Source organism: Helianthus annuus, chromosome 6, assembly GCF_002127325.2.
Source record: "Helianthus annuus cultivar XRQ/B chromosome 6, HanXRQr2.0-SUNRISE, whole genome shotgun sequence".
In the NCBI taxonomy this organism is placed as follows: domain Eukaryota; kingdom Viridiplantae; phylum Streptophyta; class Magnoliopsida; order Asterales; family Asteraceae; genus Helianthus; species Helianthus annuus.
In genome coordinates this window covers 45,291,334-45,363,422 of record NC_035438.2, presented here as the reverse complement: position 1 = coordinate 45,363,422, position 72,089 = coordinate 45,291,334, and the positions used below count along the sequence as shown (strand labels likewise).

The window sequence follows — 72,089 nt, the reverse complement described above, 5'->3', positions numbered from 1 at the left end:
ACACACATAAATCACCATCTATCAACTCAAACCTAAATCACTGGTTAAACCAATTATTAATATTAACTATTAATAAAAAAGATGGCGAATGAGGTGAAGTTGCACGGAGTTACAGGAAGTCCGTTCGTCTGCAGAGCGGTTATTGCTCTGAATCTGAAGGAAATCAAGTATGAATTTGTTGCGGAAGATTTGAGCAACAAGAGTGCTGATTTACTTAAATACAATCCTGTTTATAAGAAGGTGCCGGTGCTCGTACACAACGGGAATCCGATATCGGAGTCTCTTGTGATCGTGGAGTATATTGATGAAGTGTGGAAAGGAGTTCCGATTTTGCCTCAGGATGCTTACGAGAAGGCTCAGGCTCGATTTTGGGCCAAAGTTATTGATGATAAGGTAATGAATAATGATTTTGTTGTTGTTTTTAATTATGCTACTGGTTATTATGATTGTTCAAGTCTTGATTGGTGATGTACTTAAGCAGTTTTGTAACTTGATTGGTCCTGCTCCTGTTTAGTAGAATTGAGATCGTAATGTCGTAATCCGATTATTAAAGAGAAAATTATCAAAACTATTAACGTTGACCAAAATTTTTTATTCGAAATAGATATTGACTCTAAGGCGTCCTTAAGAGTGTGGGATAAGCCTCAATAGATGTCTAAAAGCTTTAGATTTAGCTCGCGCTTTTTACCAAAATTGCAGGCTTTTCATAAAAAATGCGTTTACTCTGAATTAGTCAGTATTAAGTGTGTTTGGTTTATCAGAACGACGTATCTGATTCAGGAAGCTAGCCTCTTAACCATCAAGTTTCAAAATGATGATGAACGAAAATTTTACTCATTTTTCCCTTCACCTATGATCATTACCTTCACTCGGCCACTCATGCACCACCTCCTCGACCCACTACCAGCTCCCCTACCACCACATCAACGTACTCTTACTGGCCCATCACTTATTTGTTCAGAGCCTCTTTCCCAGTCAGACCTCTTACACAATCAGACCCCTTACTGGTTCAACAATTACTGTTACAGAGGTAGCCAAACAGCCCCTTAGCTGGTGTTTTTATATTTCACCAAAACCGCGGGCTTAGTCGGTGTTTTTATTTTATCCAAGAAGTGTAGGCTAAATCTTAGTTGTCTGTTGGCGAAGCTGATGTGGCAGCTGATAGGAGGAAAGAAGAGGTGACTACTTTGGTGAAGGCTAATTTTCATCCATATTTTTGAATTTTTTTTTGGTAAACTTTGACAATTTTGGTAATTTTCCCATTTTTAAAGTTTGTCTGACCGGTCAAGCAGGCAACACAACCGGTTTGTTGTCCGGTCGGTTCTGAAAACATTGCTAATTTCATTTCATTTGATTTTTATGATTTAAATATAATTGATATTACGTTATGTGGTATGTTTCAGTGTCTTCCTGCAGTATTCAAGGCTATTGCGAGCCATGGAGAGGAGCAAGCTGTTGCAGAAGCTCATGAGGCACTGCAATTTCTGGAAAATGAACTGAAAGTGAAAGGCAGCAAGTTTTTTGGAGGTGATAACATCAACCTGGTTGATATTTCTGCAACTTTCCTAGCCCTTTGGGTTGGTGCAGCTGAAGAAGCATTAGGAATAGAGGTGTTAAGCAAACACAAGTTTCCGAAGTTAACCGAATGGAGTGATAACTATGTTAACTGTCAAGCTGTGAAGGATAGCTTACCTCCAAAAGAAAACTTAGTTGCTTTCTTTAAGAAGCGGTTTGGTAAGGCATAATATGTTGGTGAACTATGGTTAAGAAGTTGGTGTGTTTCTTCTGTTCAATGATGTGTCAATAAGCACAGCTTCTAGGAGCTGGTTTGTCAATTAAGATGTAGTATGTAAGTTTTTGGTTACTTTGTTGAAACTGATAATTCAAAGTTATCTGTTGTTGGTTTGTTATTTTGTTTAGTTGTTTACTTTTTTTCTTATGAATAAGATCGACTAGCTCTATCCGTGCCTGTGGCGGATCCGCGTGATGGGGGCAAATTGATGGGACGGATGGACTCCGGCTCACATTGTAGAAGAGTGTTGTGACTAGTGACGTGTATTAATGATATACAATATATTATATTTGAAATTTATATCACGTTAAATAGTGTAATTAGGTAGAATAATAAAAAGAAGTAATGAAAAACAGTATTGGTTTTAATTAATTACACTAACTAGTCTAAGTACCTGTGTGTTACACGGGTGGACCAACAATAATTAATATTATTCAACACCATCTAAGTAAACATCTTAATTAAATAAACGTTGAACTACAAATCGATTACGTTTAAGACTGTTTCTTGGAGATACCTCATTGTCTTTATCTGTTTCCAACGTGCGACTCATGCCGGCAGAAGAAATTGGCATTACATTATCACCGACACAAGAGATGGAAACCTGTGAGAGATAATAACGTTAACAATAAACAATTGTAATTTCGCGGGTGGACTAACACACAAATATATAACTTGAAAATGTTAAAATAATCCTTTAAATGAAATAATCGTTAAAGTAACGACATCCATCCCTCTACCCGCGGGTACGTAATGTATCAAACGCAGTTAACAATGATTGAAATATACAACAGAAATCGAGATTGTTCACTTGAGATCGAATTGAAATTCAACAAACAATGTGCTAAATCAACATTGAATCATCAACGAATTTAAAGTGTCGAACTTGATAAAGCGACAAATAAGCCGAGAGACCTGCAAAATTGTGACCTGTAAGCACTTTGTTTGTCCTCGCACCCAAGTTAAAAAGGTCAAAATTTTAGAAAATTTAGATCTATAGTCTAAGCATTGTGTGCACCCGTTTTATTCAATGTTGAGTCTTGATCAATTTGAAAAACATCATTACTTTTAGTGACTTGTTAACTCCTATTCAGCCTAAGTATACATATTGTGTCACACCCCCAAATTCCACCTGCGGAGTAACATCCGCTTAAAGGCGTGACTGACCAGGATCCAGCCACCAATTATACTAAGCATTGGTTAATAGAAAAATAATTGCTATCTAAGTAGTTAGCAACATCGTAGTTTAAGTTCGATAATTAGTTTAAACAAAAACAGCGGAAGCATAAACCAAAGAGATAGTTCAAAGTTCAAGATAATTAAACCCAACACACGGGTTTTGACGAACACTACACATCCCCAAGCAGCAGCTCCTCAGTCACTGGTTACCTGCAAAGCATGCAGTAAGGTGTCAACAATAATGCTGAGTGAGTTCACTAGTTGTCCAGTTTTAATTACCAAAAACTTGTTTCACCAGTTAATTTATCCGTTTATACATGCCATGGGGAGCTACCCCAAAAGTTAGCGACTAAACTGTTTTTCCAATACCGAACACTAGGTAACCGTTTGCGTTTCCGCAGGATGCCCCGATGTCAATGTTCTATCATCATTGACGGATGCCTGAGTACATTAGTTCACGACCGATCCCATACCATGGCACGGTGTGAGGTTGGTAAAACCTAAATAGCGGTATCAACTAATAACCCGTTCGCCTGGCCCCGGCGACTAATCGGTATTAAGTAGTAGGGACTTGAGTGATAGAGTTTCGTTTAGTGTCGTTAGTTGCAATCCGTATAAACAGTAATTAACTAAAGGTTCCCAATAACAAGGGAAGAAAAGTAAGTTGTATCCCTCATAAGGGATTAGTGTTGTTTGTAGTTCCGTTTCCCAAACCACCGGGAACGCATGCTTTAGGTTGTGAACTCACCTTGGGTTGCTCGGTAGATTAAATACCCGGTCAATCACGTTGGTCACCACGTCCTAGCATGGTTACCAGATATAGGTCAAGTTGGGGTACAAGTAATCACGTATAGCAAACACGTATAGACACACTTAATCATGCATGCATTCAAACAGTTGGGTTATGCATTCAAACAGTAACAGATATACATGCAGATAGTCCAACAAGCTTTTGGCCCAATAACACTTAGGCAGCCCAGTCGAGACAAGGGCGGTTTCGACTCGAGAATGCACGGTTTCGAGTCGCAACCAAGGGTTCCGACTCGCAACCTCGGTCTCGGTTCATCACGCTTTGGTTTCGAGTCGCAACCAGGGATTCCGACTCGCAACCTCGGTTTCGGTTCATCATGTGCTGCTCGCGAGTCGCAACCGGGAGATCTCGACGAATCACGTTTTGGTCTCGAGTCGCAACCAGGGATTCCGACTCGCAACCACTGTTACGTGCACCTGAATCCTTCTAGAACCTGTCCTATGTACTAGCCAATAGCATTTTGATTTCATGAAATTTTGTACTATCCAATGAGAAATCACAAACATGTTTTATTGTCTAAATCATAACAAAATCAGATCAAAACAAGCATTTTGAATATTCATATCACCTTCAAACTTGTTCTTCATATGTTCATCTTACTCATATACATCGGTTCATGCATTCCTAGATTCAAAAATACATCTATAACTTATATCATGAGATTTTATGAACAAGAATCATGAGACACTATCATTAAACCCAATATTGCCCTATTTTAACATCATAAATCATCATCATCAACATTCATCATTCAAATACAATATCACATTTTCATTAACACTTTTAACACATGAATCATCATTATTAGTAACATTTCTAGCTAAGAACATGGTAAGCACTTATCATCAACTCCTAGCCGTAACATATTATCAAACAATCACTTTCATCATCAAACATTCTAAGCACAAAGGTTCATCTTTCATTCATCATTTAACCAATCAAGCAAAACAACTAAAATATATATATACTAACCGGCTAGAAGTAGGAGTACAAGAAATTGATAAACCAAGCTCCAAGTGTTGATCTCGAGCTAGAAATCCGAGAGCCTTGATGTTTCGGTTGGATCCGAGAGAGGGGAGAGGGTGATGCTTGGTTGCTAGGGTTTTAGGGTTTTAGTGAGAGGTAGAGAGTGTGAGAGTTGTGAGGGTGAAATGAATGAGAGTGTAAAGGAGAGTGTGGTGAGGGTTTTGGGTTTTTATACCCGTTTCAAGGCCGGCACCTTTGGTTCCGAGTGGCATGGCCCAACCGGCCCAAATGTTCATTGTTCACTCGAGACCGGGTGGTCTCGAGTTGGGCTTCGTGGTCTCGGCTCACTTCTACTCTAATATATATTTATATCATACATACATACAACACATTATCGGCACATAGTACAAAAGAAATCACAACTTTCATTTTATAACACATATACACGCACAATGTAATTACAAGGTAGTTGTTCGGAAAACCTAGAGTGTCACATTATCCCCAAGTTTTAAGAACTTTCGTCCCGAAAGTTAAGGCAGTCACTGTCAAGCTAGTATAAGTGAGAACGTTTCAACGGGGTGTCACATCATCCCCTCGTTAGTTTGGAATTTCGTCCCGAAATTCGGTCGTAGCTTCAGTGCTGGGGTTTTCGTTTGGAAACAACTGGGGATACTTGTGCTTCATCTGGTCTTCCCGCTCCCAGGTAAACTCTGGGCCACGTCGCGAGTTCCAACGGACTCGTACAAGAGGTATCTGGCTACGTTTGAGGATTTTGATCTCTCAATCCGTGATCTCAATCGGTTCCTCAGTAAAGTGTAGCTGTTCATCAATAGTTAGTTCCTTGAAAGGAATTACGAGCGTTTCATCTGATAGACACTTCTTCAGGTTAGACACGTGAAAAACATTGTGTACCGCACTCAGTTCTTCAGACAGGTTCAATCTATAAGCAACCTTACCGACTTTCTCGGTAATTTCGAATGGTCCGATATATCGCGGATTAAGCTTGCCCCTTTTTCCAAAGCGAACCACACCCTTCCAGGGTGAGACTTTAAGTAGAACCCGGTCACCGACCTGGAATTCTAGTGGCTTCCTACGCTTATCAGCGTAACTCTTCTGACGGTCACGAGCTGCCGCCATGCGTTGTCTGATCTGGGCAATCTTTTCCGTTGTATCTACCACCATCTCTGGGCCCGTGATTTGACTATCACCGACTTCCGCCCAGCAGAGAGGTGACCGGCATTTACGACCGTACAATGCCTCGAAAGGTGCTGCCTGAATACTAGTGTGGTAGCTGTTGTTATAAGAGAACTCTACTAGCGGTAGATGCTTCTCCCAATTCTTGCCAAAATCGATCACACACGCTCTAAGCATGTCTTTTAGAGTCTGGATGGTGCGTTCGGACTGTCCATCCGTTTGCGGGTGATAAGCGGTGCTCATGTCCAAACGTGAGCCAAAGGATTTGTGCATAGCTTGCCACAATTCCGAAGTAAAACGGGCGTCTCGGTCGGAAATAATTGAGGTTGGCACCCCGTGCCTCGAAACTACTTCCTTTAAGTAAATCTCTGCCAAGGTAGAAAACTTGTCTGTTTCCTTAATGGCCAGAAAGTGTGCGGACTTGGTCAATCGATCTACTATTACCCAAATGGTGTCATTTCCGCGTTGAGACCTAGGTAGCCCTGTAACAAAATCCATGGAAATTTGCTCCCATTTCCATTTCGGGATTTCTGGTTGTTGGAGTAGGCCTGCTGGCTTCTGGTACTCTGTCTTGACTCTTGCGCAAGTCAAACATTTGCTGACATATATTGCTATGTGGGCCTTCATGCCAGGCCACCAATATGTAGTCCTCAAGTCGTGGTACATCTTGTCCGAACCAGGATGTACTGAGTAGCGGGACTTGTGGGCTTCGTCCATCACGAGTTCACGTAAGTCCCCATAGAGTGGGACCTAAATGCGCCCTGTTACGTAGTAAGCGCCATCTTCTTTCTGTTCCAGTCGTTGTCTAGATCCTCGCAGGGATTCAGCCCTGATGTTTTCCGGTTTCAATGCTTCAACTTTAGCATTTCGGATCTGGGTAGGGAGGTTAGACTGGATGGTAAGTTGCAATGCTCGCACGCGCTTTGGTATAGTGTCCTTCCGGCTGAGGGCGTCTGCCACGACATTGGCCTTGCCCAGATGGTACTTGATGGCGCATTCGTAGTCATTCAAGAGTTCGACCCATCGACGTTGTCGCATGTTCAACTCCTTTTGCCTAAAGATATGCTCGAGACTCCTGTGATCGGTGTAAATAGTGCACTTGGTACCGTACAGGTAATGTCTCCATATCTTAAGAGCAAAGATCACTGCTCCCAGTTCCAAATCATGCGTAGTGTAGTTTCTTTCATGCGTCTTGAGTTGTCGAGAGGCGTAGGCAATAACTTTCTCGCGTTGCATCAATACGCAACCGAGCCCATGAATGGACGCATCGCAGTAAACCACAAAGTCGTCAGTGCCTTCAGGCAACGAGAGAATAGGAGCGCTACAGAGGTTATCCTTTAGCCTTTGGAAGGCCGACTCCTGAGCTTCATTCCACTTGTAAACAATGCCTTTATGAGTAAGAGTCGTGAGGGGTTGAGCAATCTTTGAGAATCCTTTGATGAATCTGCGGTAGTATCCTGCCAATCCCAAGAATTGGCGAACTTCGGTTGGAGTCTTGGGTGTAGGCCAATTCTTTATCGAGTCGATCTTAGCGGGGTCGACGTGAATTCCGTCCTTATTGACCACATGCCCAAGGAAATGGACCTCTCGAAGCCAGAAGTCACATTTCGAGAACTTGGCGTACAATTGCTCATTGCGTAAGAGTTCGAGGATAAGGCGTAGGTGTCGTTCATGCTCTTCTTGACTTTTCGAGTAGATCAGGATGTCGTCGATAAACACAATCACGAATTTGTCGAGGTACGGCTTGCACACTCGGTTCATGAGATCCATGAAAACCGCAGGTGCGTTAGTCATTCCAAAAGGCATAACGAGGAACTCGTAATGACCATAACGAGTCCTGAACGCAGTCTTAGAGATGTCTTCATTACGAACTCTCAACTGATGATAGCCTGATCGCAGGTCAATCTTAGAATAGTAGCTCGATCCTTGCAACTGATCAAATAGGTCGTCGATGCGCGGGAGAGGGTAACGATTCTTGATGGTAACCTTGTTCAACTCACGATAGTCGATGCACATTCGGAACGTGCCATCTTTCTTCTTAACAAAGAGTACTGGTGCTCCCCAGGGTGATGAAATAGGACGGATAAATCCTTTATCCAATTGTTCCTGTAGTTGCGTAGAGAGTTCCTTCAGTTCTGCTGGGGCTAGACGATAAGGCGCACGAGCTATGGGTGCTGCTCCGGGAGCTAGCTCGATTTGGAATTCGACCTGACGGTGGGGAGGGAGTCCAGGTAGTTCCTCAGGAAATACCTCGGGATAGTCACGTACTACAGGGAAATCTTCAATCCTCTTTTCCTTTTCGTGGGTGTCGGTGACAAGTGCTAGGATAGCGGTGTGCCCTTTTTGTAAACACTTCTGGGCTTTCAGAAGCGAGATAGTGCCTGTGACTTCTCCACCTTTGTTGCCTTGAACGATGAGGGGTTGGCCAGAACGACGTGGAATACGAACCGCTTTCTCTTGACAGAGGATCTCAGCGCGATGTTTGGATAACCAATCCATACCGATGACGACGTCGAAGCTCCCAAGTTTGACAGGGAAAAGATCGATACTAAACGTGTGACCAGACAATTCTAGTGTGCAGTCGTAGAGCACGTGCGTGGCCTCGATGTTCTTACCATTAGCTATCTCGACGATGTGCTTAGAACTTAATAATGCAGGCGGGTGCTTAAGTTTCTTACTAATGCGAAGGGATACATAACTGGCATCGGCACCGGAATCAAATAACACAGAAACATAACGATCATCAAGTAGGAACTTACCCGCCACGACGTTGGGGTCGTTCCTTGCTTCTCCAGCTCCAATCACAAAAGCTCTTCCCCTTGCACCATTCCCAGCATTGTTGTTTTGCTCATTGTTCCCAGCTCCCTGGTTGTTGTTGCGATTCTGATTCACTTCAGGGCAATCCTTTCGTATGTGCCCTGTTGCCCCGCATTTAAAACATCCGCGGTTGTTTCCCTGCTGCTGTTGCTGTTGGGGTTGTTGCTGATTCTGCCTTGCTGGGAACTGACTTCTACAATCCTTGGCTTCGTGCCCCATTTTGTTGCATCGCTGACACTGACCTTTGTTACATGCCCCATGGTGGTGCCTGTTACACTTGTTGCACTTAGGGTAGCTTCCCCGGTAGCCACCCTGTTGCTGAGTGCCTTTGTTGTTCTCAGTTTTCCTTTGCTGGGCTGGGGCTTGAGTAGAGTTAGCATCCTTGCCCTGATTTCCATCCCACTTTCGTTTGCCATCACTAGAAGTTCCTTCCGCAGCACTGATCCTTTTGGGCAACCTGCCCTCTTCCACAGCCTGGTTGGTGAGTTTGTGGGCAAGACGAACCACGGGCTGTATTGTAGTGAGGTTGGCCGAGGTCACATGGCTCCTGATTTCTGGGGCTAAGCCCTTGATGTACAATTCAATCCTTCGATACATGGGTCGGGACATGTTTGGACAAAGTGCAGCATAGTCGTTGGACAGCTTGGTGTAGGTCTCAATCTCTGACCCAACCATCTTGAGGCCATAGTACTCGTCCTCGAGTTTGTGGATGTCATCCCTGTGACAATACTCTTCCTTGATCATATCCTTGAAATCTTCCCATGCAGTAGCATTAGCAGTCTCCAAACCAAGCATTTGAACCTGCGCCTTCCACCACGAAAGTGCGCTTCCCTCAAGAGTACCAGTAGCAAACTTCACCCAATTAGCAGGGGGACACTCACAGACAGCAAAGATAGCTTCGACCTTCTCGATCCAGTGCAGAAGACCTATGGCACCCTCAGTGCCATTGAATGGAAGAGGCTTGCAATCCATGAAGGTCTTGAAGGTACAGACACGTGGTTGCACAGGCGCATGCTGACCTGTTGTGGGAGCGATACGAATAGGTTTAGAGGTGAAAAGACGATGTGGCGGTAGGATCTAAACATCCTAAAACAACAAGCTTACCTCCTGGGTGAGCTGCGAAAGCTGCAGCCACCGTGTTGATCAGGTTAGTGAACTGAGCCTGAGTCATGTTGACGTTTCCTCGTCCGCGTCCACTCATTGTCTTCATAACCAGAAAACATGGTATGAGTGTGGTGTCGTAACATAGCGAGAATGAGATAGAAGAGGGGAGGCGTATCTATCTAATTGGGCAAACTAGTACGTATAGTAGAGCAGAAAGCATAAGACAAACAAGCAAGTAAACATGGGTCCGAGCTATGAGGTCAAATAAGTCGAGCTTTGCACTTGGAGTGTAGTGTCGTCACGAGTCACGGGTTATAGTCTGGTTTTTTTCTCAAAAAGATTTTCCCCTTTTTAAAACCAAGTTCACTATAACCAATGGCTCTGATACCAATCTGTCACACCCCCAAATTCCACCTGCGGAGTAACATCCGCTTGAAGGCGTGACTGACCAGGATCCAGCCACCAATTATACTAAGCATTGGTTAATAGAAAAATAATTGCTATCTAAGTAGTTAGCAACATCGTAGTTTAAGTTCGATAATTAGTTTAAACAAAAGCAGCGGAAGCATAAACCAAAGAGATAGTTCAAAGTTCAAGATAATTAAACCCAACACACGGGTTTTGACGAACACTACACATCCCCAAGCAGCAGCTCCTCAGTCACTGGTTACCTGCAAAGCATGCAGTAAGGTGTCAACAATAATGCTGAGTGAGTTCACTAGTTGTCCAGTTTTAACTACCAAAAACTTGTTTCACCAGTTAATTTATCCGTTTATACATGCCATGGGGAGCTACCCCAAAAGTTAGCGACTAAACTGTTTTTCCAATACCGAACACTAGGTAACCGTTTGCGTTTCCGCAGGATGCCCCGATGTCAATGTTCTATCATCATTGACGGATGCCTGAGTACATTAGTTCACGACCGATCCCATACCATGGCACGGTGTGAGGTTGGTAAAACCTAAATAGCGCTATCAACTAATAACCCGTTCGCCTGGCCCCGGCGACTAATCGGTATTAAGTAGTAGGGACTTAAGTGATAGAGTTTCGTTTAGTGCCGTTAGTTGCAATCCGTATAAACAGTAATTAACTAAAGGTTCCCAATAACAAGGGAAGAAAAGTAAGTTGTATCCCTCATAAGGGATTAGTGTTGTTTGTAGTTCCGTTTCCCAAACCACCGGGAACGCATGCTTTAGGTTGTGAACTCACCTTGGGTTGCTCGGTAGATTAAATACCCGGTCAATCACGTTGGTCACCACGTCCTAGCATGGTTACCAGATATAGGTCAAGTTGGGGTACAAGTAATCACATATAGCAAACACGTATAGACACACTTAATCATGCATGCATTCAAACAGTTGGGTTATGCATTCAAACAGTAACAGATATACATGCAGATAGTCCAACAAGCTTTTGGCCCAATAACACTTAGGCAGCCCAGTCGAGACAAGGGCGGTTTCGACTCGAGAATGCACGGTTTCGAGTCGCAACCAAGGGTTCCGACTCGCAACCTCGGTCTCGGTTCATCACGCTTTGGTTTCGAGTCGCAACCAGGGATTCCGACTCGCAACCTCGGTTTCGGTTCATTATGTGCTGCTCGCGAGTCGCAACCGGGAGATCTCGACGAATCACGTTTTGGTCTCGAGTCGCAACCAGGGATTCCGACTCGCAACCACTGTTACGTGCACCTGAATCCTTCTAGAACCTGTCCTATGTACTAGCCAATAGCATTTTGATTTCATGAAATTTTGTACTATCCAATGAGAAATCACAAACATGTTTTATTGTCTAAATCATAACAAAATCAGATCAAAACAAGCATTTTGAATATTCATATCACCTTCAAACTTGTTCTTCATATGTTCATCTTACTCATATACATCGGTTCATGCATTCCTAGATTCAAAAATACATCTATAACTTATATCATGAGATTTTATGAACAAGAATCATGAGACACTATCATTAAACCCAATATTGCCCTATTTTAACATCATAAATCATCATCATCAACATTCATCATTCAAATACAATATCACATTTTCATTAACACTTTTAACACATGAATCATCATTATTAGTAACATTTCTAGCTAAGAACATGGTAAGCACTTATCATCAACTCCTAGCCGTAACATATTATCAAACAATCACTTTCATCATCAAACATTCTAAGCACAAAGGTTCATCTTTCATTCATCATTTAACCAATCAAGCAAAACAACTAAAATATATATATACTAACCGGCTAGAAGTAGGAGTACAAGAAATTGATAAACCAAGCTCCAAGTGTTGATCTCGAGCTAGAAATCCGAGAGCCTTGATGTTTCGGTTGGATCCGAGAGAGGGGAGAGGGTGATGCTTGGTTGCTAGGGTTTTAGGGTTTTAGTGAGAGGTAGAGAGTGTGAGAGTTGTGAGGGTGAAATGAATGAGAGTGTAAAGGAGAGTGTGGTGAGGGTTTTGGGTTTTTATACCCGTTTCAAGGCCGACACCTTTGGTTCCGAGTGGCATGGCCCAACCGGCCCAAATGTTCATTGTTCACTCGAGACCGGGTGGTCTCGAGTTGGGCTTCGTGGTCTCGGCTCACTTCTACTCTAATATATATTTATATCATACATACATACAACACATTATCGGCACATAGTACAAAAGAAATCACAACTTTCATTTTATAACACATATACACGCACAATGTAATTACAAGGTAGTTGTTCGGAAAACCTAGAGTGTCACATTATCCCCAAGTTTTAAGAACTTTCGTCCCGAAAGTTAAGGCAGTCACTGTCAAGCTAGTATAAGTGAGAACGTTTCAACGGGGTGTCACATATTGGAACCATTTTAAAGGCTGTAACTTAACTCAAAATGTAACAGGATAAAGTATGAAAAAGCCATCCAATACACACCAAAACGCATAAAACCTTCCAAACGGTTTTAATATGAAAAAAGTTCAAATTATTATAGTAATCATCTAGCTTTCATAATAACAATGAATTGTAATCATTTATACATTTTATAATTTTTTTTAACAATATAGTGTTTATAAGTTAATATGCTTGACTTGTTTTGACTTGTTACCTAACCCACCTGCAACACCTTGTAGGCTTGTACAGTCATTCACACTCAAAAGCATGGTTGTAAAATAAGGTTTCCAAGGCTGAGTACTCCCCGAGTAGTCGCTACAAGGTAGGCTGCCGAGGCGACTTTCTTCGACTCCGCCTAATTACTCGGAGTCGGTCAAACGCGGTCAACCTTGGCCAGAATTGGATCTAGTAGGTCAACTCGGGACTGGTTTGGCTTAAATAATAATAAAACATAATTTCTATGCCTATCATATAAAGGAATGAATATCATTTTCACATATTTTGTTATAAATATTAATAAATTTATGTTATTTGACATATATTTAATCTCCAAAATGTAATTTCTTTATAATTTAACATGTCCGAGTACTCCCCGAGTACTCTCCGCCTAGACCGAGTACTCTCAACTCCCCGGTCGACCGACTAGGGAGCGCCTAGCGACTTTTACAACCATGCTCAAAAGAAAGAGAAAATATTACCAGCACCTCACTTGTTGCAGCAGAATAGACGTCCTAATCAGCCCTGATTGACCCGAAAACTAATAAATATAAGAGCATTATTGCATGGTGAAGATGTAATATTATATAATATGGCAATGGTTGACTTGAATAAGTGTATCAAAATGTGATTAGGCCGTTTTGCCACAACAGCTTCAATTGCACTTCTCTAAAAAAAAGATCAAGCATGACATGTACTGTTAGTGAAGTGTGTTAAGATGTCATGGAAAACAATATAGTCAACCAAAGTATGGTGGTAAGGTTTCTATAACTGCTTTGGATGTTATCTTATGTGTAATCTTTCACAACTTTATATGTGTTACAAAAGAAAGATGGCAAAAGGGCATGCATGCAATAATTTTGAATGTGTCAAGTAAAGAAGGAAAACACTACCCCTTTAGATTACCAACTAAACCTTATTTGAAATCAATATTTGTTGGTCATATAGAGTATTGGTCACTCTAATGATATAAGGTGCTTGCACACAATAATGGTGACAACACTTAGTTAAGTTTGAGCTTCATCCATACTTTTTTGATAGCTTAGTTATCAATCCTATTTAGAAGTTCTTAGAAAAAAAATCAAAGAATATTAAATTCAGAAAACACTTGCATCCGTTTTAAGACACCTTGTTTGTTTACCTTTAACTTCAAGCCAATTTCTTGACATTTTGTCAAGTAGAAGCCACATCCATCTTTGGGTTAGGCATTTGGTTTAAGAGCTTCCGAAATATTCAAGACGATCTCTGTAAATGCTACGAAGCCACATCCACCAAAAGAATATCAGTCACAAATCAATAACTAATTGAGTATTAGAAGACGATATCCAGATTTCGCAAGTTTGATAATTAGATTACGCAAGTTCAGTCACAAATCAATAACACAAGCCAAAAATGACCCGTTTATAATTAAAATCTCTATCTACATAAAAATGAACAGAAATAATATAACCTTTATCGCAACCTCAAGGTGTGCAAACAGCTTTTGCATAGGCTAAACACATTATCAACAAACTTATAAAAAATAGAAAAAATATCAATTAAAAACCAATTTAAATTACTCAAACTTCCCACAAAATGATACGGGGAAGTGGGTACCTCGAAAGAGAAGTTATTGTAATATTATCATAATCAAAATGCAAGATGTTAATTCACTTATGTTCCGTCTCTAAAACATGGAAGTTTCTATGATCAATAACTCTTATTTCATTGCTCATAATAGCACCGGCATGATGAAATATAGTGATCCATTTGAGATTGAGCAAAGTTACATTCCAATTGTTTTTTATTGATGATGATACTTTCCCCGAACGGAAAGTTTTCAAGACTATTCCGTTAATGGTCTAGAGAACTTTCTGTTGAGAGAACATACCATCATATGCAACTCAAACTTATTTTTACACAGAACAACTGAATTATTATACTTTAAAAGTAACATTCCAGCTCTCTGTTGGAGGCATAGAGCTTGATTCCAATGGTTTCTTTGTTAACCTCATCTGCCATTGCACTAAAGGAGCAAAACAATGTGCAAATTTTAGTTTCAATATTGATATCCAGCCTTTTTTTTCTTGTAGATGCTTATTATTAGTAAAATGAAACTTTATAACATACTTAATATTAGTGCTAAATTATAAGTTGAAAATTTTGATTTAATCCTATTTGAAAGATTAAACACAACACGAATTGACCCGTTCTTAATTAAATGAAATTAGATTAAAAATGAAACAAACAAAATTTAACAAATATCCGATCAAACCAAGAAAAAATTACCGTATTTACCTGGAACTGATAGAGCATCTGATTTGATTCAGTGCAAGGGGAACAAATCCTGATTTAAAAACAAACATTAGGGATTTGGATTCAATATATACGAAATAAGAATTTGGATTCACCGTAAAGGGACCAAACCCTAGATTGACCAACAAACAAAACTAAAAGAATTAACTAATTAACCTGTTTTGAAGAATGAATAATCAATGTCAGATTTAGGGTTTCAATATGAAAAAAAAAGAAACACTATTAGCATCTTTAAATGAAAAATTCATAAACGAAAAATAGAAACATCATACCTATTATATAAATCACAGAGCGCATCTGATCGTTGGAGTTGCTGTAAATAGCAAAACCTGCAATTTTTATCTTCGTGAATCACAACCTGCAATTTCTTTCAAATTATGCAACCAAAATTGCTCTTGGCTCCATTCATCTCCAGCTTCATCAATTGCCAACAACAATAGAAACAGTGATGTGATATATGAATTGTAATTAACAACTATATTGTTCTCTTCTTCTTCGAAGTAACAATAAAAACCTGCAATTCAACACTTTCTACAAACTTGATATTCAAGATGTCAAAAATAGATCTAAAATCGATTCATAATCAACACAAATTTCGATTTCATGTTTTATTACTGTTTTTGTGTGAATTAACAACTGAAAAAGATGAAGAAGAAATCGATGAACTTGTGATGGTGGATGAATGCGACAAACAAAAATTGTCAAAGTGGAACGATCGCCTTAGATTAGGGTTTGTGATGAGGAGATTATTGAAAGGAATGATCTTCAAGAATAAGAATATGGAATGTATTTATTTTTGGAAGATGATTTGAGAGAAGATGAGAGGATGATTGAGAGGGATTTGGGAATTCTTCTAGTGTAAGATTATGAAACCTAGAATAGGAATAGTCTATTAAATTTGTCGCTCAAAGGGAAAAAAGAGGAAACAATAAAATGCCACATGGCATCTAATAGCTTAAGTTCATGCCAAGTGGCCTAAGATTGTTTTGTTTTATTATAAGGTATAGATTTTATTTTTCACGGTGAAGTATAAAAAAATGTTCACATAATTGCTAGTTCGATTGAAACACATATAAAACGTGAGCTAAAATAGCCGACGCCTAGGATTTAGCCTTCCAATTTTAGCCATTGGCTTATTTAGCTCTCATTATTTTTTCATATGTCGGCTATTTAGCTTGTGTTTTTCATCCGTTGGCTGAAGTTAGTCTGAGCTTTACACGTGCTATTTTTTCATTGGTTTTTTGACCCCATTGTATTTTTCTAAATCTTTTTGCTGGCTAAATTTTAGCCTTCTTAGCCGGTAAATGTTGTTTCGCTGTGGCATCATCTGATTAATTTTTTTTTTGTCACTGTATATTTTTTAATGGTTAAATATCTATGTCTGTTTCTTTAATTTTTAATGTTAACCTGTATATACTAGTGATCAATCCACCTACTTAGGATTTTGTATGCATGTAAAAAATTCAAGGGTAAATTCTTTTTTGAATCCTTGTGTTTTAGTGGTTTTAACAAATTGAGTCTAAAAGCAAAAAGTTTAACAACCTGAGTCCCTATAAGCATTTTCATTAACCATTTGAGTCCTTTTGGGTCCAAATTTTAACCTTTTGAGTCCAATTTTCTGGACTCAAATCGTTATAAAATGAACAAAATTGGACTCAAAACATTATAAAATTAATGACTAGGGACTCAGGGCGTTAAACTTTTTGATTTTGGACTCAAGTGGTTAAAACCACTAAAACACAGGGACTCAAAAAGTAATTTACTCAAAATTCAATTTATGATGTAAAAACACATAATATATTCACTTCTTATTTTGGGACCATTTCTGTTTTTAAATGCCAGTCAGAAACAAGCACGTGTTATTAACTTATATGATTACGTATTATTAGTCCGACTTTTTCCGATCGCCGGAGGCTCGACGAAGAAGAGACTGGTGGGTTAGTGTGCGAGGTCGCTCGTGTTTGTGGCTTGACCTTTCATCCTAATCTGTCTTTTGATTCTTCCATTCGCCGCTTGGGATCGGTATTCTTTCTCTTCCGTTTGTTCTTGGGGAACTGGTTGCCGGAGGCTCGACGAAGTGGAGGATATTGGGATAGCGTGGAAGGTTTACTGGTTATCTGTCTATCGGAGGTCCGGTCTGTAACCATTCATTCTATCTTGATCTTCCAACATTTCCATTCGCCATCTGGAATTGAGTTCTCCCGCTGTTTATCGTTTCGGTTATCATGGAACCCGATGATGGTTCTTGGGAGGTGCAGAATAGGAGACGTAGAGGCAAAGGGGTAGCGGAAGGTTCCGGGCAAGGTATTACAAAGTTTTTCGTTTCCAATATTCCTCAAGGCGGCCGCCCTTGGGACTTGGCAAATGCCTTCAGGGCTTTTGGAGAGATTGCGGGTGCCTTTATCGCCAAGAAGAAAGATAAAGAAGGAAGAACCTTTGGTTTTGTTAGTTTCAAAGGAGTCTCTGATCTGGAGGAGCTCAAGCGCAGTCTTTCTAATTTGAAACTGGGTGGTAATAAGTTATCGATTAATGTGGCCCTTTTTGCTAGAGAAAATGGCGTTCCAAAGCCGGCCACTGTGGTTAGTGGTCACAATGTAGGAGATGGTAAGGACTTCGTAGCAGGTCAAGGGGTGTTTCCGGGGTTGAAACCTAATGCCAAGGGGTCCAGTTCGGTGAAAAAAGGGGTTTCGTTTCTGGATATCTTAACTAATAAATCCCATGTGGCTTGTGAGGAGGATGAGGTAGGCGTTGAACCGTCCGTGTTTTCTCTGACCGACCTTTTTGGTAGGGCGGTTGTGGGAAGAACTTTGGGTTTCAAAGAACTGAGATTCCTCAAATCGTCGCTTGTGGTGGCAGGTTTTGGTGATGCGACCATCAAGTATATTGGGGGGCTATCAGTGTTGATTTCGTTTGTTGATAAGGAGAGGGCCAACAGGTTGCTATTGGATCAAGAGGTCTGGGGTCGTTGGTTTTCTTCTCTGAACCTTTGGATTGGCCAATCTCTGCCATATGAACGCCTGGCTTGGGTGGATATCCACGGTGTTCCGCCTCACCTTTTCTCACCGGATGTTTTTGACTCTATTGGTAGCAAGTTCGGTAAGGTTGTTCAACAATCTCAGCTGCGTGAGGATGACGGTGACCTGTCTTTTGACAGGCTAGGTATCCTTGTGGATTCGGGCTATAGAATCAACAGTCTGCTTAACTTAAAGTGGCAGGATAAAAGATACAGGGTTTGGATTGTTGAAGAAAACGACCAGTGGATTCCGGATTTCGTGGAAGACATAATTGAGTCGGAGGGTGCTTCGTCGGAATTGGAAGGGAACGGGGGATCGCCGGTGGGTAGGAGTCAAGGAGTCGCGGGTCATGGGGTTTCGGAAGGTGAAGAGCCCCTGCAGGTTCCCGAGGTGGATATCAATCGGAGAGAGAAAGTGGGCGTTACGGTGCATGGGGGAGAAACATTCTCGGGATTCGATAATGTTGGTAATGATAATGTTTTTAAAGATGTGCAGTTCTTGGGTAACAGGGATAAAGCCGATTCTACTCCCGATGCGGGTGGGCCTTCTTTTAAAGACAATTGGGCCAACCTTGTTAGCCATGTATCTCCTAGGCCCATAAAACGTAAAAGAAAGGAGGACTTATTTGCTTTGGAGGATCATTTGGACTCTTGTGAATTGGACTTGAATAATGGGCCGATGCCTAATGATAACGGTGTTTTGGGCTCCCGTGTTGACTCTCTTAATCTTAATAAGTCTCCAGTATCTTTTGAACCTTTAGTTGCAGATAATAGCAAATACGCAGGGGAGGATGAAGAGATTGGGGAAGAGGAGGAGTTTATCCAAGATACCCCTCTCAGATCGGTTGAAAAGGAAATCCATGACACTGTCGAGTTCGGAAAGATGGTGGGAATCAACCTAGAAGGAGTCGTCGATAAGGTTGGTGAGATTATTAGGAGTGAAGGTATTAATGAGTTTCATAAATGAATATGATTTCTATTAACATCAGGGGCTTGGGGGTTGAGAAAAAGGCTAAGTGGATTAGGGATTTGAGAAAGGCTGGGAAGGTTCAGCTTATTTTATTTCAAGAAACAGGGAGATCTGATATCCCTGATCCGGATATTTCTGCTTTCTGGGGTAATTCAAACTGGGAGAAGGAGGTGGTTGATCCTGTGGGAAGGTCTGGCGGTCTGCTTTGTGTGTGGGAAAAGGTTCTTTCTCGTTGTTGTCGGTGGTTAAGGACCCTAACTTCCTTCTTATCTCGGGTTATATTAAGGGTTTCATCGAGTTGGTTAATTTTGTGAATGTTTATGCATCCCAGAATCAGGTGGAAAAAGAGCCCTTTGGTCCAGGCTTTTGGATGTCAAAAGATCTCAGTCAGGTGTTTGGGCTGTGTTTGGCGATTTTAATTCGGTTAGAAGTCCCGAGGAAAGGAAGAACTCTAAATACAAACCTTAGTGTGCGAGAGAGTTTAATAACTTCATTTTTGAGTTTGAGTTGTGCGAATACGAGTTAAAGGGGTCAAGGTTTACTTTCATGTTTGAAGGTGCTAATGGCAGAAAATTCAATAAATTAGACTGGGTGCTTGTTTGTAAAAACTTTCAGAATAGATGGCCTGAAGCGTGCGTTAGAGTCCTGCTAAGGGGTTTTTCGGATCACAATCCTGTTATGGTTACTGTTAATAACTTGAATTATGGGCCGAGACCGTTCAGATTTTACAGCTCTTGGCTGGAGTGTGATGATTTTCATAAAGTGGTGGAAGAAGCTTTAGCAGATTTTCGGTTCGTTGGGCCTCCTGATTTGAAGCTTATTAATAAATTTAAATTGTTGAGGGATAAAATCAGGTCTTGGAGGGATAATCTTCAGCTTATAGAAGGTGAAGAGGAGACTCGGGCTACAGAAGAATTAGAAGATCTGGACTCAATTATGGAAGATAGAGAGTTAACTGTCGAGGAAGAGTGGATAAGGTTGGAGTGTAAGAAAAACTGATGTTTTTAGAAGATATGAAATCTAAAGATCTAAAACAAAAGGCCAGAACTCGTTGGGCGATGGAGGGGGATGATAACACGACATACTTTCATGGTTTAGTCAACAAAAGGAAGTCGTCTAACTGTATCCCAGGCCTTATGGTTAACGGGGAATGGGTTTCTAAACCAGCCAGAGTGAAAAAAAGTTGTGTTTGATTTCTTTAGAGTAAAGTTTAAAGAAGATTTAAAGGACCGTCCTTTGTTGGATTGCTCCTTCGAAAACAAGCTAACTGAGGAAGAGGCCGGAGCTCTCGTCGCAAACTTTTCTAGTGAAGAGATAAAATCAGCGGTGTTTGAGTGCGGTAGCGATAAAGCTCCCGGGCCGGACGAGTTCAATATGAAGTTTATTAAAAGATTTTGGGGTTTGCTTGAAGCGGATTTCGTAGATATTTTTGATATGTTTTTTTGAAGATGGCTGTTTCTCTCGAGGGTGCTCGTCGTCATTTATCACGCTTGTTCCTAAGTCTAAAGATCCGGATGGCTTAGGTGATTATCTCCTGATTAATTTAATCGGTATCATAAATAAAGTTGTGTCAAAAGTGTTGGCTAACAAGATCAAAAAAGTTATCAGTTCTGTTGTCTCAGAGTCTCCAACAGCGTTTTTGAAAGATAGGTTAATCTTGGATGGGCCGCTGATTCTTAACGAGGTTGTCGCATGGATTAAGAAGGTTAAACATAAAGCTTTTGTTTTCAAAATTGATTTCGCTAAAGCCTACGATAACGTTAATTAGGGCTTCGTGATCTCCGTTATGTCTCAATTGGGCTTCCCGGATCGTTGGTGTCGTTGGATTTTTGGGATTCTGTCCTCAGCTTGTTCCGCGGTCCTCGTGAACGGGTCTCCGACTTTTGAGTTCAACTGCTTTAAAGGTATGAGACAAGGCGACCCCATCTCTCCTTTTCTGTTCCTGTTAGTCATGGAAGCTTTTTCGAGCATGATTCGTAAAGCAGTTTCGGCGGGTATTTTGGATGGGATTAAGCTTCCGAACGACGGTCTGATTCTCTCACACCTTTTGTATGCAGACGATTGTGTCTTTATGGGGAAATGGTCGGATAATAATTTGAAATCAGGGTTGAAATTGATGAGATGCTTTTACTTCTGTGCCGGTCTTAAGATAAATATTAATAAGTCGCTGCTTTTCGGGGTGGGAATCGAGTCGGCTGAAGTGGAAAGAATGGCATCTTTGCTTAATTGTAAACCGGGTAATTTTCCTTTCGTTCATCTTGGGGTCTACGTGGGTTCTAAAATGCATAAGATTGATAGTTGGAAGGCTGTGTTTGATGTTTTCGAGTCCAGACTTGCGTTATGGAAGGCTTCGGTGTTATCCATAGGAGGGCGTGTGACGCTTATAAAGTCGGTTCTCGAGAGTATCCCTAACTACTTTTTGTCTCTGTTTAAAGCTCCTGTGGGGGTTGTTAAAGGGTTAGAAAAGATTACTAGGAAATTTCTTTGGGGGTAACTCGGAGGCTTATAAAATTCCGTGGGTGTCTTGGCAGCGGGTTTCTCTTCCTATTGATATGGGCGGCCTCGGGTTATCAAATTTGGCTGACATAAATGTTTCCTTACTTTCCAAATGGTACTAGCGTTATAAAAATGATGAAAAGGGATTATGGAGGAAGGTGATTGACTCGATCCATCGGGGTAGAAATTGTTGGAATTCGGTGCCGAGCAACAATAGTGTCAATGACATTTGGAAAAATATTATATCTGCGGTAGAAAAAGCAAAGGTTGGTGAGTCTAAGTTGACCCAGAAGTTCATTGGCAGAATCAGAAGTGGAAATTCGATCAGGTTTTGGATTGACCCGTGGGCGTGCGAGTACCCTCTCAAGTTTAGATTCCCATCTTTGTTTCGTCTGGAAGTTGATAAAAGGTGTTAGGTGCGTGATAGATTCCATTCCGGTTTCGAGCCGTTCTCTAATATCTGGGTCTGGTCTAGGCCGTTGGCCTCGGATTCCGAACTGAATGAGCTGAACGACTTAGAGGCATTATTGAATGGCAAGGTGTTAAGCGATTCTCGGGACAGGTGGGTCTGGACAGGTGGTAAAATAACGAGTTTTCAGTCGGAGAGGTTAAAAAATACCTAAGAAGTGGTATTGATTTCAGCAATTTTTTCATGTTTAAATGGGCGAAATGGGTTCCAAAGAAATGTAATATATTGATTTGGAGAGCAGAGATGGGTAGGATTGCCACGGTCGACGCTCTTTCTAAACGAAATTGTTTTAATGGTGATGCTTTATGCCCTCTATGCGAGGATAGTGAAGAAATTGCGGAACACCTCTTTTGTTCTTGTTTGGTTGCCTCGAGTGTTTTGTCACACCCCCAAAATCCCACACGCGGAGTACCACCGCTTGGAGGCGTGACTGACCAGGATCAAACCATCAATTATATAAAACATAGCATTTTATAGTAATCATAAGTATAACTGATGTTCAAAACCAAACGTTATATATGTAGCGGAAGCATTAAATGTAAAACCCAAATCATAAGTATCAATGTGTGAATGTAAAAGTGTTTAATATGCATTCATATGTCCTTGTCCACAACGACCCGCTTCTCCTCTGGTGCAAACTCCAAATATACCTAAGGTCCTGCAAGGCATGCAGCAAATAATCAACAAACTAGTTGAGCGAGTTCACAGAAAGTAAGGTTCTAACATGCATAAGTTTAGCTAGTGGGGGTTTCCCATACTAGTGTGTATTAAAGGTGGGGGCTTCCCATGTATATCCTGGCTAATGAGGGCTTCTCATTAACGGTACTTACTAGACTAACTTCCGACCATGTGTTCTTCTTTACCGAGAACAGGAAAACGTACAGGGTCACGTAGGCTTTACGTGACGTGCCCTTCCCCGAGGACAGTGGTACGCGTGGGGGCTACGTAGGCTTTACGCAGCGTGGCCTTCCGACCTGGAAGCCAGTGAATGGTATTGGGTTACGTAGGCTTTACGTAACGTGTCCTTCCCGACCCGGGAGACATATGGCAAATATACTGGGTTACGTAGGCTTTACGTAACGTGTCCTGACTAACCTGAGGACGATGGTCTATAGTCTGGTATATGCGTAAGTACGAGTAACTCCTTTTTCAATAACCTATCCAACCCAATTCCCAACCCGGGAATCCCATGCCTTGGCTGTGTGAACTCACCTTGGTTTGCTCGGCAGATACACAAGTGAACAGGTAGCAAGTAATGGTCAATCACGTCCTATCATGCATTTATTCAAGTCAGGTTCGATTCACGTATAGCACGTAGGGTTACACAGAGTAAACAAGTTGCAAGCACACAAATCATGGCCCAAACAAAACTAATCAATCGTGCGAGTGGTAACCCATCCGTCCGGATGGGCATTCCGTGCGGGTGGCACTTCGTGCGGATGGCCACTGGTCCATCCGGATGGAGATCCGTGCGAGTGGTCTATCATCCGGGTGACCGTTCGTGCGGTTTTAGCAGTCCGTCCGGATGTGGTTTAACAATTCGTGCGGATAGTCGGATCGTGCGGATTGACCATCCGTGCGGGTAGTCAGTTGGTCCGGATTGGCAGTTCGTGCGGATTGTCAATCCGTGCTGACTGTTGGTTCGTGCGGATGTCAGTCCGGGTGATAGTTCGGTTCGTGCGAGTGAGCAGTTCCGCTCGTGCGGACAGTGAGTATGGACAGTCCGTGTTACTCGGTTCATTCTATCACTCGTGTGATCCAGTTCATGCTTACCCTTGTGCGATCGGTTGAATATCCGGATATTAAGCATTCGGTTGCAATCACATAACAGTTTCCAATTTACCAATCAATTAATCATCTTAACAGTCATCAATTAACACCGATCCACAAATCAATTAACCCAAATATCGGCTAAACATGGCATTTTATCAAGAACCCTTACGAACCCTAACAACATTCTTATCGATTCGCATGAGCAGGACATTTAGACATAATCATCCAATTCAGCATAACAACATAATCAATTAACAAATTAACATCATACAACAATCCGGCCGGTTTAACAACTACGTCCGGCCGATCAAACAAATATGTCCGGCCGATCAGTAAACAAGTCCGGCCGATTCAACAAATTATTCGATTATCAATCAACAATATCCGATTCAATCACATACATACTCGGTTAATCACATACAATTATGCACACAACATCCGGCCGGTTAACAACCACGTACGGCCGGTTAATCAAACATGTTCGGCCGAATCGACTAAATCAACATCTCAAATTGTTCATGCGATCATGTAATCAATCAATAACTAAAACACAATTAAACACTAACCGATTACAAGAGGTGATCCGATTCTTGCTTGTGCCGTCCGGTTGTGCGTGAGAGAGAGAGAGAGATTAGCTAGGGTTTAGTGTGTGTTAAGATATTTTGTAACAAATGAGAAAACTAACCAAGTCCCTAAGGTTATTTGCGCATAGAGGGAGTGGGCCGGCCCATTCGATCGGGCTGCCCTTGGGCCGAGTGTGTTGTGCGATCCAATTTTTATTAACAACAACCACATTTAATACACAATACACGTAGCACATAATGACATATCATTTATTTAAATCAAATCTCGTAATCATAACATGTACGAAGTAGGTCTAAAATCCGAGTTGTCACATTATCCCCAACTAATTGGAAATTTCGTCCCGAAATTTGGTATGCACTTACTGAGGAAGCTAGATAAACTGTATTGTTCACTGATTTTCCTGGGGTGTCACATCCTCCCCCCGTTGATCTGGAATTTCGTCCCGAAATTCCGAAGTAGTAGCTTCAGCCTCAGTAGTGGTTGCCTGGTTCCCGAATAACTGGGGGTACTTTTCTGTCATCCTGTCTTCGCGTTCCCAGGTGTACTCTGGGCCACGTTTGGAGTTCCAACGAACTCGAACAAGAGGGATTCTCTTGTGTTTGAGGACCTTCACATCCCGGTCCGTGATTTCGACTGGTTCCTCGACGAACTGCAACCGCTCGTCGATCGTGAGTTCCTTAAAAGGAATGATGAGGTTTTCATCAGATAGGCACTTCTTTAAGTTTGATACATGAAAGACATTGTGAACTGCCCCGAGTTCAGCTGGTAGGTTCAACTTGTAAGCTACCTTGCCAATCTTTTCTATGATTTCAAAGGGTCCGACATACCGCGGATTTAGTTTGCCCCGTTTGCCAAAACGTACCACACCCCTCCAGGGTGAGACTTTCAATAAAACCCGGTCCCCGACCTCAAATTCCAATGGCTTTCTACGCTTGTCCGCGTAGGCTTTCTGACGGTCGCGTGCTGCCGCCATGCGTTGTCGTATCTGTGCTATCTTTTCTGTGGCGTCCACAACAATCTCTGGACCCGTGATCTGACTATCTCCCACCTCTGCCCAGCAGAGTGGTGACCGGCATTTACGCCCGTACAATGCCTCGAATGGAGCGGCTTGAATGCTGGTGTGATAACTATTATTATACGAGAACTCCACCAAAGGGAGATGCTTTTCCCAGCCGTTGCCGAAATCGATAACGCATGCTCTTAGCATGTCTTCAAGCGTTTGGATCGTTCGCTCAGACTGCCCATCCGTCTGAGGGTGGTATGCTGTGCTCATGTCTAATCGTGAGCCAAAGGATTTATGCATTGCTTGCCAAAGTTCTGACGTGAATCGTGCATCACGATCCGAAATGATAGATGTGGGCACCCCGTGCCTCGAGACAACTTCTTTGAGGTATACGTCTGCGAGTGTGGAGAACTTATCCGTTTCCTTTATAGGTAGGAAGTGTGCAGACTTGGTGAGTCGATCCACGATCACCCATATGGTATCATTTCCCCGCTGGGATCTAGGTAGGCCCGTAACAAAATCCATGGAAATTTCTTCCCATTTCCACTGTGGTATCTTAGGCTGCTGAAGTAGGCCAGCTGGTTTCTGGTATTCGACCTTAACTCTTGCACAGGTCAAGCATTTTCCAACATACGTAGCAATGTGGGCCTTCATACTAGGCCACCAATAGGTAGTGCTGATGTCGTGGTACATTTTATCCGACCCTGGATGTACCGAATAGCGAGACTTGTGAGCCTCATCCATCACAAGTTCGCGGAGACCGCCATAAAGAGGGACCCAAATCCGGCCCGTTACATAGTAGGCTCCGTCTGCCTTCTGTTCCATTTGTTGTCGTGAGCCGCGTAAGGCTTCAGCCTTGACGTTTTCGGGCTTCAATGCTTCTACCTGAGCATCTCGTATCTGTGCTGGAAGGCTAGACTGAATCGTAAGCTGTAGCGCTCGTACGCGCCGTGGTAAAGTGTCCTTTCGACTAAGGGCATCAGCCACAACATTGGCTTTGCCTGGATGATACTTGATAGCGCATTCGTAGTCATTAAGTAGCTCGACCCATCTTCGTTGACGCATGTTCAAATCCTTCTGCTTAAGAATATGCTCGAGACTCCTGTGATCGGTGTAAATCGTGCACCTGGTACCGTACAGGTAGTGTCGCCATATCTTAAGCGCGAAAACAACAGCTCCCAGCTCTAAGTCGTGCGTCGTGTAGTTCCGTTCATGAACCTTTAGCTGACGAGAGGCGTAGGCAATAACCCTGTCACGCTGCATTAGCACACATCCCAGTCCCCGGATGGATGCATCACAATATACTACGAAGTCTTCTGTGCCCTCTGGCAGTGAAAGAATAGGTGCGCTGCAAAGCCTATCCTTCAAGTGCTGAAAAGCAGTCTCCTGGGGCTCTCCCCAGCGATAGGTAATACCCTTCTGTGTTAGTAGCGTAAGCGGCTGAGCAATCTTCGAAAAATCCTTGATAAACCGTCTGTAATAACCTGCCAGACCCAAGAATTGACGTATCTCTGTTGGCGTACGCGGTGCAGGCCAGTTTCTGATCGAATCTACCTTGGATGGATCGACATGGATCCCATCCCTGTTCACCACATGGCCTAAGAAGTGGACTTCACGAAGCCAGAAGTCGCATTTAGAAAGCTTGGCGTACAGCTGTTCCTTCCGAAGGAGTTCCAAAATAAGACGAAGATGCTGCTCGTGTTCCTCCTGACTCTTGGAGTAAATCAGGATGTCGTCGATGAATACTATGACGAACTTGTCAAGATAGGGTTTGCACACCCTGTTCATAAGATCCATAAATACAGCAGGCGCGTTCGTTAACCCGAATGGCATGACCAGAAACTCGTAGTGACCATAACGAGTTCTGAAGGCTGTCTTGGAGACGTCCTCATCCCGGACTCTCGGCTGATGGTACCCTGACCTCAAATCTATCTTCGAATAGTAGCACGACCCCTGCAACTGGTCGAATAAGTCGTCTATGCGCGGAAGAGGATAACGGTTCTTCACCGTCACCTTGTTGAGTTCACGGTAGTCGATGCACATCCTGAACGTACCGTCTTTCTTTTTCACGAAGAGTACTGGAGCTCCCCAAGGCGAAGAGCTTGGTCGAATAAAGCCCTTTTCCAAGAGCTCTTGCAGTTGCTTTGACAATTCCTCCAATTCTGATGGAGCTAAACGATATGGTGCGCGAGCTATGGGTGCTGCTCCTGGAGCGAGTTCGATCTGAAATTCGACCTGACGATGAGGCGGTAAGCCAGGCAAGTCTTCAGGAAACACCTGAGGGTAATCACGTACAACTGGAATGTCTTCCAACTTCTTTTCCTTTGCTGCGGCGTCTGTAACAAGAGCCAGGATGGCTGTGTGACCCTTACGTAAGCATTTCTGAGCCTTCAAGAAAGAGATGATGCCAACCACTGCACCACTCTTGTCGCCTTGAACTTCTAGAGGTTCCTGACCCAAACGAGGAATGCGAATAACCTTTTCGCTGCATAAGATTTCTGCCTGGTGTTGGGAAAGCCAATCCATCCCAATCACGACGTCGAAGCTACCCAAAACTATGGGAATGAGATCAATAGAGAAGGCTTGACCAGCTAAGATAAGATTACAACCCTGAACTACGTGCGTGGCTTCTAGACTTTTACCGTTAGCTAACTCGACTACATGTTTGGTGGGTAAGAGTGTTGGTGCACGTTTTAGCAGTTGACACATTTTCACAGACATATAGCTTGTATCCGCACCCGAATCAAATAAAACAGTAACGTAAATATTGTCGAGGAGAAACTTACCCATAACAACGTTGGGATCGTTCACTGCATCGCCTCGACCTAGCACAAAAGCACGACCACGAGCTTCATTGCCGTTGTTGTTGTTGTTCCCGCCGTTATTGTTGCCGTTGCCCTGGTTGTTATTGTTGTTGCGGTTCTGGTTCAACTGGGGGCAATCGCGTTTGAAGTGACCTTCAGCCCCACACTGGAAACATCCCCGGTTTCCACGCTGTGGCTGCTGCTGTTGCTGGTTCTGTGGAGCTGGTTGCTGAGGCTGCTGATTCTGATTTGCAGGACGAGGGCTCCTACAGTCTTTAGCCTCGTGCCCCATCTTAAGACACCTTTGGCAACGACCCTTGTTACACGGGCCGTGGTGATGCCTGTTGCAGTTGTGGCACCTAGGTTGACTACCCTGATATCTCCTCTGTCTGTGACTTCCAGAGGATTGCTGACTGGGACTCTGATACTGGTCAGTCTTCTGCTGCTGAGCTTGAGACTGAACGGATGCTGAACCTTTGCTAGAATCTCCATCCCATTTTCTTTTACTGTCACCAGATGTAGCAGGAGTAACTGAGGTGGTGACGTTAGCAGTAGCATTAACACGCTTGGGCAGTCTATTCTGTTCCACTGCCTGATCGGTGATACGGTGAGCAAGGCGCTGGATTTCCTGGATGTTTTCGAGGTTAGCCGACGTCACGTGGCTCTGAATCTCTGGCGCCAATCCCTTGAGATACAACTCAATGCGCTTGTATGGAGGGTCCACCATAGTAGGACACAGAACGGCCAGCTCATTAGACCGTTTGGTATACGCTTCGATTTCCGATCCAACCATTTTCAAGTTATAAAGCTCGTCTTCCAGCTTGTGTATGTCTTCCCGCGTGCAATACTCACGCTTGATGAGTTCCTTAAAGTCGTTCCATGGGGTGGCGTTAGCAGCTGCCAACCCTAAGATCTGGACTTGGGCGTTCCACCAAGTCAATGCTATCCCTTCCAAAGTGCCGGTGGCAAACTTGACCTTGCGAGCCTCAGGGCACTCGCACATTTCAAAGACTGATTCTAGCTTCTCGAACCAGTGGAGTAGTCCCACTGCTCCTTCCGTGCCGCTGAAGGTGTTTGGACGACAGTCCATGAAATTCTTGAAGGTACACACAGGTTGTTGCTGAGCGGGTTGACCTGCTTGAGCGGCTGCAACTGCCGTAGCAATGAGAGCCTCTAGCTGGGCTTGTGTCATGTTAACTCGTCCAGACATGATCTTCATTGTAAAAAGGTAGCGTGGGTAAGAATGGTTCGCGAATAGGGCGATGACAGAAAAGCATAGGCATATAGGTGTTCTCATGAAATCAAAGCATGTGTATCTAAGTGTAATGCGAGCAAGGTTCTAAGCAGTTCTAGCAAGCAGGCAATAAACATAAACCTTATTACCTAGGATGTCGAGTCTTGCACGTGGAGCGAAGCGTCGTTGTGGATCGTTGAGAGCACTGTACTGGTTATAGTCCGGTTTTAATAAAAAAAACGTTTTCCCATATTAAAACCAAGTTCTCTATAACCAATGGCTCTGATACCAATCTGTCACACCCCCAAAATCCCACACGCGGAGTACCACCGCTTGGAGGCGTGACTGACCAGGATCAAACCATCAATTATATAAAACATAGCATTTTATAGTAATCATAAGTATAACTGATGTTCAAAACCAAACGTTATATATGTAGCGGAAGCATTAAATGTAAAACCCAAATCATAAGTATCAATGTGTGAATGTAAAAGTGTTTAATATGCATTCATATGTCCTTGTCCACAACGACCCGCTTCTCCTCTGGTGCAAACTCCAAATATACCTAAGGTCCTGCAAGGCATGCAGCAAATAATCAACAAACTAGTTGAGCGAGTTCACAGAAAGTAAGGTTCTAACATGCATAAGTTTAGCTAGTGGGGGTTTCCCATACTAGTGTGTATTAAAGGTGGGGGCTTCCCATGTATATCCTGGCTAATGAGGGCTTCTCATTAACGGTACTTACTAGACTAACTTCCGACCATGTGTTCTTCTTTACCGAGAACAGGAAAACGTACAGGGTCACGTAGGCTTTACGTGACGTGCCCTTCCCCGAGGACAGTGGTACGCGTGGGGGCTACGTAGGCTTTACGCAGCGTGGCCTTCCGACCTGGAAGCCAGTGAATGGTATTGGGTTACGTAGGCTTTACGTAACGTGTCCTTCCCGACCCGGGAGACATATGGCAAATATACTGGGTTACGTAGGCTTTACGTAACGTGTCCTGACTAACCTGAGGACGATGGTCTATAGTCTGGTATATGCGTAAGTACGAGTAACTCCTTTTTCAATAACCTATCCAACCCAATTCCCAACCCGGGAATCCCATGCCTTGGCTGTGTGAACTCACCTTGGTTTGCTCGGCAGATACACAAGTGAACAGGTAGCAAGTAATGGTCAATCACGTCCTATCATGCATTTATTCAAGTCAGGTTCGATTCACGTATAGCACGTAGGGTTACACAGAGTAAACAAGTTGCAAGCACACAAATCATGGCCCAAACAAAACTAATCAATCGTGCGAGTGGTAACCCATCCGTCCGGATGGGCATTCCGTGCGGGTGGCACTTCGTGCGGATGGCCACTGGTCCATCCGGATGGAGATCCGTGCGAGTGGTCTATCATCCGGGTGACCGTTCGTGCGGTTTTAGCAGTCCGTCCGGATGTGGTTTAACAATTCGTGCGGATAGTCGGATCGTGCGGATTGACCATCCGTGCGGGTAGTCAGTTGGTCCGGATTGGCAGTTCGTGCGGATTGTCAATCCGTGCTGACTGTTGGTTCGTGCGGATGTCAGTCCGGGTGATAGTTCGGTTCGTGCGAGTGAGCAGTTCCGCTCGTGCGGACAGTGAGTATGGACAGTCCGTGTTACTCGGTTCATTCTATCACTCGTGTGATCCAGTTCATGCTTACCCTTGTGCGATCGGTTGAATATCCGGATATTAAGCATTCGGTTGCAATCACATAACAGTTTCCAATTTACCAATCAATTAATCATCTTAACAGTCATCAATTAACACCGATCCACAAATCAATTAACCCAAATATCGGCTAAACATGGCATTTTATCAAGAACCCTTACGAACCCTAACAACATTCTTATCGATTCGCATGAGCAGGACATTTAGACATAATCATCCAATTCAGCATAACAACATAATCAATTAACAAATTAACATCATACAACAATCCGGCCGGTTTAACAACTACGTCCGGCCGATCAAACAAATATGTCCGGCCGATCAGTAAACAAGTCCGGCCGATTCAACAAATTATTCGATTATCAATCAACAATATCCGATTCAATCACATACATACTCGGTTAATCACATACAATTATGCACACAACATCCGGCCGGTTAACAACCACGTACGGCCGGTTAATCAAACATGTTCGGCCGAATCGACTAAATCAACATCTCAAATTGTTCATGCGATCATGTAATCAATCAATAACTAAAACACAATTAAACACTAACCGATTACAAGAGGTGATCCGATTCTTGCTTGTGCCGTCCGGTTGTGCGTGAGAGAGAGAGAGATTAGCTAGGGTTTAGTGTGTGTTAAGATATTTTGTAACAAATGAGAAAACTAACCAAGTCCCTAAGGTTATTTGCGCATAGAGGGAGTGGGCCGGCCCATTCGATCGGGCTGCCCTTGGGCCGAGTGTGTTGTGCGATCCAATTTTTATTAACAACAACCACATTTAATACACAATACACGTAGCACATAATGACATATCATTTATTTAAATCAAATCTCGTAATCATAACATGTACGAAGTAGGTCTAAAATCCGAGTTGTCACATGTTTGGTATCTCATTAGCAGTTGGTGCAAAATAAGTCCCATTTTCGCTTTCTCCATAATGGATTTAATGACAGTTCATGAGAATGCGGGGCTTGCGAGGAATGCTAGAGAAGCGATTCAAGGTATTGTCTCGGTTGCTTGTTGGTGCGTGTGGAGGGCTAGAAATGATAGGAGATTCAATAACAATAGAAAAGAGATTATAGATATTTTTCAAGATGTTAAAGTTTTAGGTTTCCTTTGGTATCGTAATAGGTCGAACAATAAAAGCATTAGTTGGAACGACTGGTGCTCATTTAATTTGTTGTAATGGTTTTGTTGTTGTTGGCTGCCCTCGGTTGAGGGTGGGCTTCTGAATAATAGTTAGGGTAAATTACTTTTTGAGTCCCTGTGTTTTGAGGGTTTTAACCACCTGAGTCCAAAAGCAAAAAGTTTAACGACCTGAGTCCCTATAAGCATTTTCTTTAACCATTTGAGTCCAAATTTCTAACACTGTTAGAATTTTTTGGTTAAGTATTGTTAAATGACTAAAATACCCTTATAATTAAAAAATAAAAATAAAAATTTCTCTGTATCTCATATCACTTATCTCTTTTCTCTCTCTAAATCCTAATCTTCATCTCTCCCTCTCTCTCTCATCTTTCTTTCTAGACCATCAACACCACCACTTTCACCACCATAGCCACAACCACCTCCGTCTCCAACCACCACCTAAACCACAAACCTCCATCACACTCACACATACACCTCCTATTCATCTCCGCCAGATGCCACCACAGGAATACGCAAAGAAACAAGAATCGATTTGAAGAACTGAATTGAATCGAAGAACACTCTAGATCTAAACAATCGATTTTGTCAGATCTAAACATCCGTCGGAGGAAATCGCACCTGTATAGATGACGAACTCAATTCTACAAAATTCGAGCCCTAATAACTTCAATCTGGTGAAACAGGAACCAATTGATTCAGATTCGTTTTTTTTTCCGTGATCTGTTGATGAAGAACCTAAGGTCTGTGTCTCTCTATCAATCTTTATGATGATTTTGTTTGATTGAGTTCGGAGAGTCGAAGCCGTCGGTGGAGTTGAGGAATACGTTGGTGGTGATACGGTGGTCCACGGATTATTTGCTGAAGACAGTGGCGCAACTGGGTCGGATTATTGTACAGGTAAGGTTAATTGGTAATTAATTTATGATGCCTATAGTTGTAGTTGAATCTCTTTTGGTTTCGGAGAACAAGTAATGTTGGTGTTGGCTCAACAACATTTTATTCATAGAAATTAATAATCATTTGTTGATAGTAAAGTTTTGTGACATTTGGTTCTCATATGCTAGGTTGAAACGCAAACAGAAGGTTTCAGAATGAGTTTTGAGGTGAAATCTGACCAGAGGGTGAGTTGTGGTGTTTGAGCGAACAGTGCCGAGGGTGGTTGTGGCACGTGAAAAGAGGGTGGGTTGTGGTGTTTGAGCGATAGGGGCCGAGGGTGAGATCACGGTGTTGGTGGCGGAGGTGGTTGTGAGAGATAAGGAAGACATACATTGTTCTGTGTTTGTAATATGTTATTATAATGTAATTATAATAATAAGAGTAAATAAGTTTTTTTTTTAATATAAAAGGGTGTTTTGGTAATTTTAGAAAAGTTAACTGAGAAAATCTAACTGAGTTTGAAATTTGGACTCAAATGGTTAAAAAAAAAGCTTATAAGGACTCAAGTCGTTAAACTTTTTGCTTTTGGACTTAAGTGGTTAAAACCCTCAAAACACAGGGACTTAAAAAGTAATTTACCCTAATAGTTAACTTTCAAAAAAAAACTTATATGATTACGTATGCGCATACGTAGCCACCGGAATCACTTCGCTGAATTTGATGACACGTTGACCTCTCTATCGGCTTTGCCACTTATTACCTCATCATAAATAAATAAATAATATATATCAATCATCGTGCACCCCAAAACTCAACCTCAAAATGTCGAACATACTGAAGTTGTACGCCATTATCCAAGAAGATCTGAAAAACAAGAAGTTGTAAAGTTGCATTTTATAGGGTTTGTGGTTTAATTTTGTTAGATTTAAGTTAAAAGACCAAAATGCTCTTTTATAACCAAAGCGATTATTCAACAGAAATTAGTCATAGAACCAAAACTCGTTACAAAACCACAAACCATAAACTTGTAACTTTTAAAGTTATTACTTTAGTGCGTTACTTTGCCAAAATCATAGGGTCATCTATATAAGAGTAAATTGCTAAATTCGTTCCTGAGGTTTGGACGTATTTGTCATTTTTATTCAAAACAACTTTTTTGTACCATATAGTTCTTTATTTTTCGGATTTTTTTTTTTTGTAATTTTCACCCAAACGTCTAACTTTTTTTGCTAAAATCGTCCTTGAGATTTGAGATTTTTTGCCATTTTCATCCAAATGTTCAGTGGCGAAGCTTGAGATTTCCGACCGAGGGGTCAAAAACGTATATACCCAAAAATTTGTATAAAACCGGGGGGTCGAAAACGTATATACCCAAAAATTTCTATACAAAAACTACATACTCTCTACTACTGAGCGGAAAGTTCAGGGGGCCGGCAGCCCCCTCCCGCCCCCACAAAGCTACGCCCTTGCAAATATTTGATAGAAAAAATAAAGAAAATTAGATGTTTGGATGAAAATGACAAAAAATCTCAAAAGTGAAGGACTATATTGTACAAAAAAGTTGTTTTGGAAGAAAATGACAAACACGTCCAAACCTTAGGGACGATTTTGGCAATTTACTCTCTACATAATTAACTCTAGTTTTTAAATAGAGGTGAAAAAAAAAAAAAACTTGTTCCAAAGTCGATATTAAAATTGGTTTGACTAGAACCAGTTTAGAACCAAACCAAACCATCGGGTTGGTAACCAGTAAAACTGGTTCCAACCCGAAACAATATTGACCAAATTTGAATCAAAACCGAACCGGTTTGTGCACCTCTAGTGTTTTTTTAGTGGTCAAAAGCTAATCTGCCAAATTACTCTTTTTTTATATGGTATTCAGTGCATTCCTGCAGTATTCAAGGCTATGGTCAGCCGAGGACAGGATCAAGCTGTTGCAGAAGCTCATGTGCAAATGCAATTTCTTGAAAATGAACTGAAAGTTAAAGGAAAGAAGTTTTTTGGTGGTGACAACGTTGGCCTGGTTGATATTTGTGCGTGTTACATGGCTCTTTGGGTTGGAGCAGCTGAAGAAGCATTAGGAATAAAGTTGATGCCTAAAGACAAATTCCCAAAATTAATAGAATGGTCTGATAACTATATTAACTGTCCAGCTGTCAAGGATGGCTTACCTCCAAGAGAAACCGTAGTTGGTATTTACAAGACGCTATAAACACTGTGCGCGACAATTGTGTGCTTACGAAGCTTTTATGTATGACATCCATCGATGTTTCGATAAGCAGCTCGTAGATGCTGATTTATGTAGTGCGTAATGGATTCGGTGTTATCACCTTGTTGTAGTTGTTATGATAGATTCTCGTTCGTTTTCGTGTAAACCCATGATCTCTTTTCGAAATACCAGACTTCTTGACTTGTGTTTATTGGATCAGAAGGTGAATATGCCCAGTGGCGAAGCTTGAGATTTCCGACCGAGGGGTCGAAAACGTATATACCAAAAAATTTCTATAAAACGGGGGGGTCGAAAATGTATATACCCAAAAATCTCTATACGAAAACTACATACTATCCACTACTTTATTTATTATCGTTTTTTTATTATTGTATATTGCACGGTAAAAATTTTTTTCGGGATACCCATAAATTAATGGGTTAGCTCCGCCACTAGAATATGCTGTAACTCATCGCTAACTCTTGATGGTACATGCATGAAACTTGATCAATATTTGAAATGCACCTAACTGGGTCAGATAACCGAAATTTCATGAAAATGGAAGTCAATATGTGATTTTGGGATCTAAAATAAAGGTTATGGTCACGTCCAGAATAGGTAAACACGATAACTTGGATAATTCCCAAAGCTTTATTAACAATCATGAAAATAACTAAAAACTTGATACAACAATTCATACGTGCATCATAAACTCGATGTATGTATATATTAGCTAACAAAGCTAATTAAATATAGAGTAACTTGCGGTTTTGGTCCCTATAGTTTATAGACCATTGCAGTATTTTACAATTTTGAAACTTCTTGCAATTTTAATACACATGTTTCCAATTTATTGCAATTTTAATCCACCTTACTAACTCCATCCATATCTTACTTAAAGCAAGTCAAACATTAGTCATGTGCAGCGGTAAAATCATAAATAGCCATAAATTTAAAGAAAGAATGTTATTTAAAAGCACATAAAACCGATGCTTTTGACATATGCTATGAAATCAGCAGTTTAGCTCTAATAACATGAAATGGTAGGTACAACACAAAGTAGTTGCAACATTGGCTTGAATGAAAGCTATACTATTCTTTCCAAACCCAACAAGTTTCAACTCTCTCAAAACAAAGCATACGGATCATGGCAGTGCAGTAATTAGCATCAGCATATTCAGTTCAATTTTGAACACCATTGTGGCCAGCTGATGCCGCCGCTGCGCTGAGCTGAAGACGTCGTTGCGTTGCAGCCAAAGACATCGCTGCGCTGCAGTTGACGACGACGTTGTGCTACGTCCAACGACAGGTTCAGGTTTGGGGCCCAACTCAAGTAACCCATTCGTTTTTAAATACGGGTCAGTTAGCAAAGCCTGGATCGAAGCAAGTAATGGGGCCCAGCTCAAGTAACCCATTCAATAATCTTCGAACACATGCTGATTAATAGCAATGGCACAAGCAAATATCTCACCACATATGAGCTCTGGTTCAATCCAACGACGCTACTGCACTACATCCGACGGAGAAGTTCGTCGAGAACAACGACGTAATCGGTAGAAAGTTGATTCTTTTTCTTTTAGTTTCTTTCAATTTATGGCTATTTAGGATTTTACCCCAGCACATGACTAACATGTGAGGACACCACACCCAGATAAGGATGCACCATCCACAATTGATACCAACAATGTACAAAAGTTGGAAACTTAAAAGTACAAGTTTTGATCAAACTATTCTTAGCCATAAGTGCAAAATTTCCACCAAATAAATAAGTTTGGGATACTTTATTTCCACTAGCCACGCATATCCGCACAAACTAACCATCATTATCGGTGACACATGCTTAAAAGACGCCAGCTATTACTGGTGAGTTCATGAACATACACAATTTACAAATTGCATTAATTAATCATGACTTATACCCGCCTATGTAATCATAACCCAACGTTATCACGTAACTTACATAACCATACAGTTAATGTTAGACCAGTTTAAGACTGTTGATACTTGAGTTTAATGGTTTAGGCCTGATTGTAATAGTTAGACAAAGTTACAGGGGCTGATATTGTAAAACTTGTAAAATGTACTTTGGCGGCGTATTTAATGTCAGGCATTATATATATGTTTGAATGAATCTTTAGGTCCAAGTTTCTTGGACTAAGGTTGTTTTTGTGTTATTCAAGTGTGTTATTCTCTAATTTCTTGTGCTTAAATCTACTATCCAGGATCTTTGATTGTTCATATCATTATGGGATTTCAAATCAACACTGGTTGATTAATCCTTGGTCAAGATTCTTCATCTTCTGCTTGTTTTCTTACTTTTATCACTCAAACACCTAATCAATAGGTGTTTGTGTGCTTGTCAATCATTATCACTGTCACGGCCCCCGACCCGGTTTGACCCGTTCCGGGAGCCGCGGGACAGAAAATCCCGTGGTATTTATTTTTATAGCGGAAGTCTTAACAGGATCGTTTTAAACTTAGAAAATTTTGCCCGAGTATTATTTATTTACATTTAGGATAAACCTCGTAAATATCATAATTTCATTATTTTACAAACATGTTTATTTATTTTATTTGAGCCACCACTTCAAGCTTGATAGTGCTCCGTAGCACGTGTACTTAATTCAATAGGTCACCTGAAACATGTTGTAAAAAGGTTTTGTCAGCGGGGAAATACTGAGTGAATCATTCCATTTTGATAAAAATGACACATAGTTATAAATTACAGCATAAGAGCGATTACTATGGCAGTATCTTAATTAATATCTGGTCTTGCCACCCGTGTGACGATGGTCATACCACTATTGGGTCCAGTCACCCAATTAGTGACGTTTTGTCACTGTTAGGTCTTATTAGCCTAACCCATGTCAGGGCTTATTGCCTAACCGTGAGAAATTAGTAATGTGCACAATACCCCACTAACCAGCGGTTAAGATAACCACGACTTAATCCCTGTAATTATAACATTTTGAAAATAATTTGAGGTATTGTAATACTTACTCACAAACTGTGAGAAAACAGTTTAAAAAGAAGAATGACTCACATTGCAGATTTAACGGGCAAGGTATAAGCCTACTGATTAGCCTTGATTAACCTAATTTAATAATAATGCATACACAACAGGTTAGTAACTAATTCAGCAGTTACGTCAATTCACGAGATCAAACCTTCACAACGATTAACAAGTGCAATACTTAATAATTCAATCGGATTCACAACGAATAACAGAGCATAGTCCGAATTCGAACAGCACTCTAATATTCAAGTCGAAATCACGACGAATAATCAAAGTACAAGCTCAATTGAGCAGCACCTGGACTATCGTTGGATAGTTATAATCGATCGGACGTTGAATCGTAATAGCGATCGAGTTATACCCTGATTGTGGCAGCACTTCGTGAATCGTGTGTGTTTTTGTAGTAAATAGTGTATAACTTCGTCTACGAAGTGAATTTTTTCGTCGAATTAACACCAAAATGCAAGTGCCAGACCCTTCTATTTATACCCAAAATTTGACCCTGTCGCGTAGCGCGAGGGGTATCACTATAGGCGTCGCGCTACGCGAGTGGTAACCTATGTTACGCGAAATTTGTCCCTGTCGCGTAGCGCGAGGGGTACCCCCATGGGCGTCGCGCTACGCGAGTGGTAACCTATTTTCTATAGGTAGTTCGTGTCTAAGTAGCTTAGCTGAGTTGATAAAATTGTGAAATTCAAAATGGCCAGCAAGTTATTTAGATAATCGTAACTAGGGTTTTGCCCCCCCTGAGTTTTAGGGGCCCTGATCCTGATTCTGATTGTTCTGGAAATTTTAGGGTTTGCGTAGAATCATTTGGGTGTCTCAATTAGGGTTTTCTTAATAGCTAATTACCATCCTAACTATGGATTTTAGTGACAGTTGTTACAATCACTGTGATCCAAAGCTGATTTGGGACTCACAATTTGATATCAGAGCCTTTGTGCTCTTGATTGACTGATATTTGTTAAGTTTTTCAAGATTTTTAAAGGTTTTTCAAAGTTTTCAAGTTTTTCAAAAGTTTTGGACTCAAATGGCTTAATTTGGTGTGTTTAATGATTAGGTTGTTGTTAATCAGTGTTTAGGTAAACATTTGGGTCATTTCGGTACAAAATACAATGGTTTTTGGGCTGTTTTGGTGTGATTAAATGGTTTTTGTTCGTACTAAAACCCTTCTGGGCGTATTTAACTTGAAGACAGTGTAGATAATCTTGAAGACAGTATAGATAATTTTGAAGACAATGTAGATAGTTTTGAAGACAACGTAATTATATCTACGCCAGCTTTATAACTTACGTAATTTTGTGAATGTGTAATTAACAGTGTAATTAAGCCCAGTAACACATTTCCGCGTAATTAACAACATAATTTAGCCCAGTAACACATTTCAACGTAATTAGCAGTGTATTTAACCAGCGTAATTAACTTGCTGTTAATAAATTGAACTTAAAACGAATCAAAAATGTCGCTTAATCAACTGAACCTAATTGCACAAGTTGAACTTGAGACCGGAGCTACAACTCGACCTCCAAAGTTGAAAGGATCAGCTAATTTCGGTAGTTGGAAGAACCGAATTAAGTCATTCCTTGAGTATACTGACTATACTCAAGAGATCTATGTTACTGTCGGACCTCATGTCCCAATGACAGTTCATGAAAACATTCGTGTAATCAACAATGATCCATTGACCTTTACCGATTGTAACACCCTGAAAATATAAACTTTATATTAAAATTTAAAGTATGTTATAAACGAAAGTAAACTAACTAGGAATAAATAACCTAGTTAGTCACAAGTCTAGTAGTAACAAAGAAATCTGGTTAAAGTATCTAAAATAAACCTGAGAATAGCATGGGGGCTAAAAGTGTTAAAATTGAAAATAGTTTTATAAAATAAAAACTAAAAATCCAAAACACACACTTGGTGTGTGTGTCTGGATCGAAGAAACACAGGGGGCGACCAAGCTCCTCCTTTCAAAACCCTAGCTTTTGCAAATTCCTCAAATTTGTTGGTGCACTTACGTCTGTCGACTATGTCTTTCATCGAGTCTTAGAGTTAGACAGATCGGAAATGACACGGAAACCTAGAAATAGTGAATGGTATAGGTTCGCTTATGTATACATGTTCTAGGTTCGCTTTTGTGTCATGTAATAGATCAGGTTCGCTCATGTGTCAGGTTAGGTCCGCTTATATGGTTTTGAATGAGGTCCGCCCATGTGTCAAGTTGTAGGTCCGCTTATACGTACATGTACGTATAAGCGAACCCAAAGGTCTATATATAGGGTGTGTTTGAGCGAATCTGTTAAGGGTGATTGTTCCGGTGAGCAACGAAGTGCTGCCGAAGTGCTGTCTGTACGTGTAATCGAACAGTTGATCAATAAAACAGCAAGATTAAAGTGAATTCAGCTTGAATAGCACCAAATCATTAGTTTCCGCCTCTTGATTTGGATAGGAACTTCTCTGATCGATTCAAACAGGGCCGAACGCGATCCTACAAGTGGTATCAGAGCTCAGGAGGAGGAGTTCTTGCCATTTTAGCTCGATTTCATCTAGTTTTCTACACTTTCTTCACGTTTTCAAAATTTTTTACGGTAAAACCGGCTCAAAATCACACATTGCACTCGGATTCATGGACTAATAAACCCTTGAAGTTTTCAGATCTAAAATCAATCTAGAAAGTAAGTTTTTAGGAGATTCGCTCATACGGTTTTGCGCAAAAAGTGACGTCAGCAAAACATCTGGTTCGCTTTTAGTGACAGAATTTTACAGGTCCGTTTGAAAGGTCCGCTGATCTGATCAATTCTGGTTCGCTCCAAGTTACATTTTAGGTCCGCTCGAAGTGCACATCTGGTCCGCTCGAACTGCAATTCTGGTTCGCTCGATGTTGGTGCACTACATCTGTTGATTTCGTCTTAGATCGAGTTTTTCATTGTATTGTATAGATTAGGGCGCGTTTTACAAGAAAACTGGAGAGTTTAGGCGTTTTAGAGTCTTGGACCGCTTATACGGACATGCCGTATAAGAGGTCCACCTCACCTATAAATACCATATGAGAGGTCCACATTTGTAACTTCTAGATTTCCATACCGAGGTGCTGCCGGTGTGAGAATTGCGTGTAAAAAGTGTTAAATCAATCAGTAAAGAGAATTAAGTGAAGATCTAGCTGTTTCTTCGTCAGGTACTTGTTTTCCGCACCTGTATCTGATCAAACTCCTCTGATTGACTCGTTCGGGTCAGAATCCGATCCTACAATTGGTATCAGAGCTAGGAGCTCGATTGCTTGATCAAACACATCGTTCTCGTACAGATTTCAGCGATTTCAGAGCCAAATCAGATCCGATTTCGTCGATTTCTTCATCTTCTACACCTTCTTTCTTACGTCAGACCAAGATTTCACGGTCCGCTTTGACTGATTTTTGGATATGTGGTGCGCGTATACCTGATCTAAAACCCTACCAAGTTTCAGCTCGAAACTCCAAGTCGTTTAGGAGTAATCGCAGTTTTTCGGTTCGGTTTTTCGTCAAAAGGTATGGGTCGCTTATTTGGACATATGTGAACCGCTCCACAATTAGTTGTTTAGATCGCTTATGTGAACAAACAGGACCGCTCATTTGACATCAAGGACCGCTCATTGGGTAAAAATTGAACCGCTCATAATACATTCTTGGATCACTTATTCAATCAGTTGAGAACCGCTTATTGGTCAAAGGTTCTGGACCGCTCCAAATTAATTGTTTGGGTCGCTCATAGGGATTAAAAACGGAGTCCGCTTATTTGGTCAGAAGTTGAATCGCTCATGTGTCATCTTTTGAACCGCTTATAGGGAAACTATTGGCTCGCTCATTGAACGTTGTCGGCCACCTTAAAAAAAAACGTAAAACACCAGAATATTTTGCACTTAAAAAAAAAAAAAAGTTGTTGGTCCTATCATACAACATAATTGTCGGCCCTGTTCCAATTCCTTGCACCGACCCACGGTCATGTAAATATGATATAGATTGGTTGGTTGTCAGTTGAACATATGATGATTAACATGTGAATTGTTTTAGTCAAAGTAGTAGTTGTTGGTCCAATCAAAAAGAATTTGCCGCCCACTTTATGTAGATGGCCCAATCAAAGTTCCTTCACCGCCCATTAAATCACAGCCTTTTTAAAGTTCAGGTCATATCTTTGTGAACAAGGTCAATTGAGAGAGAACTCAGTTCGCACGTAGTGAGGTTGTTCGGTTGAAAGTGATCCGAGTCAGTTCGCACTTAGATCATAGTTTGGATCTTGTTGGGCAAGAAAGGTTGCTTGTTTCAGTCTGTGGTGCTCAGTTAAAAAAAAAAAATTCAAGTCATATCGATTGGAAGTCGGGCAAGGTCATTTGAAAGTCCGTCAGTTTGCACGAAAAAGGGTCAAGCCATTTGTATTTGATCCGAGTCATAGCTTTCCGCTCAGTGTTTCAACATTCAATCTCGCAAAGAATATTCACCGGTTCGAGTATCAGTTCGTTTCTGTTAATTGATAAGTTTTAAACTGATTGTGTTTTGTTTGTTTGTTTCAGGTGTTTCACGAGGTGAATCATTTCATTCGAAAGGGGATCTAGTTTGAATTTGATATTTCATTTTAAGTGACTGTCTCGATAAACGTGTTTCCGAATCATGGACTTAAAATTCTTTAATATGACTAGTGAAACAGTTAATAGAATAAATGTATTAAAGAAAGAATTTGATTTGTTTTCAGGTTGTCCAGGAGAAAGTACAAAGAGTATCATTGAGTGGTATAGTCATCTTGTTCGCTTAATGTCTGAGAAGGGTATTCAGAAAAATCCAAATGAATGGGTTAAGAGATTAGCCAATTCCATACCTCAACAAGAATGGGGTACATATCTGTTGGATTTAAAAAGAAATGGAGAATACTCTAGATTGTCAATTTGTCAATTCATTCAGAAGCTTGAAGAACAAATGGAGAACAATGATGTGAAAAAGAAGAATCAAGAAGAAAAATCTGTTTCATCCGATGAAAGTTCAGAAGAATCAATTGTTGTTGATCAAACATCAACTGATTCTGGTTCTTCAGATGAAAGTTCCGAAAGAGCATTCATTTTTGATCAAACATCATCTAACTCTGGTTCTTCGGATGATAGTTCTGACAAATTAGTAGAGTTTGATCAATCACCAACTGATAATAATAGTGTTAATGAGAAGGTTATTGAAGCAGAAAAGGTGACTGAAGCTGAAAAAGTTGTTGAAGTTGAAAAAATCATAGAGATCGAAAAGATTGTTGAAGTCACAAAACCTTGTCTTACGTGTTTAGAGTCTTGTAAACAATGTATAGAAAAAGATGAGAGGTTTAGTGAGTTAGAAAAGTTGAAAGAACAATTGTTATTTGATGTAAAGAATTTGAAAAAGTCGTATGATGTATTGAACAGGCATGTGAATGGTCTGGAAAAGACTAACTCTGAACGAGAGAAAGCTTTGAAGATGTTGAATGCTACAATGATGACAAAGCAAAAAGAGATCAACATGTACATAGAAGAATGTGCACAGTTGAAGAAAGAGTTGGAAAATGAAGCAGCCGAGAATGAAAGAATCAGAAGATTGCTGCAAAGTTACAAAGGTTGTGACTACGTAATGGATAGAATTTATCCAACAGTGGAAGGTTTCGAGGCATTTAAAGATGAACAGCCAAAGAAGAAAACGGATACTGGTAAGAAACAGGGTGTCTGTTATAATAAGTGTCCGCCTCCGATTTGGGAAGGGTACTCGCCTAGAAAACCTAATGAGGAAGAACTAAAACAGGCGATCAATATTAAGCTAGAATCCGAGATAACCGATGTTTTACCGGACAATATTGACGTCACGTAACAGCGTCCGACACAGATCATGAGTCCGAACTGATAAAACGAGTGGTCGATCAGGTGTTGGATAAGGATGAGGAGTCAGAGTCAAAGTCCGAGTCCGAAAGTTCGTGTCAGTCAGTCAGGAGTTCGATTTCGTCTGAAAAGAGTTCGAAATCATCGGAAAAACGGGTTTATAGTAAAGAATTTTTGCTATCAAAATCTAATTTGAATGATGAAACATTTGAAGTTGTGTATACTTTGAATGGTTCTGACAAATTATATTTTGATAAAGAGTTTCCAATAAGAGGTGTTAAATCAGAAATGATTAAAAAGGTTTTCAAACTAAAAGAAATTAATATTTCTGAAATAAAAGATGAAAATCTTATTGTAAAACCAAAATTTTACACCTCAAGAGTTCAACAACGACTAAACAAGAAAAAAGGTTACAATTCTGGTTCGGGTTTTCAAAAGAAACCAAACCAAAATCGTAGCTACAAAAAGAAAGGTCTTGGTTTTACTCCACCAGAATATTATAAAAATGAAAAATTTTCTAAAACAAATACAAAATTCGTTTCAGGTACAAGCTCAGAAGAGGAGAAGAAGTGCTCATTCTGGAAACAATCTAACCAAGAGTTTCTAACCGAGAAGAGAAAGAATGGAGCTTACGTGAAGAAAGAAACCAGAACCTGTTTCCGATGCAATGAAGCCGGTCACATTGCATGGAACTGTCCAAAAGCGACAAACACAAAACAGGGAGTTTCTGGAAAATTGAAACAAGTTGTAGTTGATAAAACCGAACCACCAACTGAACAATTTAAAATTTTCAAAAATTCAACATTTGAAGTTGGTGAGTTTTCGAAGAGATTTTACAGGCGAAGTGTAAAACTTGACAACCAAAAATGGGTTGTTAAGAAATCTGAAGTAAAATCTGGCGATGAGTCTGATTTCACAAAATCAGAGGAGCCATTGTTTGATGAGAGTGATGAAAACTCAGTTCCTTCAATGGATGACGAGAACTTTCCACCATTGAGGACTGAGAATTTTAAAAGAAAAGTTGGAAAGACTGAAGTCTCAAATCAGGATTATTCTGAAAAGGATAATTTTGATGTTGAGAAAGCATTTAATGGAAATGTAAAGAAAATTTTTGGTAAAATGGTTGATAGGAAGGTGAAAGGGGTAAAAGACTTCTACGCTACAAAGAAAGCAACCTACACCCCAACTAAATCCGAATTGAAATTACCCAAGGCTGGTCAGGCTTGGGTGGACATTTTCTTTGCTTGAAAAACCTGACTTGCCGGAGATCCCAAGTTTGTAATCGTGGATCAGGAGTCGGCATCATTTATGTATTTTAAGTTTGTATGAAAAATTCTCAAAATTGTAAAACTTTACAGGTTGAATGACTACGCCGGAGCTTCCAGGTTGGTAAGTGTGAAGCAGGAATCGGCATTTTGTATATGCATACAAGTGGTATTGTATGGTTATTTTACAAGTGATACAGGTTGCTTAATTGCAAAATAGTGAATCAAGGACATTAAGTTGTACTTGATTTACTAACTCATGATATTCAAAGAACAAGATAATGAACCATATCCCCGATTTTAAACAAGTGGTAAATCTACAAGTGGTTTTTATCTTAACAAACTCATTTTCCGGGAAAATCATTTTAATTAAAACAAACTTAAGTGTTTTGAAATCTAAATGAGAAAATGGTTTGTGAAAGGGGGAGTTCAGATTGTTTATGCCTAGTGAATGGCGAATTGAGGCGATTTGATATTGGTTGTCATATTTCTGTACAGTTTGTGTTGTTTTCTATGTTTTCAAGTGGGTCAAGAATCTAGTTATTTTCAAATTTCCTTTGAAATGTGTTTACATTTTAGGAGTAGGGAAATTTCAGAAAATCCAAAAACATTAGAAAATTTGAAAAAAATCAAAAACATGATAAAATGAAAAATGAGTTTCGTTGTGAAAAGAGGAAATGATAGTACATCAGTGGACTGTCACAACATGCTAAAGAAATGTAAAGTTAAAATGTGATAAACAAACTCACTGAGGATGTGCCAGTAGGTTTTTACACATTTAGTAGATTGTGACGAGATATAAACCTAAAACTCAAACTTGCTTGTTCTGTGGGTTAACGCAAACTTGGATATATAGGTAACCCCTGAAATCTTGTTTGAAAGGTCCCTTATTCTAAGATACTAGGTCTTTATGCTCAGTGATATCTGGGGTATTATCCCGGGACTTCTGCTGTATGGAAGTACTGACCTAGTCCCCGGATAATGCTTTCCGCAAATGCTTGAAACATAGCATCGCCCTCAGCAAGCTGATGAAACAATAAAATTGATAGTCGCTGCTGTTGAAATCAAAAGATCCTCTAAAGGGGACACACCGAAAAGTCGAAGCCGTCATCTCTCTGCGTATACGGAAGTATCGACCTGAGCTCTCACGGCCCTTGCATTTAACCCCTGAACAGATATCATCTGTGGTATACTCACCTGTAAGACTGAATATTGGGATCTGGATACGGGAGTATATTCAAGTAGTGGGACACACGAATAAGTTTAAGTTCTTAAGACATTAATATCGTATCTCGGATCAGTTGAACTTTGTGTGAAAATTTAAGTGGACAAATATACTGACAATCTAGGTGAATTGTTTAGAACTTAAAATGAAATGAAGCTTAACGGTGTTAGTGACATGTCTCATAAACTGATATGATCCTCTTACACGAACTCACAAAAATATCGTTTGTAAATATTTCTTTACTGCATTACATGTTTCTCTATTCCAAAATTCAAAAAGATTTTCAGTGTGTTTTAGCATAAATTTTGAAAAAGTCAAAAAGATTTTCGACAACTGATATTGGAAAGCTGATTTTCAAAATTCCAAGTGCTAAACATGATGAGCAATATTTGAGGGGGAGTGTTTGTGTAGAATCAAATGTTTTCATAATTTAACCTTTCAGGTGGTTCATCAAGATTGTCACTGATAACGTTTCAGTTTGATTTAAAGAAGAGTTGGTTTTAGTGCATACATCTTTATTCTAAAATTGTAAAACTTATGTTTTGGGTAGAGAGTGTGTGCAGGATAAGATGAGAAGTTGATGAAAAGACAGACAACGATCCTGAAGATGTTACTGAAGAACAAAGGAATGCCAGTAAATCGAGAAGGGGAGTCTGAAGACAGAGAGAAAGGAAAGCCCAGAGGCTGATCAAGACTGAAGATGTGAAGACACAGCATTGTTGTGACTCGATAGTCGACTCCATCAACATATGAGGGGGAGTCTGTTGGTGCACTACATCTGTTGATTTCGTCTTAGATCGAGTTTTTCATTGTATTGTATAGATTAGGGCGCGTTTTACAAGAAAACTGGAGAGTTTAGGCGTTTTAGAGTCTTGGACCGCTTATACGGACATGCCGTATAAGAGGTCCACCTCACCTATAAATACCATATGAGAGGTCCACATTTGTAACTTCTAGATTTCCATACCGAGGTGCTGCCGGTGTGAGAATTGCGTGTAAAAAGTGTTAAATCAATCAGTAAAGAGAATTAAGTGAAGATCCAGCTGTTTCTTCGTCAGGTACTTGTTTTCCGCACCTGTATCTGATCAAACTCCTCTGATTGACTCGTTCGGGTCAGAATCCGATCCTACACTCGAAGTGCAAAATCTGGTCCGCTTTTAAGTCACATACGAGATTCGCTTCTAGTGACAAGACTGGTCCGCTTTTGTGGCCAATTCTGGTTCGCGTTTACGACACTTGACCATTTCGCTTTTGAGACAATTACAGTTTCGCTTTTGTGACAGTTCGCTTATTTGATCAGTTTGTACAAGTTTTGAGATTGTTGTGATATTTGGATATTGAACAATGGATACTGAATTTTATAACGCTTTTGCAACACCAATGTCAGTGACTCAAAGTGCTATGATTGAAAATGAAACCGGAACATCTCAGAAACCACCCAAACTCATGGATATTGATGACTATAACGTGTGGTCTGAACGTTTTGGAAATTGGGTCGAAGCTTATCATCTAGATGCGTGGGAACACACTGAAGAGCCATATGTTAGACCAGTTACAAATGGTGTACAACAAACAATTCGAGAAATGAGTACAGATGACAAAAAGAAATACCGTGATGAGAAACTTATGGTGAGTCTACTTCAGCAAGCAATAAAAGAAGACATTCTGATCTTGCTTCAACATGATGGAACTGCATATTCGATTTGGACAGAGTTGGAAGCAAAGTTTATTGGAAGTGATGATATGCTTAAGAATAAAAAATCTCTCATGAAGAAAGAATTCGATTTGTTTCGTGGTTTAAAATCTGAAAACACCAAGCAGATTATTGATAGATATTGTAACTTAGTGAGAAATATGACAAAACTTGGTATTAAGAAAGATACTAATGAATTAGTTGAAAAACTTGCAAATGCGCTTCCACACGAAACATGGGGAACATTTCTGATGATGCTGAGATCTAACAGAAAAGATTACAAAGCTATGACACTGGGAGATTTTATCAAGCATCTGGAAACTCAGGAGATGGAGCAGAGGAAGATTGCTAGGATGAAAAACTCTGATGGAGAACAGGATATCAGTTTGTACTACAAAAGTGGTGCTACTGATTCTACAAAGTATTCTCCAAAGATTGAAACTGCTTACAGTGTTAAAGATTCTCCTGAGAAGAAGGCATCTCAAGGATCAAACAGCACAAGATTTTCATCTTACGATCCTAACATCTCTGTAACAAAGAATGGTAGAAAACTTCAGTGTAACATTGTGTTAAGCCTTGAAAATGATCAAGACTACACTGAAGAAATTGCAAAAAATCAAATGTCTTTGTTAGGGATGATTTTAGAGTCTTATAGTTGCTTTGTTGCAGGAAAGATCGGAAATCCAATGCTCACGAAAGAGGATTACGATCAAATCGATGCTGAGGAAATGGAATTGATGGATATCAAATGGTGTATGGCAAGTGTGATGAGACGTGCTGTCACACCCCGATTTCCACGTGTATCACCGGTGGGCCCGGTGGGGGATTACCGTGACGTAGTTGGCAACAATATAGTCAAACCACAATATATGAATGCACAGCGGAAGCATAAAGATAAATATAATTCAACCATTTACTGTAATATCCAATTGTATCACAAGTAGTTGAATAGTATCCATAGGATGGATCAAATAAATAAAAATATTGTTCAACAGATAGACATCAAGCTTGCGAGACTTCCTTAGATGCTAGGGAGCTACTACCAGCCAATTACGTGTAGTACCTGCACTTAATCTTTTTGGGAAAAATACGTCAGTTTACACTGGTAAATACAATCAACTGACTCATTTTGTAAAATGGTTGAAAATTGGTTTGGATGCACATGGCATAAACATGTTTATTTAACTTGGGAGAATTATTTAAAATTATAATCTTGTGAACGAATTACATGTTCCTTCTTTGCGTTCAGTAGCCCGGATCGTGCCGGGTTAAAGATCAATAGACACACCACATTTGCGTAAAACCGAGGTGGGTAAACCATCGGCTACGTCTTTTAATAATATAGACATAATACCGGGTGTACGCCTACACCCGACTGTCAAGGTCGTGGCCATTTCGTAAAATGATGCCAAGGATATCCGGGACATGGTCATTAACCCCCCAAAGGCTTTTAAGTAACAAGACTGTTTAAATGAGCCGATCAAACTATTCAATTAACCACCTAAGCGATGGAATTATTTGATGCTCAATCAAGCGGTATTTTATATACCGTAACCCAAGCCCGTATAAGGGAAAATAAGTTAAAAGTATTTACCTTTGCAATGTATTGTCCTTATTCGATTAAATCACAAGTATCTTTTACTGGGGGTCCTATTCTGGAACGAAGGTTAAAATAACCTATTAGAATCCTAACGGGTCTTTATATTAGCCGTAGCCTAGACCGGTCAGTTTCGAGGGATAGATACGGTTTAATCGCGTGAAAGGCGAAAACCGAGAATGGAATGTGATTCTGACCCAACAAGTTCGGAGACTTGTTTTATATGGGTTCAATATTCACACTCTGGATTTTGGCGTCAAAATGATATGGTTTGACCCGTATCGGCTAATTTATGTAAACTAGTTACATAAGCCGAACCGTGCGCGCGATAGGCGCAACGGGTAACCGTAGGAGTCCTACACTGTTTTCCTAAGTCAATATACTTTAAAGAGGTTGTGGTATCAGTAGGATACCTTCCATAATGCCCGTAACGAGTTTTAGTTCATTATACGCCTCGTAGGGGTTTTCCGGTCATTTTAAAGACTTTTAAAAGGGATTCCTGAGTTCTACAGGAAACCTGAGTTTCCCGATCAGTTTAACAAGTCTAAAATACTTTATTTATTATTTAAAATCAGTAGCAACTAGAATCGGGTCAAAAGGCTTTGTAGAACTCAAGTTTTGGCCGAAAAGGGCATATTCGGTATTTACCGAACCGTAGCCATAACCGCAGGTTATGAGCAGGTTAAAATTTATTAAAAATCTTTAAAAATCCCAAAATATTATTTTACTACAGTGGGTAAAAGCTTTGGTGACGAAATCTTGGTTTAGGTAGGCGTTATGCTAATTGCGCCGTTTATTACAAAAGTTTCTTATAAATGCACTATTTAGCATAACTCCCATTCTGGACCTCAGATTGGCGTGAAATTTTAGGGACATGCTTATAATTTAGTAAGCAAGGTTATGGTCCTTTCACGTATCCGAAATACTCGTTTTATTTTGAAAAGGGCGTTACGGTCAACTTTTTAAGCAATTAACGGAAACGCGTAAAGGACTCGGATAAACAACGAACCGGTCACAGAGGGTGATACCAACACGTGACCTGGTCCTACGAGATTCCTAAGGCATATCTATATTGTACTAAAACGGGTCAGAACTGAAGTCAAAGCAAAAGTCAAACTTTTGCGACATTCGGCTCCGAACCGGGTCAATATAGCAAATGGCCGAATCAAACGAGCGTAAACAAGTTTATATACTTATTATCATGTTTTATGAGTGTCTAAACAGGTTTCATATCGTTTACATTACAGATTATGCAAGAATCGCAAAAATAGCTTTCTGTTGACTTTTTAAGTACGCGTTTGACTCGACATTTGAACTAGTTGGAGTGGTGATCATGGGGAACCCTTTCAGAGGTTTATTTCCCACATAAATACCAACACATAACCACTTTTGATTCGACAATCCACTGAACCATTCGTGAGTTATCGCAAAGTCAATCGTTAGTTACGACGGATTGACTTTTCGGCTAAACTAAGCAAAAACAAAACCATAAAAGGTTTGGCATACTTACAGAGACTTGTGCACAACTTAGAATGATAAGAGAAAGCTTTGAGAGCTCCAAGTATGATCAGAAGAGTGTGTTTGAGGTGTGTTTAAGTTGTGAACATTGAAGGTCTATTTATAGTGCAAGAAATGCTCTTAGATCATCACACATTGGTCTACAAGTGATCATGGATGATGGGCAGGTGTCCTAAGGTGTTATGGGTCGAGTAGGGGGCGCCCATGACTCTGGAAAACCCATCCATAATTGTCTTGCCGCTTAAAAGAGCCAACAGCCATATTTCTGTCGCTGGGCGTCGCTTACGGACCGTATGGCTTTGGCCTTGCGGTCCGTAAGCCTATCGCGGATCTAAATCAATCATGCGCTCCCTTACGGTCCGTAAGGCATGACCTTTACAGTCCGTAAGGGGTTAAGAAACAATCTTTTTAAATCTTTTTACAATGATTACCAAAATCTTGGTAATTAATAACCTGACCTTTCGGGTTTGAAGGGGTAACTTTGCGATATGGCCCTCGATTAATTATAATTAAGGGCCTCGCGTTATTTACCCGTGTTGTTAAGCCCCCGGATAGTTTACTTATTATCCGAGAAGCCTTAATTTATATAGTTGACGCTTTTAACCCCTCTCGTACGAATTTGGTCATAAGTTTCTCGTTTTAAAACGGAACTTCGCAGAATTTATATATTATATTCTAGTGAGCGTATTTTACTGTTACAAGGCTTCGGGTACGTCAAAGGGTCACTCGGAGGTATAATTAAACATGTTGACACAGTTAACCCCCGCAGCTTGTAATCTCTCACTTTCTTCCGCGTTTCGCTTCCGTACGATCTATGATTTATTCGTTTTAAGGTACGAGCATCTTTTAGGGTTACTATACAGTATACTTACCCTTGTTTGACATTTATAACCCTCGAATTTACATACTTTCAAGGTTTGTCAATATTAATCCTTTATTAAATATTAAATGCCACGTGTAAACTCAAGACACGTGTCAATACATTATTGGACTCAAAATTTCGAGGTGTTACATCCTCACCCCCTTAAAATAAATCTCGACCCGAGATTTACTCGAACAAATAGGGATATTTCTCCTTCATCGTGGATTCTACTTCCCACGTGAATTCGGGACCTCTCCGGGCATCCCATTTAACTTTAACTATTGGCACATGTTTTCTTCGGAGCTTTTTCACCTGTTGGTCTTCAATTGACAAAGGCTTCTCCACAAACTTCAAGCTCTCATCTATATGCACATCTGTGTGTGGGATCACCAATGATTCATCAGCGAAACACTTCTTTAGATTGCAGATGTGGAACACATTATGAATTCCATTGAGCTCTTCTGGTAAGTTTAATTTATAGGCAACTGACCCGACCCGTTCGATAACCTCAAAAGGTCCTATGTATCACGGGCTCAGTTTACCCTTCTTACCGAAACGCATCACCCCTTTCCAGGGTGATACCTTTAGTAACACTTTTTCACCTACCTCAAAGTGAAAATCCTTACGCTTCAGATCAGCGTAACTTTTCTGCCTATCACGGGCAGCTTTGAGACGTTCCCGGATCTGGACAATCTTGTCCGTTGTCTCGAAAACTATATCTGGTCCTGATAATTGGACCTCTCCCACTTCCGCCCAACAAACAGGCGATCTACACTTCCTACCGTATAATGCCTCGAAAGGCGCAGCCTTTATGCTGGTATGGTAGCTATTGTTGTAGGAGAATTCGATTAGGGGTAAGTTCTTATCCCAACTACCACCTAAATCGATAGCACATGCTCGCAGCATGTCTTCTAACGTTTGAATAGTACGCTCACTCTGACCGTCTGTCTGGGGATGGTAAGCCGTACTAAAGTTCAAACGTGTGCCCAAAGATTGTTGGAAACTCTTCCAGAAATGTGACGTGTATCTAGTATCTCGATCTGAGATAATAGACATAGGTATGCCATGTAACTGGGCCAAGGTATCGGAGCTATAAGTCTCCTTGATGGGTAGGAAATGAGCTGACTTAGTCAGTCGGTCGACTATAACCCATATTGCGTCGTTTCCTTTGCTCGTTTTTGGTAACTTGGTGATAAAATCCATAGTTACACACTCCCATTTCCATTCAGGAAGTTCAGGCTGTTGTAGCAAGCCAGATGGCTTTTGATGCTCAGCTTTGACTTGCGCACAAGTCAAGCATTTGGCTACATAAGCGGCTACAGACTTTTTCAAGCCTATCCACCAATAGTTTGCCTTTAAATCCTGATACATTTTATCTGCTCCAGGATGGACAGAATATTTGGAGCTATGGGCTTCCTGGAGGATAACATCTCGTAGTCCTCCACAAATAGGAACCCATATCCGCCCATTTAATCTCAAAAGTCCATCCTTGTGGAGAGTCAACTGTTCCTCAGTTATTCCTAATTTTTCCTTAGGATAATTAGCTTCCAACACAACCTCTCGCTGTGCAGCTAATATCCTTTCGATCAAGTTATTCTTTACTTCCATCCTCCTAGCATTAATTCGGATGGGTTTCATCCTTTCTTTCCGGCTCAGGGCATCAGCGACTACATTCGCCTTGCCGGGATGGTACCTGATCTCACAATCATAATCATTCAAGGTCTCCATCCAACGGCGTTGCCTCATGTTTAGTTCCTTCTGGTTGAACAGATGTTGAAGGCTTTTGTGATCTGAAAAGATCACAAACTTGATTCCATATAAATAATGCCTCCACAGTTTTAGTGCGAATACAACGGCACCCAGTTCCAAGTCATGGGTGGTGTAATTCTTTTCGTGCACCTTTAACTGTCGTGAAGCATAGGCAATCACTTTGCCTTTCTGCATGAGCACACACCCCATGCCTGTGTGTGACGCGTCGCAGTAAACTACGAACTCTTCGGTACCTTCTGGTAGCGTCAACACAGGAGCGTTGCTTAGCCTTTGTTTCAAAATATCAAAGGATTCTTGCTGCTTAGGGCCCCAAATAAACTTTTCCTTCTTCTTGGTTAGAGAAGTTAAGGGCGCAGCAATCCTTGAGAAATTCTCAATGAATCTCCGGTAGTATCCTGCTAATCCCAGGAAACTACAGATCTCTGTGGGCGTCTTTGGCTCTTGCCAATTCATGACCGCCTCTACCTTAGCGGGATCCACCTGGATACCACTTTCACTTACGACATGTCCAAGAAATTGGACTTTTCATAGCCAGAATTCACATTTAGAGAATTTGGCATAGAGTTTCTCGCGGTGCAGTAATTCGAGAATACATCGTAGGTGTTTCTCATGGTCGGCTTTATTCCTTGAATAGATAAGGATGCCGTCGATGAAAATGATGACAAATTTGTCCAAGTACGGCTTACAGACGCGATTCATGAGATCCATGAACGCAGCCGGTGCATTTGTGAGCCCAAAAGGCATCACTAGGAACTCGTAATGACCGTAACGAGTCCTAAATGCTGTTTTGTGTACGTCTTCATCTCTGACCTTCAACTGATGGTAGCCCGACCTCAAGTCGATCTTCGAGAAATAGCTAGCCCCTTGCAATTGATCAAACAAGTCGTCGATCCTTGGCAATGGGTACCTATTCTTTATCGTGACTTTATTGAGTTCGCGATAGTCGATGCACAGACGCATCGATCCGTCCTTTTTCTTCACAAACAGGACAGGTGCTCCCCAGGGAGACGAACTAGGCTTGATGAATCCTTTTGCTAACAGTTCATCCAGCTAGGTTCTCAATTCCTTCATTTCAGTCGGTGCTAGCCTGTTGGGTGCTCTAGCAATGGGAGCTGCTCCAGGAATGATATCTATCCTGAATTCCACCTGCCTATCTGGTGGCAACCCAGGTAGGTCTTCAGGGAAAACTTCTGGATACTCCGAAATGACAGGAATGTCTTCTATCATTGCTTTGGATTCTTCAATAATCACTTGTGCCATGTAGATGACACAACCTCTTTTTAAGCACCTTGAAGCTTTGAGCATGGTTACGTTCTCGGGCAACCCATACTGCGTATCCCCTCGAATGGTGAGCGATTCGCCAGTCGGGGTCTTTAGCACAATTTGTTTTCTATTGCAGACTATCTGGGCCTGATTGTGCGCTAACCAGTCCATGCCCAGAACGATATCAAAACCGGCTAGATTAAAGGGAAGTAGAGATAAAGGAAAAGAATGGTTCTTAATGGATATCATACATCCCTCAAATATAGCGGAGACGGTTTCTACAGTGCCGTCTGCTAGCTCTACTTCGTACTTTACATTTAGGGTTTTAATAGGCATGTTCAACAGTTTGCAAAATTTTTGGTCTACGAAGGATTTGTCAGCGCCTGAATCGAAAAGTACTCTTGCAAATATATTATTCACGAGAAAAGTACCTGTTATTACGTTGTCGTCTTGCAGGGCTTCCTTCACATCCATTTTGAAGACCCTAGCGTTATTCTTTTTGGGTTCTTCAGTCTTCTTAGCGAACTTGGGGCAGTTGCTCCTGATGTGCCCCTTCTCACTACAGTTGTAGCAGGTTGCGTCCTTGATATTCTTACAGTCCACAGTTTTGTGGTCTTTGGACTTGCACAGTCCACAAGCATACGTCTTTGACTGCGACTGTGAGTTCAACCCAAGCCTGCACTTCCCGAAGTGGAATTTCTGGCAGTTCTTGCATTTGGGCTTCTCTCCCGATTGTTGCCCATCCTTTCTTGACTCGCCCCCTCTCTTGCCATCACCGTTTCCATGGTGTTTCTTTCCTGACCTTCGCGAGGTATCATCCTCACGTTTCCTCTTTTCGGCCTCTTTGTTCCTCTGCGATCTCAGTCGGACCGCATCCATCGTGAGGGACAAAGAGAGGTCAGTCACAGACCTGAAGGTCGTTGGCCGAGAGGCCTTCACACTAGCCTTTATCGCGGGTCCTAACCCCCCGATAGAACGAGCAATCCTCCTTGGTTCCGGGGTGACTAGATAAGGAACCAAGCGAGACATCGTATTGAAGCTCGTCAAATAGGCCTGGCAGTCCAGATTTGTCATCACCAATGACACAAAATCGGACTCTATTTTCTCCACCTCATGCTGAGGGCAGTAATTTTCCCTGACGAGAGAAACAAATTCCTCCCACGTCATGCTATAAAGCACAGCTTTTCCTGAGGCCTGAACCAGCGCCCTCCACCAAGCTAGGGCCTCGCCCTTAAATGACTGAGACACAAACTTCACTACATCCCTTTCAGCGCAGCCACTGATGTCCACCACTGTGTCCATCTCGTCCAACCATGTCATACATTCAACGGCACCCTTCTCCCCCGTAAAGTCTCGGGGTTTACAAGATACGAAGTACTTGTACGTGAAGCCCCTAGCACGGGAAGCATCAGTATACTCCCGTTCGCGACGAACACTATTTTCATTCGACGGTGATTGTCGTCGTCTTTCTTGGGCTTGGACGAGTGTTTATCGTCGTCCTTCTTAGGTTTGGATAGCGGTTTGCTGTGGGATTTTGATTGTGTCTTGGGCTTTGATGGTGGCTTGGAAACTGTTCTGCTTCGGGATTCTGTATATTGCCGATCCAGAGCTGCTTGCACAGCATTGTTGACAAGAGCCTTGAGTTGAGCGCCCGTTAGATTTATTTGGGCATTATCATACTCCTCTTCATTTGTATGACTACTTCCTTCATTGGGATTTGCCATAGTAGCTTGTATCTGCTGCAGAAGATAACGAAAATTCTATTTAGGAGTTTATCATTGAATTGTCTTTTATGGCAATTCATTAACCATGGTATTGAAGACCATATCTGGTTAAGTTGTTACTCACTTTATATCTAGGATTTAAACATACTTATCCTAATCGCAATTAATATTGCTTGTGGCATAAAAGCCTAGTCACGAGGACGTTATTATAATGTTAGCCGAGATTACAGAGAATCAAGGTATGAAGGTTTGAACCGTAGTCCTTTTACTCCTTCTGACAGGGAGTCATAAACCATCACTGTCTTTTGTCTTATTATGACAGCAATTTTGGCCCATAGGCACTACATCACTAACGGATGTTTGATAATTTGGCCCTTAGGCACTACATCACTTATGGATGTTTAACAAGTGATCATCTTCATTGATGATTTAACCCATGATTGATTATATCATTTATTTGGGCTTTGGAATCCTTTAAGGGATTCTTGTATAAGAATGACGTGTGTGACTTTAATGAATCACATCTGTCATGACTTGTTAACATGCTTACAGAGGTTAACAGGAAATCAGAATCTTTTAAATTAGGTCTTACCATCTTGGCCGGATCTTAAAAGACACCTGGCTAGGTTTCACTCTGAAGATTCTTTATTTAGGCAGATCAAATTAAAAGGAATGGTTTTGATTTATTTCATATATAGTGATAACAAAATGAAAATCGTAATATAATATTCCATAATTTTAATACGATTACATACCGCCCTAAACGGGACTTTTAGATAGTACATACCTACATAGAGGTCTTAAAATAAGTGACAAGTCCACGCAGGGACTAATACAAGATGAGTGTCCATGCAAGGACTAAAAGATAAGTCCACGTAGGGACTGAAATACGATAAATGTCCTCGCAGGGACTTCTTTTAAAATAAACATTACATTAGAACATACATAAGGACTAATGGTCACCTTTCTTCTTCTTGCCCTTTAGTAGGTTTGCTAAGCCCTTGAGGAATCCTCGGTGGCTCTTACGTTCTTCCTCGAATTCTCTCTCCACACGGCTCAAACGGTGGAGTATTTCTTCTTGTTCGGGAGGAGAGAAACGTGGTTGTGGCGCCTGTTGCGGAACTGGAGGTCTGGGAGGTGCTGGATACCCATGAGCTGAGTAGTCCGGTGCTCCCATGTTCCCATAAGCTCCGTCAGGATATCGTGCATTATACCTGGCCGACACCACATATGGGTCGCGCTCATAGTTGTAGTTGTAATGTGCTTGCGATGACGGTTCGAACGGGTTGTAAGCCGTTGGACCCGTGTACGCAGGTATTGGGTGGTCATACCCAAAGGGTGGCGAAGTTGGTGCAGCCGGTGCGGAGTTCGCCTCCTGTACAGGACTTGAAGGTCCTTCTTCTTGTAGTGGCGGGTAGTGGCTACTACTAGAGTGTCGAGGGGTGCTGAAGTGGAAATCCCCTCCTCCTCGTGTGGACATACGGGCATTTGTCCTCCTACGCCTTGGCGGATCAGGCATTACTGGCTGTGCCGGTGGCGGAGGTGGTGGCGTAACTGCCACGAAATGTGGATCCTCAGAGGGATCTCGCGGATGTTGCGGCTGTTGTGATGACTGTGGCGTATGGTACCACTCGTGTTGATTAAACAACGCCATGAAGCTATCTGGTCCCTGATAGGGTGCACCATGGAAGGATGACCCATCAGAGATTTCTATTGGGTGCGTGGGCGTACCACGAGCAGGTTCTGTCGGATCAGTATCCTCGTCCATATGATCTTCGGAGAAGTGATCTTGCGGCCCTAATGGAACAAAACCTGAAGGTTCCTGGATGTAGTCAGCTGGATTAAACTGACCTCTGAAGTATGGAGTAGGGTCGTCAAAATTTCGGTGTGATACCGAACGTTGTAGAGGTATGAAGGAGGGTTGCGGGTTGTTGGGGTCATTCTCGGAATTTGGCCCGAATGAGTGCCGGTATGATGGCGTTGAGCTATGCGAGGTGGAATGCCTCGCAGGTTCATAAAGGTCTCTTCGCCTTTGCGGTTCTTCACTCCTTGTGGTCGAAGGAGCTCGCGTATTTGAAGGTCTGGCTTCGTGATCGTGATGTGTAACGATCTCTCCTCTGCCTCTTCTTCCCCTTCCTCTTCCTCGGAATATCACTGGCGGCATATTTCCTGCTTTTTAACACTTTAAATACCATAATAAAAAGGAAAAGACAAATTTTGAATAACAATTCAAATTTGTCCTATGTTCTTGTCTAGACTCAAGTATGTGCAATTGTGTCACTGAGATTAAACACATTAGGATAGTGTTTAATTCACTCAATGTTGGCTCTGATACCAACCTGTCACACCCCGATTTCCACGTGTATCACCGGTGGGCCCGGTGGGGGATTACCGTGACGTAGTTGGCAACAATATAGTCAAACCACAATATATGAATGCACAGCGGAAGCATAAAGATAAATATAATTCAACCACTTACTGTAATATCCAATTGTATCACAAGTAGTTGAATAGTATCCACAGGATGGATCAAATAAATAAAAATATTGTTCAACAGATAGACATCAAGCTTGCGAGACTTCCTTAGATGCTAGGGAGCTACTACCAGCCAATTACGTGTAGTACCTACACTTAATCTTTTTGGGAAAAATACGTCAGTTTACACTGGTAAATACAATCAACTGACTCATTTTGTAAAATGGTTGAAAATTGGTTTGGATGCACATGGCATAAACATGTTTATTTAACTTGGGAGAATTATTTAAAATTATAATCTTGTGAACGAATTACATGTTCCTTCTTTGCGTTCAGTAGCCCGGATCGTGCCGGGTTAAAGATCAATAGACACACCACATTTGCGTAAAACCGAGGTGGGTAAACCATCGGCTACGTCTTTTAATAATATAGACATAATACCGGGTGTACGCCTACACCCGACTGTCAAGGTCGTGGCCATTTCATAAAATGATGCCAAGGATATCCGGGACATGGTCATTAACCCCCCAAAGGCTTTTAAGTAACAAGACTGTTTAAATGAGCCGATCAAACTATTCAATTAACCACCTAAGCGATGGAATTATTTGATGCTCAATCAAGCGGTATTTTATATACCGTAACCCAAGCCCGTATAAGGGAAAATAAGTTAAAAGTATTTACCTTTGCAATGTATTGTCCTTATTCGATTAAATCACAAGTATCTTTTACTGGGGCTCCTATTCTGGAACGAAGGTTAAAATAACCTATTAGAATCCTAACGGGTCTTTATATTAGCCGTAGCCTAGACCGGTAAGTTTCGAGGGATAGATACGGTTTAATCGCGTGAAAGGCGAAAACCGAGAATGGAATGTGATTCTGACCCAACAAGTTCGGAGACTTGTTTTATATTGGTTCAATATTCACACTCTGGATTTTGGGGACAAAATGATATGGTTTGACCCGTATCGGCTAATTTATGTAAACTAGTTACATAAGCCGAACCGTGCGCGCGATAGGCGCAACGGGTAACCGTAGGAGTCCTACACTGTTTTCCTAAGTCAATATACTTTAAAGAGGTTGTGGTATCAGTAGGATACCTTCCATAATGCCCGTAACGAGTTTTAGTTCATTATACGCCCCGTAGGGGTTTTCCGGTCATTTTAAAGACTTTTAAAAGGGATTCCTGAGTTCCACAGGAAACCTGAGTTTCCTGATCAGTTTAACAAGTCTAAAATACTTTATTTATTATTTAAAATCAGTAGCAACTGGAATCGGGTCAAAAGGCTTTGTAGAACTCAAGTTTTGGCCGAAAAGGGCATATTCGGTATTTACCGAACCGTAGCCATAACCGCAGGTTATGAGCAGGTTAAAATTTATTAAAAATATTTAAAAATCCCAAAATATTATTTTACTACAGTGGGTAAAAGCTTTGGTGACGAAATCTTGGTTTAGGTAGGCGTTATGCTAATTGCGCCGTTTATTACAAAAGTTTCTTATAAATGCGCTATTTAGCATAACTCCCATTCTGGACCTCGGATTGGCGTGAAATTTTAGGGACATGCTTAGAATTTAGTAAGCAAGGTTATGGTCCTTTCACGTATCCGAAATACTCGTTTTATTTTGAAAAGGGCGTTACAGTCAACTTTTTAAGCAATTAACGGAAACGCGTAAAGGACTCGGATAAACAACGAACCGGTCACAGAGGGTGATACCAACACGTGACCTGGTCCTACGAGAGTCCTAAGGCATATCTACATTGTACTAAAACGGGTCAGAACTGAAGTCAAAGCAAAAGTCAAACTTTTGCGACATTCGGCTCCGAACCGGGTCAATATAGCAAATGGCCGAATCAAACGAGCGTAAACAAGTTTATATACTTATTATCATGTTTTATGAGTGTCTAAACAGGTTGCATATCGTTTACATTATAGATTATGCAAGAATCGCAAAAATAGCTTTCTGTTGACTTTTTAAGTACGCGTTTGACTCGACATTTGAACTAGTTGGAGTGGTGATCATGGGGAACCCTTTCAGAGGTTTATTACCCACATAAATACCAACACATAACCACTTTTGATTCGACAATCCACTGAACCATTCGTGAGTTATCGCAAAGTCAATCGTTAGTTACGACGGATTGACTTTTCGGCTAAACTAAGCAAAAACAAAACCATAAAAGGTTTGGCATACTTACAGAGACTTGTGCACAACTTAGAATGATAAGAGAAAGCTTTGAGAGCTCCAAGTATGATCAGAAGAGTGTGTTTGAGGTGTGTTTAAGTTGTGAACATTGAAGGTCTATTTATAGTGCAAGAAATGCTCTTAGATCATCACACATTGGTCTACAAGTGATCATGGATGATGGGCAGGTGTCCTAAGGTGTTATGGGTCGAGTAGGGGGCGCCCATGACTCTGGAAAACCCATCCATAATTGTCTTGCCGCTTAAAAGAGCCAACAGCCATATTTCTGTCGCTGGGCGTCGCTTACGGACCGTATGGCTTTGGCCTTGCGGTCCGTAAGCCTATGGCGGATCTAAATCAATCATGCGCTCCCTTACGGTCTGTAAGGCATGACCTTTACGGTCCGTAAGGGGTTAAGAAACAATCTTTTTAAATCTTTTTACAATGATTACCAAAATCTTGGTAATTAATAACCTGACCTTTCGGGTTTGAAGGGGTAACTTTGCGATATGGCCCTCGGTTAATTATAATTAAGGGCCTCGCGTTATTTACCCGTGTTGTTAAGCCCCCGGATAGTTTACTTATTATCCGAGAAGCCTTAATTTATATAGTTGACGCTTTTAACCCCTCTCGTACGAATTTGGTCATAAGTTTCTCGTTTTAAAACGGAACTTCGCGGAATTTATATATTATATTCTAGTGAGCGTATTTTACTGTTACAAGGCTTCGGGTACGTCAAAGGGTCACTCAGAGGTATAATTAAACATGTTGACACAGTTAACCCCCGCAGCTTGTAATCTCTCACTTTCTTCCGCGTTTCGCTTCCGTACGATCTATGATTTATTTGTTTTAAGGTACGAGCATCTTTTAGGGTTACTATACAGTATACTTACCCTTGTTTGACATTTATAACCCTCGAATTTACATACTTTCAAGGTTTGTCAATATTAATCCTTTATTAAATATTAAATGCCACGTGTAAACTCAAGACACGTGTCAATACATTATTGGACTCAAAATTTCGAGGTGTTACACGTGCTGAAAAGTTTAAGCAAATTACAGGCCGTGATGATTTTCGTGATGCAAACGTTTCAGCTTTGGGTTTTGATAAATCTAAAGTTACGTGTTTTCGTTGCAGAGAGAAGGGGCATTTCAAGAGGGAGTGTAAAAATCGTGAAGCTACCGGAGCCCAGAATCCTTTCGGAAACAACGACTATCACAAGAAGGCCATCTATCATCAAATCACACCACCAGCACAGCAACAGACACAAACTGCTCATGGAGAGATGTGGTTGATAAAAAGGCATGTGTTGTTAGTTAGGGAAAATATGATAATTTTACCTGGGAAAAGTATCTTTCGAAAGACAGCAAAGTGTGTTGGGCTGAACAAGATGATGAGAAGTTGGCTGAAGGTTTTACCTGGGATGATTTTTGTCCGGATCAAGATCTCATGGCCAAAGAGATGTCCAAAAACATTTCTCATGCTTTCTTTGCTAATGCTTATGATTTGAAATTTGCAGAAAGAACCAGGAAAGTCATGGAAGCTGCTGAAGCAAGACGTAGAAAGCTTGAGGAAGAAGAAGAAGAGGAAGAGAGATTGAAAGCCGAAGAAAAAGCTGAGAAGAAGAGAAGAGCTGAGTTCTTACAATCAAACAGAATTGTCAAAGAGGTTCCTGAATTTGAAGTGAAAATTGATGCAGAACAAGTTGAAGTTCCAGAAAAATGCATGAACTGTGATTCACTGATCAAACAAAACAATGAGTTGTTGCACAATATTCACAAGTTGAAATAATCGTATGATATAATGAACAGAGAGATCAACAAATATACTGATTCGAGTGGTGAACAAGCAGTGGCAATGAACACATTGAAAGTGGCATATCTTAGACAACTTGATGATGCGAACTTTCATATTAAGAAGTGTGCAGATCTAGAGTTGGAGTTAGCAACGCAACAGATAGAAACTGAGAAAGTTAAACAGTTATTAGATAGCTACTCATGTTCTTCTTTTGTTGTTGACAGGATTTATCCAGTCGTGGAGAATTTGAAGACGTTTGAGGAAGTGAAGACGTCTGAAGAAGAGAAATCTGTGACAAAAGATGAAGAAAAGTTGAAGACTTCTGGTAAGAAATCAAATGTGGTCTATAACAGATGTCCGCACCCGGTCGAAAATGGATATTCACCTCGAAATCCAAATTCTGAAAGACTCAATAAGGCAATCAATTTACAATGGGAGTCTGGGCCGTCGGATAACTTGCCAGAAAGTATTGATATCACGTATACGTCATCAGACACTGATCATGAGTCAAAGTTGATAAAAAGTGTGGTAGATCAGGTGTTAGATAAAGATGACAGTGAGGAGTCAAATCCGGAGTCAAAACCCGAGTCAAAGTCTGGGTCAAATACGTCAAAGCCGACAAATAAAAAGGACAAACGGGTTTATGATAAAGAGTTTTTACTTTTGAAATCTAATTTGAATGATGAATCGGTCAAAGTGGCATATACTTTGAAAGGTTCTGACAAATTATATTCAGATGAAAGTTTTCCAATAAGAAGTGTCAGACTTGAAATGATTCAAAAGGTTTTCAAAATAATAGAAATTAATATTTCTGAAATAAAAGATTTAAATCTTAATGGAAAACCCAAACACTACACTTCAAGAGATCAACAAAGAATCAACAAGAAAATGGGTTACAATTGTGGTTATAGTTTCCGACAGAAACCAAACCATAATCGTAATTTCAAAAAGAAAGGTCTTGGTTTTGTCCCACCGAAAAACTATAAAAATGAAAAAATGTATAAACCAAAAACTATGTTTGTTTCAGGGAAAACAACAGAAGCTGAAAAAGAACAATCATTCAGAAGACAAACAAATCAGGAATTCCTTGCCAAGAAGCAAGAAGATCTAAAGAAGAATGAAGTTCCAAAGAAAATTGAAAAGAGAACTTGTTTTCAATGCAAAATTGCTGGTCATGTGGCAAAGGATTGTCCGAAGACATTCAAGCCAAAACAGGAAGTCTCTGGGAAAATGAAAGAAAAAGTTGTTGAAAAGACTGAACTGTCAACCCGGAAGTTTACTGGCTTTGAAAATTCAACTTTTGAAAAAGGAGAATGTTCAAAGAGTGCTTCAAAAAGGAAAGATAATATGCCAAATCAAAAATGGGTTGTGAAAGGTTCAGGTAATAGTTCTGGTGATGAATCTGATTCCATAAAATCAGAGGAGCCACGTGTTGAGAAAAAGGTTGAAAAGAAAGTTCCGATAGTGGACGATGTGAATTTTCCGCCACTGAATGCTAAAAATTACAAATCCAAAATTGGAAAAGTTGAAATTTCAAATCAATTTTATTCTGACAAGAAGAAATTTGATGTTGAAAAAACTTTCAACGGAAATGTGAAAAAGTATCTTTGGACAAATGGTCAACGGTAAGGCCAAAAGCATCAAAGATTTTTATGCTTCCAAAGGACGTGTTTACAAGCCTGTTGAAAGTAAAGATAAAGAAGATGTTGTTACACCCAAGGAAGGTCAGGCTTTGGTGGATATATTTTTCAAAGAATAAAAATCTGACTTGCCGGAGATCCCAAGTTGGTATCGTGGATCATGAATCGGCATCCTTCTTAATCTGTGTTTGAGGTTTTGCAGGACTTGCCGGAACTCCCAGGTTTGTAAGCGAGGAGTAGGAATCGGCACCTTGAGAATTCAACCAAAAGATGGTAATTGGTTGAAAAACAGGTTTGAAATGTTTAATTTCAAAATCTGCAAGTGGTTGTATGTTTGTGGTTGTTATAAATGGTTCAGAATGAGAACCAGTTGATTTTACATGTAGTTAAATCAAGGTCATTAATTTGAACTTGAGTTAACTATTATTCAGAAGATTGGTAAAACAATGTGATGATTTTACCCCAATTTTACAAAAGGTAAAAACAACTATACTTATTTTCCGGAAAAACCATTCTGATTAAAACAAACTTAAGTGTTTTGAAATCATTATGGGAAAATAGTTTGTTGTGAGGGGGAGTTCTGATTGTTTAAGCCAAACGGATGGAGAATTGAAGTGTTTCGATATTAGTTGTCATGTTCTGTACAGTTTGATTTCATTTTTTTACTAGATGTATTTGAATTTTAGGGGGAGTAAGAAATTTTAGAAAATCCAAAAACATCAGAAAATTTGAAAAAGCCAAAAACATGATAAAATTGAAAAATGAGTTTTGCTGCATAAAAGAGGAAATGATAGTACATCAGTGGACTATCACAACATGCTAAAGAATTGTAAAGCAAAAAGTGATAAACAATCTTACTGTGGATGTGTTAGTAGATTTTCGCACATTTAGTAAATTGAAACGAGATATAAACGTAAATCAAACTTGCTTGATTTGTGGGTAACTATTCTTGAATATATGGGTAACCCCCGAAATCTTGTTAGAAAGGTCCCGTATTCTGAGATACTAGGTCTTTATGCTCAGTGATATCTGGGATATTATTCCGGGACTTCTGCTGTATGGAAATACTGACCTAGTCCCCGAATAATACTTTCTGCAAAAAGCTTTGAAATACAAGCTCGCCCTCAGCAATATGATTAAACAATAAAATTGATAATCTTTGCTGTTGTAATAAAAGATCCTCTAAAGGGGACCCACCAAAAGTCGAAGCCGTCATCTCTCTGCGTATATGGAAGTATCGACCTGAGCTCTCACGGCCCTCGCACATTACCCCTTTACAGATATCAGCTGTGGTATACTCACCTGTAAGACTGAATATTTGGGATCTGGATACAGGAGTATATTCAAGTGGAGTGATACACAATTATGTTTAAGTTTCTAAAACATTAATATCGTATCTCGAATCGATTGAAGTCTGTGTGAAAATTTCAGTGGACAAACATACTGACAATCTAGGTAAATTGTTTAGAACTTAAAATGTTTAAAGCTTAACGGTGTTTGTGATATGTTTCATAACTGATATGATCCTCTTGCACAAACTCACAAAAATATTGTCTGTAAATAGTTGTTTTTTATTTTTCTACTTTCATTCAGAAAATTTGTTGGTGCACTACATCTGCTGATTACGTCTTGTATCGAGTCATAGACTTAGATGTTAGATCTGGGCACGATATACGAGTAATGGTGTGAAATGTATAGGTTTTAGATGTTGGATCGCTCATAGGTCCATTAGAGTCTTAGGACCGCTTGAATGGATATGATAGTGGACCGCTCGAATGTCAATATCATGGGCCGCTCAAGTGACACCTTATGGACCGCTCCAATGACAAGTCTGGGCCGCTTATTGGGCCTGTCCAATAAGCGGTCCCAAAGCCCTATAAATAGCCTGATGAGCGATCCCAGTTGTAACAGTTGGAGAAAACGTGCCGAAGTTCTGCCGGTACAAGATTTGAAGTGTAATCAGCGTCAAATCAATAAAACAAGTAGTTAAAGTGATCTGTATGCTATTTCTACCTTAGTTTCTTGTTATTCCGCACCTGAAACCAAGGAGAAAGCCTCTGAACGACTCATTCAGGTCGCCAAACGATCCTACAATTGGTATCAGAGCTCAGGAGGAGGTTCTCTGCAGAAATTAGCCAGATTTTGTCACTTTTTCTTACTTCTACACCTTCTTTTTCTGATTCGGGAAGATTTCACGGTCGGAATTCGCTAAATTTTTCACAGATTGTGCGAAATAGCATCGAGATAAACCCTAGAAAGTTTCGGATCAAAATTCAAAGTTTAAGTGAGACAAAATTGGAATTGAATGTGGACCGCTCGTTCGAACATAGCTTGAACCGCTCGACCGAACAGTTCTGAACCGCTCATCCGGACGTTATGTGGACCGCTCATTCGATCGGTTGACCTGGTTCGCTCAAAATTTCATTTTTGGACCGCTTATCCGGACCATTGTGAATCGCTCATTCGGTCGGATTGTTCTTGGATCGCTTATTCGAACACTTCTGGACCGCTCGTATAGCATCATATCTGGACCGCTTATTTAGACTTAGTTGGATCGCTTATTCGGACAATTAGACTGGATCTCTTATTTGGTTCATCTTAGTTCGCTTATTTGGCCCAATTAGTTCGCTTTTGTGTTCAATTGTTGATTGGTCTGCTTTTCCATCACACTTAGCTCGCTTATTTGTCAACAAACGCGTGTCGGGTTTTTGCGAAACATGGAAATGATGTTTGATGAACAGGAGAATTATTATTTCGAAAGAATTAATAATTGGCATCAAGGATTTCTAGATGAGGGGTATAGAAAAGTGAGCAAAGATGGATGGGCAAAAAGGTTTAAATATTTTGTGTGTTTGAAAGATGAAACGTTGGATGATCTTAAAGACCGATATAGTGTTTTACTGAATTATTTGAAAGATCATGAGATATATCCGTCAAATGTTGAAAAATTGGAGAAATTTGCAGATGCATTACCGATTGAATGGGGTGAATGTTTGAAGAATTTAAGGGAGAACTCAAATTTTTCAAAACTACCTTTAAATCAATTCATCAGCAAACTTAAAGCTCATGAACTTGAAATCAGAAAGAGAAAGAAAGATATAATCAAGGTTTTGGAGAGTAATGTGCTAGATTTGAGTTTAGATGTGTTTGAGGAGATGATCAAAAGGATTGGTAAATGTATCAGGGCAAAACATGTGCTGAAATACGATTTCAAACGAGGTTGTTATATTGATAATAATGGAAATCCTCTTGATTTCGTTAAAATGTTCTGTGCAGGTACATTCACAGCAAAGGAAGAAGAAAGTCCAAAAGCTGAAGAATCGGTGAAGAATGAAACAGTGTGCTCTAAGTGTGACAACTTTAAGACTGACAATGACAAACTCGTGAAAGACATGGCAAGTTTGGCATCTGAAGTCAAAAAGTTGAAAGACGAGAAGCACGTTGTTGAAAATCAGATTCTTATTTTGAAAGAAAATTGTGAGAAGTTGAAAGCTGAAAATGACAAACTGTTGGTTGATTTTAACAGTTTGACATTGAAAAATCAAGAATTTGAAGGGCAAATGAAAATTCTTGAAGATGGGAGAAATGTGTTCAGTAAAAACAACATTGAAAAACAGAAAATGATAAATTCCCATCTTCAGAAGATTGTCGAACTTGAAAAAGAAGGTGAAAGCGCTCAAAAGAAAATCAAAGAGTTGGTAAAAGAGCTTGAAAGCAAACATAAATCTTTAGAAGATTTAGATTTCTGGATTTAACTTGAAAACAAGAATCTGAAAGCGAATGAATCAAAATTTCAGGAACAGATAAAAGTTTTGATGAATGAAAAATCTGTTCTTGAAAATTTGAAGAATGATAATGAAAAAACAATCAAGTCTCATTTTGGGAGAATATCTCAGCTTGAAAGTGAAGCTGAGAATTCGAGGAACAAAATTGATGAACTTGAGAAGAAATTGATAGGTTTTGTGACTAAATCAGACAGTTTGAATTTTCCCTGTCCAAAACCAATCAATTCAGTTCCAATAAGTGACAATGTCACAAACTTTGACAATGTCAAAGTTGAAGATTGTGATGAGAAATTTGATGATGAAAAAGAAAAAATAGAAAAACAAAAATTGTTTTTGAAATTAAAAGAAAAATTTCAGAAAACTGTTTTGCAATCGACTGAAAAGGGAGAATGCTCTAAGCAAAAACCTGTTAAGAAGATTGTAGAACAGAAACAAAAAGTTAAAAATTTGAAAAATGCTCAAAAAGAAAATAAAAGCTCATCAGATCGATCATCCGATCGAAATCAAAAACCACAAAAATTGAAAAATGAAAACTCAAAAAATGTTGGTAATAAGTGGTGCAGGTCGAACCACAGTGCTCAAAAGCCAAATCCAGCAAACTTGAGGAAGGAATATCACCAAGCCAGACAATGCTATGATCTGAGCGTTTGGTGTGAAGGTGGTATACGGTACGATAACAGAGTGTGTTACCGATGCGGTTATCAAGGACACATTGCTGTTAACTGCCGGAATTGGAGTTATGAGACCAGAAGATGCTACGATTGTCAGATCAAAGGTCATATTGCCAGAGATTGCCCAAGGAGATCAAATGAAAGATCGAGGGCTGTATCTCAGAAAGTGGCAAGAAATCCAGTCAAAGTCAAACCCAAAGAACTGAAAGTTCAAGAACCAAATGTTCAAAAACCAAAAGTTCAAGAACAGAAAGTTCAAGAGACGAAAGTGAAGCTTTCGCAGGGGCAGAAAGACAGAATGAGGAAAAAGAGGAAAAAGGTGAGAGAGTATCTCGAGAAGATTTTGTCCTCGGGTTCACGGGACAAACAGAATAACAGTTTTGATGAATCTACTCCCTCAGCTGCAAAGACAAGCAAAAAGAATTCATCAGATACAAATCTGAGGACAAAAGAGGAGAAGAAGAAGGAAAAGGTCGACGATGAATCTGACTCAGTAAAGTCAGACAAGCCACATTCAGGCAATGATTCTGGTTCGTCAAAGCCAGAAGAGCCATTGGTTGAGGTAAAAAAGGAGAATTCAAGTTTAACAATGGATGATGCAAACTTTCCACCATTGTTGAACAAGAATTCGAAATCACCCAAGGCTAGTCAGGCTTGGGTGGATCTTTTTAAGTGAAAAACCTGACTTGCCGGAGATCCCAAGATGGTATTGCGGATCATGAATCGGAATCCTTCTTAATCTGTGTTTGAGGTTTTGTAGGACTTGCCGGAACTCCCAGGTTTGTAAGCGAGGAGTAGGAATCGGCACCTTGAGAATTTAACCAAAAGATGGTAATTGGTTGAAAAACAGGTTTGAAGAGCTTAATTGCTAAACCTACAAGTGGTTAAATCAAGGTCATTAAATTGAACTTGATTTAATTATTATTCATGAAATTGGTAAACAATGTGATGATTTTGCCCCATTTTACAAGTCGTAAAAACAACTAAACTTATTTTCCGGAAAAACCATTCTGATTAAAATAAACTTAAGTGTTTTGAAATCATTATGGGAAAATAGTTTGTTGTGAGGGGGAGTTCTGATTGTTTACGCCAAGTGGATGGAGAATTGAAGTGATTCTCATCATGTTGTCAAGTTTGTATAGTTTGTTTCAAATTTTCCCAGAAAATCAAAATTGAAACATATTTTGATTTTAGGGGGAGTAAAATTTAAAAAAAATAGAAAATTTGAAAATGTCAAAAACATTGAAAAAGTCAAAACGAGTTTTGTTGTGAAAAAGAGGAAATGATAGTAAATCAGTGGACTATCACAACATGCTAAAGAAATGTAATGTCAAATGTAATAAACGGTCTCACTGATGATGTGACGATAGGTTTCTGTACATTTAGTAGATTTATTCGGGATATAAACCTAAAATTTCAAACTTGTGAAATTCGTGGGGAACACTACTTGGATATATAGGTAACCCCTGAAATCTCGTTTGAAAGGTCTCGTATTCTGATATACTAGGTGTTTATACTCTATGATGTCTGGGGTATTATTCCGGGACTTCTGCTGAACGGTAGTTCTGACCTAGTCCTTGGCTAATACTTTCCACAAAATTCTTGAAATATAGCATAAAGCCCTCAGTTGATTAGACAATAAAATTGATAATCATCTGTTGTAGCTGAAAAGATCCTCTAAAGGGGACACACTGCTAAGTCGAAGCTGATATCTCTCTGCTGAACGGAAGTTCTGACCTGAGATCCCTCAGTTCTCGCATCTTTCCCCTAATTTATGTACAGACATCATTGTAGTGTTCATACCTGTAAGACTGAATATTGGGATTCTGGATACGGGAGTATATTCAAGAGGTGGGACACATGAATTGAACTAAGTTCATAAAATACCTAAATAGTATCCCGAATAGATTGAAAATTGTATGAAAATTTAAGAGGACAATTATATCGTCAATCTACGTGAATCGTTTAGAACTTAAAACGATTAAAAGCTTAACGGTGCTTGTGTTATGTCTCAAAAACTGATATGATCCTCTTGCACAAACTCACAAAAATATGTTTGTTTTGCATTTAAATTTCTGTCTTTGCATTTATGTTTCATATTTTCAAAAATCCAAAAAGATTTTCGACGACTGATGGTGAAGAGCTGATTTTCAAAATCTCAAAGGCTAAACTTGATGAACAGACAGGTTGGTTAAGTCATTTGAAATGTTTAAAATGATTCATTAGGTTGAAT

At 40.4% G+C, this 72,089-nt stretch overlaps 2 protein-coding genes across 2 annotated transcripts in view; both read left to right on the top strand.

Moving 5' to 3' along the window:
- LOC110865395 (probable glutathione S-transferase) overlaps positions 1-1,913 on the top strand; it is a 1,978-nt gene extending 65 nt beyond the window's left edge. The window contains exons 1-2 of the mRNA XM_022114642.2: positions 1-393; positions 1,404-1,913. The exon at positions 1-393 is cut by the window's left edge and continues 65 nt beyond it. Coding sequence (XP_021970334.1) covers positions 82-393; positions 1,404-1,745 — 654 coding nt within the window. The 5' untranslated portion in view covers positions 1-81 and the 3' untranslated portion in view covers positions 1,746-1,913. The remainder of the gene's footprint in view (positions 394-1,403) is intronic.
- Positions 1,914-21,168: 19,255 nt separating this feature from the next.
- LOC110944703 lies at positions 21,169-21,711 on the top strand. Its single transcript, XM_022186350.1, has one exon. It carries the CDS (start codon positions 21,169-21,171, stop codon positions 21,709-21,711), a length of 543 nt encoding a protein of 180 aa, XP_022042042.1.
- The last annotated feature ends 50,378 nt before the right edge of the window (positions 21,712-72,089 follow it).

What these genes read in the sequence shown, in the direction of transcription:
- LOC110944703 (XM_022186350.1), top strand. Translation starts at nt 21,169, where the DNA reads ATGGAAGCTTTTTCGAGCATGATTCGTAAAGCAGTTTCGGCGGGTATT.